At 38.2% G+C, this 72089-nt stretch overlaps 3 non-coding genes across 3 annotated transcripts; 1 reads left to right on the top strand and 2 right to left on the bottom strand.

Annotated features, from left to right (window-relative positions):
• Positions 1–14396: 14396 nt before the first annotated feature.
• On the bottom strand, positions 14397–14503 carry LOC136207584 (small nucleolar RNA R71). The gene has a single exon (XR_010676718.1). It is a non-coding gene; the product is annotated as a small nucleolar RNA R71 (small nucleolar RNA).
• A 22608-nt stretch (positions 14504–37111) lies between these two features.
• On the top strand, positions 37112–37218 carry LOC136207638 (small nucleolar RNA R71). The gene has a single exon (XR_010676769.1). It is a non-coding gene; the product is annotated as a small nucleolar RNA R71 (small nucleolar RNA).
• A 23218-nt stretch (positions 37219–60436) lies between these two features.
• On the bottom strand, positions 60437–60544 carry LOC136207716 (small nucleolar RNA R71). Its single transcript, XR_010676845.1, has one exon. It is a non-coding gene; the product is annotated as a small nucleolar RNA R71 (small nucleolar RNA).
• Positions 60545–72089: the final 11545 nt, after the last annotated feature.

Here is a 72089-nt window from a genome sequence, read left to right as displayed (position 1 = left end):
CTTAGAGTCTATTCCTGAACTCAGCTTCTTAGTGCACTCAACTCAGCGTGAGTTCGTTACTTAGTCAGTTTTATAGCAAGCAATATATAAAGGAGTTTAAGGGTTAGAAATATGTTACTCAGCAGACATATCCTGGTTCGGCCTCTCCGCCTACGTTCAGTCCCCGGAACGCGTTCCGAGCTTTTTGAATTCTTTACTGAGCTCTTTAAAGGTAGAGAATGAAACCTTTTTGATAACTAGTGGAGAATTTCCGATTGTCTTCCGTCCCTGTGGGGGCGTCGTTGGGTTCGACGGGGGGAAGCTCCGATGCTAAAGTCAGTAAGGAAGAACAAGAGAGCAAACTGAATTGACAAAGGGTAAGTAAAAGTGTACCTTGATAGCCTAGGGATGTAGGCTATATATAGCTAGGAAGTCGTAACCTTCAGCAACTAGAAGGTCTCCATTAATGCTCCATTAATGGCGGTTACTGGTTACCTTTAAGCTGGCGGTTACTGGTTACCTTTAACCTGGCGGTTAGCTAATTGATAGCTCATTAATGGTCTTTATGGCCGAGTCGGCGGTTAGCCGTTACTGTGATGAATCAGGTGAAAGAGGAGATTCGCCTCATAGGTTCGCCAGCGGATCTCACTGAGCTGAACCGTGGAGATCCGCCATCCGGTTCTTCTTGCGGCGTTCTCAAGGTGAATATCCCTTTTGGTCATTGGGATAATATTCTGTCAGTAAGATGAATATCCCTTTTCGTATTCTTTGATCCGTCAAGGCGTATGTACGCTCTCCTTGAGAGCTATGGCGGGTCTCCGCTACTCGCTCTCTTCGGGCGTATCTTGTTATGGCGTATCTCGCCATGGTCCACGTGGCGTGGCATAATGCTAGAGACTCCTTCCTTTTCCTCATTATTTGCATATTATCCCCTGCATTAATTATCATTAATTCCACATTAATCATGTATAAATATCTCTTTTAGAAGGAATAATGGTTTGCCATTATTTCTATTAATTTTCCCTTATTCCTTATTCAAGAATAATTTGGGTTGTTATCAGAAGCCCCCCCTAAAGGTATAAAAAGCTCTTTAGGGCTGTCTAAATGGTGTTTTATTTTTCTATCTTGGAGGAAAGTGGACCCGCCCTAGATGGGGGATCATATATAGAAATGATGCGTCTTTTGGGGCTTCCTTATGCGGGATCTTATGAACAAGATCCGCCCTATGTGGGATCATATATGGATATGATACGCTTTTAGGGGATTTTGCTTCTTCGTGGATAGGTGGCCAACCGTATCCATTGTTAGCCTCTAGGGGCTTCTTGAGAGTTATATTTCCTTTAGAAAGGAATAACCTGCCCTTTATGAGACCATTTGTTCCTACCCCATAGGATTATGATTCGCCTTTAGGGACTTATTTTCTTCAGTTCTGCCATATTGAGGAGAATGACCCGCCCTTAGGGATCAGTAAGAATGATCAGCCATTTAGGGACTTTTGTGCATTTTGTGGAGGCGAGACTTTGTTATTTCTATGATGAAGATGAGGATTCATTACTTTGATGAAAACGAGACTTCATTGTTTGGATAAAGACAAGGCTTCATTGATTGGATGAAGACGAGGCTTCATTGATTGGATGAAGACGAGGCTTCATTGATTGGATGAAGACGAGGCTTCATTGATTGGATGAAGACGAGGCTTCATTGATTGGATGAAGACGAGGCTTCATTGTTTGAAGATGAAGACGAGGCTTCATTACTTGGAGATGAAGACGAGGCTTCATTACTTGGAGATGAAGACGAGGCTTCATTACTTGGAGATGAAGACGAGGCTTCATTATTTGGAGATGAACCCTTTTCTTTCCAGAACTATTTTTACTAATGCATTATATCTTTTAGCAAGTAACTTTTTAGAATCTGGTTTAGGATTTCTCCGATTATTTAGGGTAGGTGGCCAGCCGTACCCCAATGTGTGAACCTTTGTGAAGGTTTAGAAGCTGTTCTATTCCTTCTAGAGGAAGTAAAGCTGCCTAGGGGATCAACTTGCTACCTATCTTTGAGGTGAAGCGATCCGCCCGTAGGACTTGTGAACCCTTCTTTGGGAAGGGAGTGAGAGAGTGTAAAGTCCTTGCGTCCAAGGAATGTTTTAACTCTTTCTCGAATGGTGATCATCTAAAGATGGATCCGCCCATGAGAGTGTTCTTCTATCTTTGAGGAGAAAGTTGAGGGTGTAATGATCTCATGTTTGAGACGATTTTAACCCGCTTTTGATGGTGGTCAATCCTTTTCTTGTCTTTGAGGAGAGAGTTGAGCTCATTTGAAAGCTCCTGAGGGTCTGTGCTTCTTATCTTTATGGAAAGGGGATCCGCCCGTGATGGGATCAATTGTCCTATCTTTGAGGTAATTGATCCGCCTGTGGAACTTTTCATTCGCCAGCCACTGGGCGTATATCAGCACTAAAAGCCAGGCAAATGAATATAAGAAGTATGACGAGAAAGAATAAATTATAAAATGTAGGATACTATAACAGTTTAATGCACATATAAGAATATGTAAAAATACTGATTAGCTAGGTTTAATCCGAATAAATGGTCTATACATACAATATTAGAGAAAACTTATTTTCTCCCTCACCTCAAGAGCTGTGTGCCTCCATTCCCATCTCTCGATGTCCGTTCTTAATCCGTGGATCAATCACAATACCTTATTGGCTTGATTAGCGTAGCTATTGTGAGATGATTAATATGAGATCCAGTACTCCTTCCAGTCATTATTATACACTACAAGAGGTAACCGTTAAATCTTTATATTTGGGTATTTGAAAGAAGTTACTAAATTCAACCACATTTATTTCAACCTTTAAAATATGAAGTTACTACAAACATTTATAAAAGTACTGCAGTGGTTGCAGACTCTCCAAGTCATTTTGCTTTGCAGTCTATACATGTTGTGCTTCTTCTACTGGCTTAGTAATCCTTCTTCTAACTGATGACGGGCCTTCTTCTACAGTACAAAAAAAACTTTTAATGAGGTAAAAATTACTATAATTTAAAAGTCAAGTGTCCTCATTAATGAGTTTTCAACGAAAATAATTACCCTCTAAAATTTTATCAGTTGGTCCTCGATTTATTCAAAATGTTGTCATTTGGCCCTTGATCCATCTCAATTGGTGAAATTTCATCCAATTTGAATGGAAACTTATAATAGATTTGTTATTCTATTGACACGTGACGACATTTTGACAATTAGACAAATTTTAGTTTATGGATTTGTTTTTCTTGTTTTAATCTAATTACTTATTTCTGCATAAGAAAATCTATGTATCAAATAAACTTTAAGACATGCAACGTGTCAAGTCCATATCACCACGTATCAAAGGGATAATGATTTTGTTAAGGCTCCAAGATAGAGTGAAATCTTTCCAATTGGAACAGTTCAGCGGTCAAATGTGACAATAATAGATCAATAGTGAAATAATAAAATTTTAAATATATCAAGGGGTAAATAACACTTTACATCAAATTACAAATTATAATTAGTTTTATTAAAAATTTATAAATTAATATAAAGTTTGATAACAAAATAATACTTAGGTTCTAAATTTATATTGTTTCTGAAAGTGTTTTTTTTACAAATAAAGAATGAATAAATTAATGGACCGTTAAACGGCAATATTGTATCACATCAGAAGTAATGAAACTCGGTATAGAATAAAAGAATGTGGGACAAGTGATAAACCGAGCAGCCCGTGCCAATTCATGAGCCAACCCGTTAGCTTGTCACCTTAACGAGTAAGAGTCATTTTTAGCTAGCAGCTCCCGACACTGTGCAATTAAATGCTCGAACTTCGATTCGTCCGTCGTGTCTGAATTGATAGCGTCAGCAACTTGTTTGGCGTCTGATTCAAAGATTACAACCCTATAACTACGATTGTCCAACCATTGCATAGCTGATAGTAGTGCAGCCGCTTCTCGTTCTTTGACCAGAGGGGCGCAGTTCATCCTTTCAATTCGACCACCCACGAAGTTACCATTGGCATCACGCACCGCATCCGCTAGACCTATTGAATCTTATCCTTCAAACATTGCTGCGTCTGTACAGCATGAGAATATTCCCTCGTCTGGTTTATGCCACAAGTCGCATGAACGTTGGACGTATTGTCTGGCGTCTGATCTCCTGAACTCGAAGCTAGTCCCACCTCAGATTCTCTGTGTCGGATGTGGCCTGCACCGGTGTCATCACTACATGATCCCATAATTTCCTGTTCTTAGCCCGCTACAAAGACCAAAGCCGTACTAGGAAGCTTTCGAAATTATTCGCCTGAAAATTCTTGACTAACCTGCAAAACCAATCAGAAATGTTAGATGCGGTGTTTGTCGTTGTCATGATCAGCTCCAACCAACCCGCTAGCTGCCACACTTTCTTTGCATCACGGCATTCGAGTAACGGGTGCCACTCATCCTCCCAAGGGTTGTGGCACACCACACAGTTCATGATGATCGGTAATCCTCTCTTCTGAAGGTTTACCTGAGTAGGGACGCAGCCTCTAACTAATTGCCACACAAAATATTTCACCTTATGAGGGACATTAGCGGACTACATTAACTTCCATTCACCCTCCACATTGTGACACTCCCCTCCTTCCATGCTCACAGCTAGGTGATATGCAGTTTTTAACTGTATATCTCCCCAAGGGGTGAGCCTACCAAATGATATTGTCCTTCTGATTAGCTAGCCTGGGAGGTAATTTAGTCATTTCATGAATATCTCTGGCTACAAACAGTTCCTTCAAAAGTTCGACGTCCCAATCCCGAAAGTTAGGAATAGAAAGGTCACATACCTTAAGATTTTCAAGCCCATGTATCAGCAGAGTCTGAATTTGACCATTTCCATCATCTCTCAACCATCTGCTATTCCACACACTTACTTGAGTTCTGTCCCTAATTTTCCACCTGACACCTCCCTTAATTACTAGCTTCGAACTCCAAATACTTTGCCAAATAAAACTGGGTGAATGCCCTACGTCAGCTCCCAAAAAATCCCCTCTAGGGTAGTATTTAGCTTTGTAGATTCTGCTGACCAGTGACGAAGGGTTAGAGACTAGGCACCATCCCTTTTTTCCAAGCATAACAAGGTTAAAGGGTGTGAAGTTCCTGAAACTGAGACCTCCAAATAATTTAGGGGCACATAAGCGATCCCAAGCCATCCAATTTAAACTTCTACCTCGCAACTTCTTATTATGCCACCAGAAGGAGTTCAACATCCTCTGTAACTCATCTGCAGTTGAAACCGACAAAAGGAAAACACTCATAAAGTAGATAGGGATAGCCTGACTAGCAGCCCTGATGGGAGTGGCCTTGCCTGCTTTCGATATGCCTCTCGCTCGCCATCTTTGTAACCTGTGCCACATCCTATCTCTAAAATGAGCAAATATAGATTTTTTCATTTTTCCCACCAAAGACGATAGTCCTAGATACCTGCTCATGTTCAGCGGTTTAACCACACCCAAAATACTCGAAATCCCATGGGACAGTTCAGCTGCCACATTTTGACTTAACATGATCCCCGATTTATCAAAATTAATAGCTTGTCCAGAAGCCTTCTCATAAGTGTGCAGTAACTCCTTTAAATTCCTCGCCTCAGAGATAGAGGCTTAACAAAATAAGAAGGCATCATCAGCGAATAAGAGGTGTGACACCGATGGAGCTCCTCTACTAACCTGACAGCCATGGATAAATCCCTTACTTTTTGCCTTTTTCAACTGCGTAGTCAGCCCCTCCACACAAAAAAGAAAGAGATACGGCTAGTACAGAAATGCTCACTTGTGTCGCACCTCTTGTGTCGCGCTTGAAGAGAAAGCAACACAACCGAGTAACTAGGGTCACGCGTTCTGTACACGCGACACAACTAAGTATTTTGTATCATCACTTGTGTCATGCTTGAAGAGTGTTAGGCATGAATATGACTGCAATTAAACAGCATGTTAATAACAATTTGTGTGTGATTTAGGCGAAATATTCCTAAATAAAAGAACTTATAAGTGTTTTATGCAGATTTGTATTAATTAAGTCAAAAGGGCTACCACGCAGCCTGTTTTGCAATGAACCTTGAGCAGTAGAGCAACTTTTGATCCAGCGGATCTCCGCTGCGTACCTGATGACAGATGGCGACTGGACAAGTGGCAGGAGCGGCGTGGCAGTGACAGCAGGCGTAGGAAAGGTAGAAAAGAAACATGATGACAAGATGGATCACCCCCTTGAGTGTTCAAGGGTCAAATTAGAATTAATCATTTCCTAGTAACTTGGCTATAGAAAAACAATCTTTTGTAATATTTTGTGGTACGGCTCGTATTTCTTCCTTTATATAGACATAGTGGAGGGAAGGAGAGCGGTACCCTTTTGACTTCGGATAATCGTTTAACTAGAATTTTGGCTTCTTTGAGAAAGGAAAAAAAGCTCTCTAAGGAAGATGACTCCATCAATGGAGGTTTGTGGAATTAACTCAGGCTGTTCACTCTATACTATGAGTGAGTAGTCATTTTGAATGGGTTTGGCCAGTTAGGGCCAGTTATGTAAGTCTTCTATTATCTTATTTATGAATGAATGGTGATATATTATGTTGTGCTTGATGAATCTTTAACTCCATTGCTTAGGGCATGTATGTTAGTGTTAGATGCATGATAGGAAACTGCTTTCATCTTCACGGAACTATTTGTCAAGCATTCAACCCCGCAACAGAGATGTTAGGAGGTTGTATCAAGGGTTTTCTTAATAGAAATGCTGTTTCGATCGTAATGCAAGAAAGAACCAACTTTAGGGACGCTTGAGGTTGTAGTACGTCTTAAAATCTTAAGAACACACAAGAGTTGACTTAAGTGAGCATTAAAGCAGAGACCTTGACTTCACTTTACGTCATTCATTAATAAATAGGGTGTTTAGAGACTGAAAGTAACCTGTTCCGTTGTGCTTAACCTGTTCTGCCTTTTACCGTCATTAAGTACTTCTTTTAATCAACTAAATCATTGACTTTGTTACTGTTTAAACAACATCTCTTAGTTTAAAGAATACACACACCACGAACACCCTGTTATATAAAGTATTTCTTATAAACTTTGGTCCTCAATCCATGTGGATACGATACTTGACTTATCACTTTATTACTTGTATATAGTACACTTGTTAGAGTCCATTCAGGAGATAACAAGTTTTTGGGAGTAGAGCAACTTTTGATCCAGCGGATCTCCGTTGCGTACCTGATGACGGATGGCGACTGGACAAGTGGCAGGAGCAGCGTGGCAGTGACAGCAGGCGTAGGAAAGGTAGAAAAGCAACATGATGACAAGATGGATCACCCCCTTGTGTGTTCAAGGGTCAAATTAGAATTAATCATTTCCTAGTAACTTAGCTGTAGAAAAACAATCTTTTGTAATATTTTGTGGTACGGCTCGTATTTCTTCCTTTATATAGACATAGTGGAGGGAAGGAGAGCGGTACCCTTTTGACTTTGGATAATCATTTAACTAGAATTTTGGCTTCTTTGAGAGCGGAAAAAAAGCTCTCTAAGGAAGATGACTCCATCAATGGAGGTTTGTGGAATTAACTCAGGTTGTTCACTTTATACTATGAGTGAGTAGTCATTTTGAATGGGTTTGGCCAGTTAGGGCCGGTTATGTAAGTCTTCTATTATCTTATTTATGAATGAATGGTGATATATTATGTTGTGCTTGATGAATCTTTAACTCCATTGCTTAGGGCATGTATGTTAGTGTTAGATGCATGATAGGAAACTGCTTTCATCTTCATGGAACTATTTGTCAAGCATTCAACCTCGCAACAGAGATGTCAGGAGGTTGTATCAAGGGTTTTCTTAATAGAAATGTTGTTTCGATCGTAATGCAAGAAAGAACCAACTTTAGGGACGCTTGAGGTTGTAGTAAATCTTAAAATCTTAAGAACACACGAGAGTTGACTTAAGTGAGCATTAAAGCAGAGACCTTGACTTCACTTTACGTCATTCATGAATAAATAGGGTGTTTAGAGACTGAAAGTAACCTGTTCCGCTGTGCTTAACCTATTCTGCCTTTTACCGTCATTAAGTACTTCTTTTAATCAACTAAATCATTGACTTTGTTACTATTTAAACAACATCTCTCAGTTTAAAGAATACACACACCACGAACACCCTGTTCTACAAAGTATTTCTTATAAACTTTGGTCCTCAATCCCTATGGATACGATACTTGACTTATCACTTTATTACTTGTATCTAGTACACTTGCTAGAGTCCATTCAGGAGACAACAAGTTTTTGGCGCCGTTGCCGAGGATTGAAAGCAACAAAGTTTATACGAACCTTTCTGTGAAACAAGGTGTTTTTAATCTGTTTGCTAAATAGTGCAGCCAGAAGGAATCTTTATCGGTTTATGTGCAGAGCTGGACCTCCTATTTTTCCTATCGATCTCGAATTGGAGAGAACGTGTAGACGAAATAGAGCGGGAGCTCGACATGCAAGACAAAGAGAACGGCAAAGAGAGAGAAGAATGGTTGGAAGGGTACCACCTGAACAACCAGTTCAACCAAACCAGGAAGAAGAGGGAGAAAATAATAACCCTCCTATCATGTGATGCTCGTAAAGTATATAACATTTAATAGGACAAGTGTATCCTATCGCAACAAGTAATATTGTGCTAAGCACGAGATCGAACCACAAAGACTATTTGTTATAAGTAGCAAATCTACCTAGAATGATCTAATTGTTTAGAGAGTTTGGATAAAGGTTTGGGTTTTTAGTAACTAACTAATTGAATTAAAGGAAATAAACATAAAAAAATAGAGTGAACAATTGACAGGGTAGAAGGTGAATTAATAGATGGCACAATCTAGGCTGTGGAATCCTTTGATTAAATCCTATATATGGGTTTAGGGAGTTCAGATTTGTGTTTTACCAATGATTGAAGGTAATTGCCCTAAGTGAAAGACTAATATGATCAGTATTGTCCTTCTTATTCACATGCATTCGGGTTACGGCTTGATTAGGCATATACCCTAGGTCATGCAAAGCATTAGGTTTATTGACAATTAAGGCTAAAGCCGTAGCCTAGCCACAAAGCCTCATTCCAAGTGGTCTCTAGCGAAGTCAGATTTACACAAGTTCGGTATAGACGATTCTGTGGTCAGGTTCTCATCTATCTATAATCCTATTTAATGTCAGGGTCACAGGCATTAAGCACATTATATACATAAATAGGCTAGTTGATCATTATCAATGTTCATTCTAGCATAAATCCTGTTCCTAACAATTTCTAGGCATTAAGCATGCAAAAACTGATCAATCAAAGGTCCTAGATCCCTAATCATACATATTCATACAATCAATTTCATCCCCATCCCAAATTGGATGGAGATCAGTTCATAGACAAACCAATCATAGCAATAGGAAAATAGGAATAATGGAAAAAGCTTCAATTGAATATAAAAGGAAAAGATAAGAGGGAGAGATAGAAATCCAAAACCCGCTTGTCGATTCTGATTACAATAATAGAAGATCTGGAGCTTCTCCCATCAATTGTTCTTGAAAGCAATAAAAACTAAAAATAAACCTAATCTAGAAAGCAGGAAAAGCTAAACTAAAAATAAAAATCTACATTGTGGAGGAGAGAAAACCCTAGCGGCCCCCTAATTTATTAAATGGCTAATCCCCCTTGGAAGATTAGGATTAGCTCCCTATTTATAGAGTTAAGGAGGAAACCCTAATGCCTATAGGGTAAAATAGGCATTTACAAAGTGTTTAAATGGGCTTCTGGGCCCTGATCCGTGAATTTCAGCAAGGGGGAAGGCGCTGGTGCGCCTTGCCCCGCCTCGTCTCGTCGAGACAAGGAGTGTCTCGACGAGACGAGGGCATGTCTCGACGAGACAGGTATTGTCTCGCCGAGATAGGTCCAAAAAGGGGCGATTTTGCTCCGGCTTTTATCTGTTTAGGTCCATGGGCTTCCGAAAAGTGCTCTAATGGTCCCTGATGAATCCCAAAAGTGCTCTGACGGTCCCTGAATAATCCGAAAATGCTCCAATAGGCTTGGGTCTGGTTCGGAAATGCACGAAAGGTCCCTGAAAATCCATGAAAACACCAAAAATACCATAAATAAAGGAAATTACTAATTTTAACTAAAAAGTAATAAAACGATACTGAAATTAAATAGAAACAAAGGGAAAACAAACTAAATTAATCCTAAAAACCCTATATAAATGGGAGCGATCAACATCCCCACACTTGAATCTTGCTTGTCCCCAAGCAAGACAGAATTCAAAACAGAGAAAAATCAACAAATAGCTCCCTTACAAAAACAAGAATCTACTACACTTTATTATTCACAACAGTTCAGACTACTCATTTTGCGATTAAAAATATAATGAACCTCAGGCGAGTCTCCAAAACTGATTAATTGGTTTTATCAATCAACACTTCATGAAAATGAAAGAAAATGACTAAAATTGATAGCTCACAAGTGGTCACTCTAACGCTCAAGTGTTTGGGTGAAATTTTTTATTTGTAAGCTCTATACATTTAATTGTACAAAGTGGTCACGTTGGGATTGCATCATCCATCCAGTCAAAATTAAAATTAAACAAAATCATAGGTCTTTAAAGGGTTGTAACATTGGCTAAAGGTTAGGGTAGGAAAAAGTGAATTTATAGGCAAAAAGTTAATGACTCAAATTTTTTTTTTGCAAAAAGGACACATTTTTCGCATTAGGGAGCTATAAACCACCTCACCACACTTAAAATCTTGCTTGTCCTCAAGCAAGTCAAAATCCAAAAGGGACACGTTTTCCGCTATGTATAAGAAGGTTTAAACTCAATGTTATTGTTGTGAATTCGGGAAGCAACTAAAATATAAACACATCTTCCAACCTTTTCTCTATTATTATTTTTCTTTCTTTCTTTCTTTTTTTTTCTTTTTTTTAATAGAGGGGAAAAAGAGTGAAATTCAATTGAGAAAGATTGCTTCTTCTATTAAAATTACAACATTTTAATGATTGCTAGCGGGAATTTGAAGGATAGGTGTGTCTAAGGATTTATCAAAACTAAATTGAGTCAATTAACTTGGGTGAAAAATGATATTTAAGAAGACTAAGGTTTGTAACAAGGTGATCAAAGAAAGGGGTAAATATAGGCTCAAAGGGGGCTTATCTAGTGGAATTATTAAGGGATTTTGGCTAAACAAAGAAATAGGCTAAATTCACAAAGCGCTATACCTAGGTTGCCTAATCATTTCAAGTTTAATAGAAACACAAAATTTAACCAGTATTGGATGCAATTCCTATGAGCACAAAGATAATAAATGTAATCTCACACCTAAGAGATCAATTGTTCCTAATCATGAGTCTAAAATATTGATCTTTATGGCTCTAACTCACAATTGAAGGGTTATTTGTATCAATCCTAGCCTCAACTAACGTTCCGTTCCATGTCAATTTTAGGCAAACAACACTCTTTGGAGACTCAAACGTTGTTCAAGATTTTTCGCATGCATCAATTTCATTTAGAATGTGCAAATATTTAAGCGCATTGTTAACTGTATTGCGGGATAGCTAAATGTATCAAATTCAACTGCCTAGGATTCTTTTTATTCCTAGAATTAAAAAGCAAACAAAAACATAAAGAACGAAATCCTAAAATTAAAACAAAAACATGCAACCTAATATCGAAAAACAAAAAAGAAATTAAAAAAATTCAAATGGCAGAATCAAAAATCATCATATCCTAGTATCTCCTCCCCACACTTACAACATGCATTTACTTCCATCATTACATAAAAGCAAAACATAAAGTGTAAAAAAGAAATAGGATAGAAAAACTCCCTCAGGGGTGGCTGTCAATCCAACCTCGAATTTCCGATGCAAAATTTTCAATCCAAGCTGTAGTCCTGAAAATCAATCCGACGTCGGTGAGTATTCCGATTAGAGGGTTCTGCCAACAGAAAAAAAAAAACAAATATAAGAATAGAGAAAGCAAAATAAAAGAAAAAGAAAAAACGTTAAATGCTTTTTTTTTCGGTCCGTCTCGTCGAGATGAACAGTGTCTCGATGAGACGACACGAGAAATTTTTTTTTTTAAAAAAATTAAATTAAAAAAATATATTTTTTTTTTTCGGGTGCATCTCGTCGAGATGAACAGTGTCTCGACGAGACGACACAGGAAATTTTTTTTAACAAAAAAAAAATAAAAATAAAATTTTTTTTCGTGTCCGTCTCGGTGAGATGAACAGTGTCTCGCCGAGACGAGACGAGAATTTTTTTTTACGAAAATTTTTTTTTATGTGTCTCGACGAGACGACACGAAAAACCCGAAAAATATATATATATTTTTTTTTATAAATATATAAAAATCTAAAACAATTATTTCAACCTATTCAATTTAATCTAATTATAAAAGAAATAGTCCCCGGCAACGGAGCCAAAAACTTGATGCTCGTAAAGTATATAGCATTTAATATGACAAGTGTATCCTATCGCAACAAGTAATATTGTGCTAAGCACGAGATCGAACCACAAAGACTATTTGTTATAACTAGCAAATCTACCTAGAATGATCTAATTGTTTAGAGAGTTTGGATAAAGGTTTGGGTTTTTAGTAACTAACTAATTGAATTAAAGGAAATAAAAACATAACAAAATAGAGTGAACAATTGACAGGGTAGAAGGTGAATTAATGGATGGGACAATCTAGGCTGTGGAATCCTTTGATTAAATCCTATGTATGGGTTTAGGGAGTTCAGATTTGTGTTTTACCAATGATTGAAGGTAATTGCCCTAAGTGAAAGACTAATGTGATCAGTATTGTCCTTCTTATTCACATGCATTCGGGTGACGGCTTGATTAGGCATATACCCTAGGTCATGCAAAGCATTAGGTTTATTGACAATTAAGGCTAAAGTCGTAGCTTAGCCACAAAGTCTCATTCCTAGTGGTCTCTAGCGAAGTCAGATTTACACAAGTTCGGTATATACGATTCTGTGGTCAGGTTCTCATCTATCTATAATCCTATTTAATGTCAGGGTCACAGGCATTAAGCACATTATATACATAAACAGGCTAGTTGATCATTATCAATGTTCATTCTAGCATAAATCATGTTCCTAACAATTTCTAGGCATTAAGCATGCATAAACTAATCAATCAAAGGTCCTAGATCCCTAATCATACATATTCATACAATCAATTTCATCCCCATCCCAAATTGGATGGAGATCAGTTCATGGACAAACCAATCATAGTAATAGGAAAATAGGAATAATGGAAAAAGCTTCAATTGAATATAAAAGGAAAAGATAAGAGGGAGAGATAGAAATCCAAAACCCGCTTGTCGATTCTGATTACAATAATAGAAGATCTGGAGCTTCTCCCATCAATTGTTCTTGAAAGCAATAAAAACTAAAAATAAACCTAATCTAGAAAGCAGGAAAAGCTAAACTAAAAATAAAAATCTACATTGTGGAGGAGAGAAAACCCTAGCGGCTCTCTAATTTATTACATGGCTAATCCCCCCTGGAAGATTAGGATTAGCTCCCTATTTATAGAGTTAAGGAGGAAACCCTAATGCCTACAGGGTAAAATAGGCATTTACAAAGTGTTTAAATGGGCTTCTGGGCCCTGATCCACGAATTTCAGCAAGGGGGAAGGTGCTGGTGCGCCTTGCCCCGCCTCGTCTCGTCGAGACAAGGAGTGTCTCGACGAGACGAGGGCCTATCTCGACGAGACAGGTATTGTCTCACCGAGATAGGTCCAAAAAGGGGCGATTTTGCTCCGGCTTTTATCTGTTTAGGTCCCTGGGCTTCCGAAAAGTGCTCTAATGGTCCCTGATGAATCCCAAAAGTGCTCTGACGGTCCCTGAATAATCCGAAAATGCTCCAATAGGCTTGGGTCTGGTTCGAAAATGCACGAAAGGTCCCTGAAAATCTATGAAAACACCAAAAATACCATAAATAAAGGAAATTACTAATTTTAACTAAAAAGTAATAAAACGATACTGAAATTAAATAGAAACAAAGGGAAAACAAACTAAATCAATCCTAAAAACCCTATATAAATGGGAGCTATCATCATGCATCGTGCTGCCCAACGAAGGGAACAACATGTTCGAGGTGAAAGCATCTATGATACAAATGTTGCAGGCAGCCGTACAGTTTAATGGATACCAGTCGGAAGATCCAAATGGGCATATTCTTGAATTTATCACGCTGTGCAACACTTTCAGATCAAACAGAGGCGTTGCTGACGACATAATCCGACTAAAGCCGTTTCCTTTTTCTCTAAGAGATAAAGCGAAGAATTGGTTGAAAAACTTGCAACCAGGAACGATTACTACTTGCGAAGAAATGGCCAGCGCTTTCTTAATGAAATATTTCCCACCAAGATAAGCCATTAAACTCAGAAACGAGGTTTCCTATTTCGTGCAAGAAGAGGATGAATCCTTAGCCAAGGCATGGGAAAGGTACAAGGAATTACTAAGGAGAGTCCCCAATCATGGCATCCCTATGTGGATGCAAATGCAGAACTTTTATAATGGGATAACCAACATTTATAAGATCCAGATCGAGTCCATAGCCAATGGAAACCTCGAAGATCTGAAACCACAAGCCTTGTACGACCTTATTGAGAGAGTAGTAAGCACAAGTTATAATTGGCACTCCGCTAGAAGTGAAGGAAAAAGAGCGGGAAATGAAGATGTTGTGTCAAAATTGACAAGCCAGGTAGAACAGCTTGCCAGACAGCTCGGCGAGATAAATGTGTCCTCGATCCACAACGAACCACCATTCAATGACATTTGTGATTTTTGTGTAGGCCTTCATTTCAGCATCAACTGTCCCGGAGTTAAGCAGGGAAAGGGTGCACAGGCAGAATGTGATTATGCAGAATCAAAGGAATCCACCGAACCCATATTCTAACACATATAACCCTGCCACAAGAAATCATCTGAATTTCGGATGGACAGGCCAGCCCAACCAGAAGGAACAACCGAGATATCAACAACAGCAAGGAGGACACTACCAGAGGCAACCCCAGCAGCATTATAAACAACCTGTTCCCAGGGCCGATCCTGAGATTTTAGTGGCCCGGGGGCAAATTACCAAATGGGGCCTAATAAATAAGTGGAAATAAAAAAAGGGAAAATTACACAAAAATTCATCTTTTAAAAACTATTTACAACTATGTCAAGTCATAATTTTGGATTATGTCAAACTAGTAAAATCAGTAGTTTTAATATATTTTATGGATTAAAATTTATAAATTAGAAGTCTAGAATATATTTTCTAGGGTTTATAATTTATGAATTGAAGTCTATAATTTTTAAATTATGATGTAGAATTATAATATATAGAGAATAATGACATCTTAAAAATTAAGTTTAGTGATATGATTTAGTTGTAATTTTGTACTTAATTATGATATTCATGTATTTGACCCATAAAAAAAATAAGTAGAAAAGTAAATTGTATAAAAGAAGATTACTTAAAAATGACGATTTTCTTGTTACATTTAACAAAATATCTAATAAAAACATTTTATATTTCTTTAAGTACCAAATTTCTTATACAAAATGATGTCTATGAGCATTTCTAGAAGTAATTTCTTAAATTTAATAAATTATGAAATAGTTCTAATATATTTGATGCTCTTTATGATACAAAGCATGATAACAGAAAAATGAAAAACCAAATTTGAAAATCACATCATTTAACGAGGTTTAGCGCCTAAGTTCTTGAAATTGGAAGATTTTGATACGTTTTTTCCAAACTTCTTTTGAAGACCGAGTAAATCAGAATCTGATAGAGTTTCTTAAAGACAACAAAAAAAGCTATTTTTTTTACGTAAAGGCTGGGACGAAGGTCAAAACAGGAGTCGGACATCCCGACTAGGTCGGCACCCCCTATCCTGCCTTGAACAAACCTGTTATATAAATAAATCAAAAAATGTTACAATGAAGAGCTAGAGGTGGCGGAGGTGAGTAATGTTACAAATGTCATCAAAAATAAAAGGTCGACAAAACGATGGGGCAGAAGTCCACCAAATAAGATTCTGTGTCGTTGCACCATACCGAGCCGGGCAGTCCGCAGCTCGGTTCCCTTCTCTAAAGATATGCGAGATATGAATCTCCATATTTGAACAAATCACCAGAAAGTGGAGCCATTGTTGACGGAGGGACCAAGGTACCGTTGTTGAACGCTGTCGGAGCAGCGACATCGTGACCACTGAGTCCGTTTCAATCCATAGTTGATGCCAGCCCTTCTCCCATGCCATTTCAATTGCGAAGATTACGGCCAACATTTCAGCTTTCATAGCATCGGTACTGGTGTTTGGGAAGGCGAAGCTCCCTTTTGCAAAACCTCTCCAATTGCGGAAAATCCCCCAAAACCGGCCCTGTCTGCATTTGCTGATCCATCAGTATTGCATTTTGTCCAACCCGCGGGGGGAGCAACCCAACGCACAAACACGTAGTCTGGGGCTGGCGGAGGGCACAACGGCGTACTGTTAGCAGGGAAGCCGGTCTCCTGCACACATCGACGGAGCTACGCGGTAACCATTTGGATTGAAGGGAGATCTGCCTCGAAAATTGCCTTGTTCCTGGTGCGCCATATGATCCAGGGGCAAGTGATTATGGCCACCTTCCAAGGGATGCGTAAATCTCTTCAGTGCTTTAGTTCCTGCAGAGACAAGAAGAAAGAGGAGAAGTAATTGAAAGTTTCACAGTGAGGTGATTAGAAAACAAAATTGATTATATAGCTGATGAATTGAGAAGATGAACTAAGGATGTAGGATAATATTACTGTTTAATATTCTTTGGTATTGGAGTGTGATTAAAAAATGGAATAAATTATAAATTTTTATTGGGATTGATAGGTGGAAAAGATAATTATAGAAATACTTTGAGATAAATTAGAGAATAGATGCCCAAAGTTTTTATTAGGAAATTTGGAAAGAATCCGAAATAAATTAGGGAATTTAGAAAGACTATTTAATAACTGACGCAGACGTTTTTTATTTGGAAAAACATAATTTGGAATCTAATGCTAACGTTTTTAATCAACTATATATATATATATATATATATTAATTTAATCAAGTATAATTTAATAGGTAGTAATACATTACTATAATTGGGGCCCTTCTCATCCTTGGCCCCTGGGCAGACGCCCCTTCTGCCCATGCTCAGGGACGGGCCTGCCTGTTCCACCAAAAGAAGATGTGGAGCCAGATATGAAGACGACGATGATGCAGTTCATGAAACAGACACAAGCATCAATTAAAAATATGGAAACACAAGTCCATCAATTAGCTGCATCTACGTCAAAAGGGAAGGGAATAATGCCAAGCAACACAGAGCCAAACCCAAAGGGCGATGTCATGGCAATCACCCTAAGATCTGGTAAGCAAACTCAACCCATTATATCTACTGATGAAAATGGTGAATGCGCAGAAACATCCGAAGGAACTGAAGGAGAGTAGGAACAAGTTGTTCCTAGTCGAGAAGAAACCAGGAAGACAAACTCTACAAGTGAGGAGGATCAGGGGGAAAGAGGAAAGATGTACAAGCCACCTCCGCCTTATGTTCCGCCTGTGCCATATCCAACGCGGTTGATCAACAAAAAGCTGGAAGAACAGAATTCTAAGGTGTTAGACACCTTAAGGAAATTACACATAAACATTCCGTTCGTAGAAGCACTGGCACAGATGCCGTCGTATGCAAAGTTCTTGAAAGATCTCCTATTAAACAAAAAGAAGCTGGAGAACATATCAATGATCCAACTCAACAGAGATTGTTCTTCAATACTCCAAAACAAGCAGCAGCTACCGAAAAAGCTAAAAGATCCAGGGAGTTTTTCTATTCCTTGTTCAATTGGAAAGCTAAATATTGAAAATGCACTATGTGACCTAGGAGCTAGCATAAACCTAATGCCTTATTCTGTATATGCTAAACTAGGATTAGGAGAGCCACAACCTACTAGAATGTCTATTCAATTGGCCGATCGATCAGTATGTTACCCTAGGGGAGTGGTGGAGGATGTGTTGGTCAAAGTAGGAAAATTCATATTGCCTGTTGATTTTATCATAATGGACATAAATGAAGACCTGCATGTTCCTATTATCCTAGGTCGACCATTTTTAGCCACGGGTGGAGCATTGATAGACGTGGGAGAGGGACAACTATTCTTGAGGATTAATGGGGAGGAAGTCATTTTCAAAATGAACGAGGCAATGAGACGAGCTAACAATAATGATGACACATGATGTTTCTTGGATGAGTTTCAAAGTCTTTCTACTTTCCAGGAACAGGACACTCTAGAGACTCTATTGGGAGAAGAGGTGAACTTATGTGAAGGAACAGACTGTTCCATCAAATCCAACTTACCTACACCTCCTTTCGACCCTACTGTTCCCACTCATCAAGAACCACCGGAAATACCAACTGTGCCATTATCTAAACCAGAATTGAAACCGTTGCCTTCACACCTCGAGTATGCTTTCCTAGAACCACCCATCGGGAGTCCAGTTATTATATCCTCAAAGTTAACTCCAGATCAGAAAGCTCAACTCATGGAAGTTCTGCGAAGGAACAAGGATGCAATCGCATGGAAAATTGATGATATCAAAGGTATCAGTCCGGCAGTCTGTGTCCACAAAATCTTGATGGAGAAGGAGCACAAGCCATCTATCCAGCCACAGCGCAGATTGAACCCTCACATGAAGGAGGTTGTGCGAAAGGAGGTGATCAAGCTGCTGGATGCCGGTTTTATTTACCCAATTTCTGATAGTGTGTGGACCAGCCCTATTCACGTTGTACCAAAGAAGGGAGGAACAACCGTGGTGCTCAACGAGAAAGACGAGTTGGTCCCTACAAGAACCATAACAGGATGGCGAGTTTGTGTGGATTACCGAAAGCTCAACGAAGCCATAAGGAAGGATCACTTTCCTTTGCCCTTCATTGACTAGATGTTATAACGGTTAGCGGGGTATGCATTCTATTGTTTCCTTGACGGTTACTCGGGGTACAATCAGATTGCAATTCACTGTGAGGATCAGGAAAAGACAACGTTCACATGTCCATACGAGACCTATGCCTACAGGCGCATGCCGTTCGGACTGTGCAACGCTCCAGCCACGTTTCAAAGATGCATGATGTCTATATTTCATGATATGGTGGAGCGAACTGTAGAGATATTCATGGACGACTTCTCTGTTTATGGAAACTCTTTTGAGAGCTGTCTCAACAACCTCGAGGCCGTGCTTGTGCGATGCAAGGAGACCCACTTGGTCTTGAATTGGGAGAAATGCCACTTCATGGTTACAGGTGGAGTTGTTCTCGGGCATAAAATTTCAGAAGAAGGGATGCAATTGGAAGAAATGCCACTTCAATCAGGTTTTTTCTGGCCAACACTTTTTAAAGATGCCAATCTGTTCGTTCGCACTTGCAATGAGTGCCAACGAACAGGCAATATCTCAGCTAAAAATGCCATGCCCCTCAATAACATAGTTGTTTGTGAAATTTTTGGTATATGGGGCATAGATTTTATGGGACCATTCCCTACATCTTTTGGGCATAAATATATCTTAGTAGCTGTTGATTATGTGAGCAAGTGGGTTGAAGCAATGGCTAGTCCCACCAATGACGCCCGTGTGGTTGTAAAATTCCTGAAAAGGCTGTTTGCCCGATTCGGTGTCCCACGAGCGATCATTAGTGATCAAGGAACCCACTTCTGCAATGCCAAATTTGAGAAGCTGATGGGCAAGCTTGGAGTCTCTCACAGAATTGCCACACCTTACCATCCACAAACAAGTGGACAGGTGGAGATTTCCAATCGTGAAATCAAAAGAATTTTGGAAAAGAACTATTGGCAGTTCTAGGCGAGACTGGGCAAACAAGCTTGACGATGCTCTTTGGGCATATAGGACGGCTTATAAAACACCAATCGGAATGTCTCTGTTTAGATTGCTGTACGGCAAGTCTTGTGACTTGCCGGTTGAAATGGAACACATGGCCTTTTGGGCATTAACCTTCTTAAATTTTGAGCAACAGGTTGTGGGAGACCTACGAAGACTTCAACTCTGTGACATGGAGGAGTTCAGGCTGTTTTCGTATGAGAATGCGGTGAATTGCAAAGACAAGACCAAGATGTGGCACGATAGAAAAATCCAGATAAAGACGTTTCACAAAGGATAAAGAGTTCTCTTGTACAATTCGAGACTCAGGTTGTTTCCTGGGAAGCTGAAATCAAGATGGACAGGACCTTATCTGGTGAACAAGGTGTTTGGTCATGGTGTTGTTGAAATTGGCAAGGAAGGTCAGGAACCTTTTAAGGTGAATGGGCAAAGACTGAAACCCTATCTAGAGAATGATCACACAAGGAAGATCGATACAGTTCACTTCCAAGACCCCACATGCCAATAGACGCACAAACAGGGTGTTCGCTACAAACACCAATTGTAGCACAAGTAACTTTGCATTTAAATTAGTTTTGCATTTCAAATTTTGTTAAATTTTGTTAAAGGTAGTTTAGATCCATTTTGTGTCATGCAATGGTCCGTATTGAGTATCTCCGACGCAAGCAAAGATGCAAAACTTACACCTTTTCACAAGGGTTAAGTTTTACGTTTTTACCTATTCAAATAGGGGGATGATTTACCTTTCTGCGAAAGGGTTATCCTTGGAAACCAGGAGGCGAACTAAAAGTCTGAAAAAGAAAAATGTCTCATCATATGTCACTAGGTACTTATCTCACATGCTCTCTTTTCCTCGATAAAATCCAACGGATAGGGTAGTCATAAATTCAAATTTTGAAGCGTGACCGTTCATCGCCCTAAGGTCTCTTCGGAGAAACGCGCCTTTTGCCAACCACTTGTCCAGGTGGCATCCTTTGGACCGCTCTTATAAAGGCGGGTTGGCAACATGACGTTTCTTTCCTCTCCCTACTTAAGGAGACCGACCAAAAATATGGCCCCTCGTTCGACTTGCATTATTTTTACACTTTTGTTTCACGGTTCACCACATGCTCTGTGCTCTTTATCATTGGGAAACCCTATTTAGACTTGAGCACAGGATGAGAACTCGTGGATCTGGCAAGCAGGTAAAAATCGAAGGATCAACGAAGAAAGAAAAAGCTAAGGGAAAAATGACGGGAACAAGCACAGTTGCTTTCATTCCGGATGAAAAATTGGTGAAAAAGTTGTCTCAGTTCAAAGATGCGGCCGTGCAGACATACTACGAGGAACTTGCGCAACTAGAATTCGGACCTGTAAGAACAGTTTGCTGGGAGACCTTGAAGAAGCTCAGACTTGCCGAGCGTGTGTGGAAGCTCATGGAGGCAGGCCATTTCGGCTGTTTCTTTGAAATAATGGAGCCGGCCTACAAAGAACTCACGTTGGAATTCATGGCTACGTTTAAGCACCATCCCGAGATCACAGACCCGGACGAGGAAGGAAAGTTTAGTTTTCGGCTAATGACTCACACCCAGCGGCCTTCATTGAACATGTTCAACAGTTTATTAGGTGCCACGGATGACGATGACCTAGAGTCGGAAAGTTACAATGAGGCGTTCACACAAACCCCTGATGTGTTTGACCCATAAGCTTTCTGGCAATCTATTTCGGACTAGCCGAAGTATGACGGTAGCACTTCTAAAGCTTCGAATATTGATGACTATGCCATCCGTTACCTACATAAACTGGTCTCTAGAACAATCTTTGCCCGTGAAAACCAGGCCACTATTCCCCATGCCGACCTTACGGCTCTATGGAGTATGACAACCGGGCCTAGAATGAATCTAGGCTATTGGTTTGGGGAGTACATTGCCACTTTGGAAAGAAGAATTCCTCGGTCATTTGCTATGGGAGCATCGTGACTCGGATTACAGCAGAAATTGGAGTCTTTAAGCTAGAGGACCGCACCCGGCTCACTGTTGTGAACCACCCTGACCAGATTGATTTAAGGAGTTTACAGAGCATGTGTTTTTGGAAACTGATGAATGGTAAGTGGGTCTGGATGGCAGACTTTGTTGAAGCAAGGAGAGTCGAAAGCCGAAAAAGGAAGAGTGAACCTACTGTCTCTCTCTCCTCTGAGTCCGAGCAAGTTGAGCACGAAAAAGACCTTGCCTTTTACATGAAATGTGCAAAGCTCACCAATGATGATATTGTCTCTAAGTTCAATGCCCTGCTTGCGCAAAATGTAGCTAACCGAGACCAGATCCATGCCCTTGAGCATAAAACTGCTATTCTGCAAGGAGAGGTGGATATGCTGAAGCACCTCTGTGTAGAAGATCATGGGTGGGAAAGTCCTTCGGGTACTTCGATCAAAAGTCCGGTAAGAGCGAAATCTGTTGTCCCTGAAACACATGCTGCTACCTCCTCGAAAGGGGATGGCACTGCTCCTGCTAAGGATCGAGAGGTTGAGTCCTCTCGCTCCCCTCTTGTCTAAACCTTCACACTTGTCGCTATCCAAGCATCCGGTAACACTTATAACCCGTCTTTGCATTTATTGTTACACTCCAATGCGATCATGTTATGATTCTTTTTCTCCCGTTTTTAGTGTAACATTGGGGACAATGTTGATTTTTCTTTGGGGGTCAGATGCATGCGTTTAAACTGCAAAATTTTTGTGCATAACATGATAAAAAGATGAAACATGCTGTTGTTATAGAATGATGTGTTTAACAAATTACCCTGTAATAAATATCGACGTCCGCTTTAAGCAAATTGTCTGTTATTTGTTTTATTGTAATTATCTCATTCTCTTGTCTAATTCCTAGCTGTTTGTGCTTTTGTGATTGCGATTTGAGGTAATAGCTTTGTGTAATTATTTGAACTCCCAAATCAAGAAGTTCTAAAAAAATTTAAGTTTTAAATCAATCTTCACTTAAAGAATCTCCTGCTCCAATGCAAAAGCCCTAAAATGTGAGAACTTGAGCCTACATTAGCATGAAAATGCATTGTTTCTTCATGAGAGGGCTAGTGCATATTGTCCTTAGGTAGGTATTGCTTTGGTTGCCTAGTCAAAATGGTAAAATTGTGGAAGAACATAGGAAGAAAAAGGCATTTAGATCCCAAATTCACTCCACAAAAAGCCTACCCGTTCCTTGCACCCACATTTTTAGGATATCCAACTTGAGCCTTAGCCTATTCTTTCTTAAACACTACGTAATGGAACCAATTCCCTTCACTGAAATCCCAAAATACCTTGAATTTGTCTCATGCCTCAGAACAAGCTGCGCGAGTTAAGGAAAATTACAATTTTAAGAAATTCTGAGTGGATAAAAATAAATTTGTGGAAATGGTGATGATTGAGTGAAGTTTTGTTGTATGCTCATAACATATGTTCATATCTTGAGCCTGAAATTAAATGTTTGAATTGGTTGCCTCTTGTGTGTTTGAAGATTAGTTTGGCCAATGTTGTAAAACAAACTGTGCAGAGTAATAAAGTGAAACAAGTTCACTAAATGTTTAAAATGTAATTAAGTTGAATCGCTTGGCATGTGGACATAATTCTTACACTCAAATAGCCATTCATTTCCATATCCTGGCCTTAGCTTAACATTACAACCTATGTGTAAGACCTTTAGACTATGTTCGGGAAACTTTTGATCCATCGAGATAGGGCCAATAAGCAATGTCATAACCTAACAATGACTGTACTAAGCTGAGGAGTGATGATCCCTTCCCTTATGGCAACAAAGGCCATTTGAGAGTGAGTGAATCCTCCTGAACTTAGTGAGGCTTGGAGCAATGCAGGTGGTTTAAATTATGATTGAGGTTCAATTTGAAGCTTTGAGGAACTTCATAAGAAAGGGATAAAAAAATTTAACTCTAGCGAAAAAAGCCTCATTAGCAATCATGATTTGCTCAAAAAGTTTTCTGTCGTAAATTCTTTCTGTTTGAATCATTTTTCAAAATCTATTTCGCCTGTTCACCTTTGTTCTATAAATATTCTTCCATTATTCATAACTAATCCCTTGTGATGTTGTTATTGTCTTTTTGTTTACTTGAGGACAAGTAAGGATTTTATTTGGGGGTATTTGTTAGGCATGAATATGACTGCAATTAAACAGCATGTTAATAACAATTTGTGTGTGATTTCGGCGAAATATTCCTAAATAAAAGAACTTATAAGTAAAAAGGGCTACCACACAGCCTGTTTTGCAACGAACCTTGAGGAGTAGAGAAACTTTTGATCCAGAGGATCTCCGCTGCGTACCTGATGATGGATGGCGACTGGACAAGTGGCAGGAGCGGCGTGGCAGTGACAGCAGGCGTAGGAAAGGTAGAAAAGCAACATGATGACAAGATGGATCACCCCCTTGAGTGTTCAAGGGTCAAATTAGAATTAATCATTTCATAGTAACTTAGCTGTAGAAAAACAATCTTTTGTAATATTTTGTGGTACGGCTCGTATTTCTTCCTTTATATAGACATAGTGGAGGGAAGGAGAGCGGTACCCTTTTGACTTCGGATAATCGTTTAACTAGAATTTTGGCTTCTTTGAGAGGGGAAAAAAGCTCTCTAAGGAAGATGACTCCATCAATGGAGGTTTGTGGAATTAACTCAGGCTGTTCACTCTATACTATGAGTGAGTAGTCATTTTGAATGGGTTTGGCCAGTTAGGGCCGGTTATGTAAGTCTTCTATTATATTATTTATGAATGAATGGTGATATATTATGTTGTATTTGATGAATCTTTAACTCCATTGCTTAGGGCATGTATGTTAGTGTTAGATGCATGATAGGAAACTGCTTTCATCTTCACGGAACTATTTGTCAAGCATTCAACCCCGCAACAGAGATGTCAGGAGGTTGTATCAAGGCATTTCTTAATAGAAATGCTGTTTCGTTCGTAATGCAAGAAAGAACCAACTTTAGGGACACTTGAGGTTGTAGTACGTCTTAAAATCTTAAGAACGCACGAGAGTTAACTTAAGTGAGCATTAAAGCAGAGACCTTGACTTCACTTGACGTCATTCATGAATAAATAGGGTGTTTAGAGACTGAAAGTAACCTGTTCCGCTGTGCTTAACCTGTTCTGCCTTTTACCGTCATTAAGTACTTCTTTTAATCAACTAAATCATTGACTTTGTTACTGTTTAAACAACATCTCTCAGTTTAAAGAATACACACACCACGAACACCCTTTTCTATAAAGTATTTCTTATAAACTTTGGTACTCAATCCCTGTGGATACGATACTTGACTTATCACTTTATTACTTGTTGTTGAAACACCTTTCCACATGATTTTGATTTGACAAAATTATTTATGTGAATGATAAAAATATTCTAACACATTAAATTTAAATACTTTGATTTATTCACACTAATGTGTTTGTTCAATGTTGAGTTAATTTGATTTATAAGACATTAAGATAAAAAGCCTAAAGGCCCATAAGAGGAAGTCAAGCCCAAGTCAACAGATCAAGACCTCACGGCCCAGGAAGACAAAACGCAGTCGTTCTAAGCAAAGCACTAGCTTAGCGTGAAGAAGGATCGAGAAGCCTTCTATCAATTGCTTCAAGATGAAGCTGCTGAGTTGAACGACAAGAAGTACAAGTCAGCAGGAGAACAGAACCAACTTGTAGACAAAGTATTTCTACTTTGGGTAAAGCTCAGAAGACGCAGTAAGCTATCTAGAGGAGTTTACTATAAATGGCGAAACATTCTGTTCATCTGACGAAAAGCTGTTGAGCACTGCCGTAGACAGAAGATGCAAGAATGTCATTGGCCAACGACACTGAGCACGTCCAGAATGACAGCAACAGGAAGCCGTTATCCTCCAATAGTTATTTCAAAATTCGAAATCACCGGTGCTTGAAGTGTCACTATAAATAGGCCTTTCAAATGATTCATTCGATGCAGATTATTGAGCGATTTCCGCAAGTGCACGGTATACGCTTGTAGTAATAAAAGATATCGATCCCACAGGGAACGTTTTTCGAACAAAACTTATTTATAATCGGTTAAATTTACTTTTAGGTTTATAATATGGAAAAATCATTTAATCGGTTTTGGTTTTGAAATTGCTAGAATGAGAATTAGATTAGATTATGAAAACGTTAGAAAATATTCTGATTTAAGAATGAATTTGCAAGATAAGAACGTTTAGTACTTTTCAGAAAAGTAAACAGATGTATTTGTTTGCATTAAGCAAAGAAAACAACTTTAAACTTTGTACGAATTATAAAGATGAAATAAATGACGGAACCTCTAATTAATTGGCTTTGAACATGACAAAACCCTTTCGGGATAGTTGCCCTTAATCAAATTAAAACTCTTTTGAGATAATAATTTGCCTAAGTGTTCAACAAAGTTTCCTTGTAAAGATTTTGGATTAAATACGTTTTAATGAAAACACCAGCAGTCACTTTAGTGGATTGGTTACCATAAGTGCTGCATAAAAATCTATCGAATAGAACGGACTTTATTAGATGAAATATAAATTGATACAAGTTTACAGAGGACATGGAGCATGGAAACATTCGACGACTTGCAAGTGAACGGGTTGTCAATCCTTTCCTTGGGTTTCGTTAGAGTTTGTCAGGCTCAGGGGCGGATCCTCTACTCAATCTTCTCGCTGAATCTTCGTAATAGAGACTGGGTCGGTCTACTACCAAAATGAAAACTAAACTGGAACAATGTCTAAACGCTACTAAACTTGTTATTATTGAATAAACAATGTGTGTACAACATATTGCTTTTTACAGAATCGAAATCTAACTTCTGAATCACTTGACTCGGAATTTCTGCATAAATTCTATACTAATCTCTTTTTTCTACCTATCTTCAACTCTCCATCAACTCTTTATTTATAGATGTTGAAGAGTCTTGATTGAAGTGTCGTGTCCGTTGTGAAGGATCGTGTCCGTTGTGAAACGACGTCTTTATCCACCCGAACGATCGCGTTTCGTCGAAAACGAAAGTGTGTAACTAGGCTTCTGAAAACTCCTGCTCGTACCGAGAATATTAAATTCTCTACTGAGAATGGGGGAGCATCAACTGGTCTTCAAACGAAGGAAGGAAAAGCTGGGGAACGCGTGTCGCGACCGTGAATTTGGGGGCCGCGGTCGCGGCACGGAACGTTTTTCAGTTCTTCTGCTTTCGTTCGCGTCCTCGATTCGGCGTTATTAATTTCTGTCATCTTCGACTCATTTTGTAGGGTTTTTCTTTTGTTTTCGAGCTCTTTTCGTTCCTATTTGGATTTTACCAAATATTTATGTACCTTACAAGAAAGAAACATAATCGAGAGTAAAAGCTTTCTAAACAATTATAAATAGTATAAATTAGTAGCAATATTGATGTAATTATTGATGATATTTTAGGTATATTTTGGGCTTAACAAATCTCCACACTTAATCTTTTGCTAGTCCCGAGCAAAATTTCACTAAATTTATTCTCTAACTAATCTCTTTATGAAAATAAAACATATATCTTTGTATTACCTTTTAAATTAGTTAAGCCGAAAAAGACTTACTTCTCATGGCAAATTTATACGCAAAATATCAAACTAACTTAGTATAAATACGATATATCATTCATCTTGTATTTCCAATTTTGAATTGAAGCATTCAGGACGATATAAGCACGCATGTTATTGAGTCTTTTGTCTCAAGGCATTTCAAAGCACAAAATTTCCTTTCCCAAACCTAAACTAATATATGAGATATATTATTCTAAATAAGTACTTGGGTTAATTTATTTGCTTAGTTACGCCCGAGATAAGGGTGGTCTTGATCGTAACTTTATACGTATTTTATTGCTTTGTGTTTGCTTAAGAGGTACCGACCATGCCATGGGTGGACGCAATCGTTACTTTAAACTTATACACGCTTATAATTTTTTTGCTTTAAACGTTCCTTCCATACCTCGATTGTGATAAGGGTGGTCGCAACCGTGGCCAAAAATAAACGGTACTTAATTATTCTTCCCTTTCATACCTCGATTGTGATAAGGTTGGTCTCAATCGTGGCCAAAAGTTTAAGAATTCAACTAATTGATTAATTAATATGAATTAAATTAAAATTGGGAAAAATAAAGATAGCACATTCATCCTATATTGACTTAAAATTCAACATGTATTATGGCTAAAGTTTCCTTAAAAACTTCAATTGGTGTTAATGTAAGACGAAATCAAACCGAGCTAAAATTGTTAGTTCAATTTAATGCCTATAAACCTAATTGAAAATTTAAAATAAGATTTATTGTATCATGAATTGCATGATATAAAATAGAGATTGAAATAAAGAATTTTTGAAACTAAAATACATTCACTCGAGACAATTTTACTTAAAATCGTATCGGAGATTTGTGAAAATTTTTTAAAAAATATTACCCGTATAGAAATATTATTTCTAACAATAATGATAACCTAAACAAATAATCATATTAACTTATGGTTAATTTATAAACATATGAAAATGTGTTGCAATATATTAGTGTTGATAAATAAAATGTGTTGCATTTATTCGTTTTGCAAAATAGTATTTTCGTAGCATTTATTCGTATATGTGTAAATGATATATGTATATCTCCTCCCACACTTAAATTGGACCATGTCCTCATTGGTGCAAAAAATGGAGAAAACATAAAAAAAACGAAATAAGGCATACGAAACAAAGATTGAAATTGTATGAAATTAAACATTCAACATAAAATTAAAAATAGAAAATTGTACCAAACATAGGAAAATTAAAATTGTACCAAATTATAACAAGATAAAAATAAAATAAAGAAAACAACCTATTCGTGAGGCGGGGAATCCGGAGGTGTAGGTGAAGTCTCCACATTTCGGCGTCGGAAAAAGGAAAGCATCCGATGCCGAGTCGATCTATGCTCACGCCTCAAAAGGTTGAGGTTGTCATTCATCACCATATTATTTTCTACCAAATTATCAATTCTTAAATTCATTTGACGATTGTTGGAATTGATTTGGTCCAAAATCCTCCACAAATCCACCGGATCATCCGCTTGAGGTGCTTGGGGTTGTGGTTGAGCTTGGGGTTCATCTTCCGCTCCTTCCGCCTCTCCGCCGCCTTCAGTACCTATAAATTGAGAACTTGAAGCGCCACCACCTATAGTGCCACGAAGGTGGGCAATACGGGAGGCATACGAAATAAAGACGGGGGGACCTTGCGGAAGCAATAAATGAGCTCGCTCAAGAGTCGCGATATCCAAGAGTGGAACATACCCACGGTAGGTGGACATGTCAAAATCATCCAATTCACCCCGAGCTCCCAACACAATAGCGGTAATAGAATTACAAAGAGGGATCTGAATGGTAGTAGCCCTCGAAGCTCGGAACAAATTATCAAACAAAATACCAATGCTATCAATCCGCAAGCCTTTAAACAAACTATCCAAAGCATACAAATCCCGAACCTGAACCTTTGAACTCTCAACCCGCCCAAACAAGGAGAAACTCAAAAATTTGTGAAAGAAGAACACACAATTGTCCTTAATCAACTTGCTCGAAGTGTTTTTGGAATTAAAATAGTCTTGGTCCGAAAGAGTTTGCCAAACAGCATCATTATCAAAATCTTTAGGCTTATCATAAAAATCAGAAGTAGGGAAACCGAACATATTTCCCATTGCATCATAATCAATGGTATATGTGATACCATTATTACGAAAAGAGATTGAGGTTTTCTTCTTGTTCATTTTCAAGGTGACCAAAAATTCCACCACATATTCATTAATACGCGGAAAACGCATATTAACGAATTCTTGCCAACCCAACGCCTCAATAAAAGCATCAATGTTCTTACCGAATGGAAGTCTAAGAAGTGCATATCCACAAATTGGCGGTCGGCTTGTGAAAAATGTTTGAAACGAACAACTTCCTCCTCCGAAGCGATGTCGAAATAAGCTCCACATTGAACCCGAAGGCGATTAGCTTCCGTAACAGCGGGCTTGTTACCAACACGCTTAGTCCTAACCATGGTGATGGTGTTTAGTGTGTTTAGGGTTTGAGAAGAAGATGAAGAAGAAAAAGGAATTGAGAGAAAGAGTAAAGCTTGAAGATGAGTTTGGGGGTTTGAATTGGAAGTGATTGAAATAGAAAAGAGGATAGAAATTGGAGTGAATAAATTGGGAAGAGTAAAAGTAGGTTTTTGGGGAAGAGTTTGGAGTAAGGGATTGGGTAAAAATAGAGGTGATGTGAGGTTTGTGTAAGAGGTAGGGTTATATAGGTTGATTAGGTGAATGTATAGGAAGAATAGGAATAGGAATAGGCAAAAATATTGGCAAAATCGGAATCAAAAGGGCATATATCACGTGTGTCGCGACCGCGAATAGCAAAGCCGTGGCCGCGGCATGTGATTTTTAGGGAATTTTGCCCCTGAAATTCGTCCATTGTTGATGCTCATTCTCGGTAGAGAATTGGTCAAAATGGCCTATTTGGGTGCCTATTGACATGGTTTGTGCAATTTTGTTGATGATTTGGTTCCTGAACTTAATATAAAGTGTCCCTGCACTTAAAAACTAAAATAAATGACATTAATTGCAAGGAAAACCAAAGGTTTAACCTTAATAAATTGAATTAAAGTGTAATAAATTGGTTTATGAATAATTAATAAAACATAAATGTTCATTTATGCATATAAGTTAAGAGAATCATATTAAGTGCATAATAAGTGCATATAAATATATATTAATTATAGGAACTTAGTCAAGTGAACGAATTAATGTTTTAAATTCAATGAATGAAGTTTGTGAAAATTGGATTAAGTGTGAATATATGTGTTAATTAAGAAAACCATGATTGTTCAATATTATAGATTTTATATAGTTTTAACCATGATTATATAAGAAATGGAATCAAACATATATCTAACCTTTGTAAAATTAATAAATGGACTAAAATGAAATAGAACTTTATTGAATAAAACAAAAATTATAAAAACAAAGAAGGAAACAAAAAAAAATACAAAAACACACAAATATTTACAAAAAGAAAAATAACTATAAACCTAAACTATTCTATATACTCATCCCTATCAAGCGGGATATTTCTGGCCTTAATACGATCAATTTGAAACTGCACGAAAGTTTCACGTTCCGGTGCAGACAGAATTCATCATCACTCCAGGGAACATCAATGGTACCCTTTGTACCAAGAATTATTCCACAGATTATATTGCCGAACCCAATCTTCTTATCCTTGGATCGAGAAGCGGCAACAAGACCCTCCATCAGAATTTTCGAAGAATCTACTGCATTTCCTTGGAATATATCTCCAAGGACATAAAGATCTGTGTCACGGACCACACTACTGAAAGTGCGCCCGAATAAACTGTGACACAGGAATTTGTGCAAATACAGCATGGAGTTGGAGCGAAAGGAGTGATTATAGGCGAGTTTTGAATTGAATCGCCAGAAACCAGTGAGTATTCTCCAAATGTCCGAGGATGTCATGTCTCGTCCAGGATGACGTTTGATTGTATCCCTCGGGGGAAAACCAAACCAAGCATGCAACTCAGGATAGCCGAAAGTAAAGATTTCGCCTTCTCGACGAAAAATGAGACGTACTCGTCGTTTATTAGTGAAACGTACGGTACAGAAGAACTCGAGTATCCAGTCGCCTATTATTGGAAACCGCATTTGGGCGAATTTTTTCCACCCTAGGCGTTCCATATAGCGGCTCATGTCATCAGTAATGCCTAATTGGCTGTTAAGAAATTCATCCATATACAATATTTCGGTGAAGAATTTGTAACGGAGATTCCAATAACGCCTACCTTCATCGTGATTGAAGATAGGAAAGGGCGCCCCATATCGTTTGGATAAGTCTGGGCGTTTATTGCTTGAGGCAGCATTGTGCCTTGAAGGTTTGTATTTGGTAGGCATGGTGTTGGTTTGAAGGAAACAAAGTTTCTGTTACTAAATGGTGCGTTGAAGAAATCAGAGGTCTGAAAAAGATGAAAAGAATTGTAACAGAAATTGAATCATCTAGGACTAATATATAAGAGTTTTAGATGAAAGGAGGTGTTGTTTTAATCATGAAAAGGTATAAAATGACACCTTTCGGGAACGAAGAAACTTAAGGTTTCATTTGTCAAGAGGTTTGTCGAAAGGGTTAGGATGTTTCAGACTTTAATGGTGCAGGAATTACGCGTGTCGCGACCGAGAATTCTGAATTTGCGGTCGCGACCCACTGATTTCCTTGCGGAAATCAGGCGTCGTAAGCTATGTCCTGATTCATGGTAGAGAATTTATGATTCTCGGTAAGTTCAGAGAAAATCTAACCTATTTGGACAAGTCTGAAAAATAGAATTCTCGGCAGAGAATTGCCTGAAACTTCAATTTCATTCTAATTTCCTTAAATTAAATCTAAAATCATGAAATAAACATATTTTATGCATAGAAATCACAACATAAAGTCATCTAATCACAAAAAATGGCATTTGAAAAAATAAAATAAAAATAAAATAAGATAAAATAAAATAAAAATAAAATAAACAAAAATATAAAAATAAATAAAACAAAATAAACTGTGATCGAAAAACTGAGCAATTTATACGTCAGAAAATCTTGTTACGAACGGAATTTCTATTTGTGAAATATTTTCATAATAGATTTTACATCGATTACCATTAACTTTGAAACGATTTCCGTTAGGACCTTCCAGTTCTAAAGAACCATAATCGAATGTTTTGACGACTAAATATGGTCCTATCCATCTGGACTTAAGTTTTCCTGGAAATAAACGAAGTCGTGAATTAAATAACAGCACTTTATCCCCAACATTAAAGTGTTTTACTTTAATTTTGGCATCGTTCCATTTTTTCACTTTTTCTTTATAAATCTTTGCATTTTCGTAAGATAGATGGCGCAACTCATCTAACTCATTTAAGTCGAGCAAACGTTTCTTACCTGCTTGTCGTAAATCAAAGTTAAGTTCCCTAATAGCCCAATAGGCTTTATGTTCTAATTCGACTGGCAAATGACATGCCTTCCCATACACTAAACGGTATGGAGTCATTCCTATTGGTGTTTTAAATGCAGTACGGTATGCCCATAACGCATTATTTAGTTTACAAGACCAATCTTTTCTTGAGGATGAAACTGTTTTCTCTAGAATCCATTTGAGTTCTCTATTTGATATCTCCGCCTGACCATTTGACTGAGGATGGTAGGGCGTTGATACGCGGTGGCGTACTCCATATTTTTTCATAAGCGTTTTAAAACTTCGGTTTATAAAATGAGTACCACCATCACTAACGATGACTCTTGGACAACCAAATCTACAAAATATATCGTCAAGAAAATTAATGACAACTTTAGAATCGCTCGTCGGGGTTGCAATTGCTTCAACCCACTTTGAAACATAATCAACGACAACTAATATGTAAGTTTTACCAAAAGAAGGGGGAAAAGGTCCCATGAAATCTATTCCCCACATATCGAAGACTTCAACTTCTAATATGGTTGTGAGGGGCATCTCATCTTTCCTTCCTAGATTTCCTGTTCTTTGGCACTTATCACAACGAGTAATAAATGAATGGACGTCCTAGATTTCTTGTTAGCTCCATTATGTCCTCCATAAGAGCTAGAATGGCATTCCGACATTATGGATTCATATTCATTTTCACCAACGCATCTCCTAATTATCCCGTCACCACAAGTTTTGAACAAGAAATGATCTTCCCAAAAATATTGTTTAATGTCGAAGAAAAATTTCTTTTTTTGTTGGAAATTTAATCCTTCCGGAACAATATTGGCTGCAAGATAATTAGCAATATTTGTATACCATGGTGACATGACGCTTTTCATTTGATAGAGATGTTCATCAGGGAAATCATCTCGTATACCGTTAGTTTCACCTATGGGACCGTTCTCATCTTCAAGTCTCGATAGATGATCGGCGACAAGGTTTTCTACTCCCTTTTTGTCTTTTATTTCTATATCAAATTCTTGTAACAATAAAACCCATCTAATTAGACGTGGTTTTGCATCCTTTTTAGCAAATAAATATCTTAATGCTGCATGATCAGTGTAAATAATAACTTTCGAACCTAACAAGTATGACCTAAACTTATCACACACAAAAACTACAGCTAACATTTCTTTCTCAGTTGTGGTGTAGTTTAATTGTGCACCGGAAAGTGTGTGACTGGCATAATAAATAACATGAAGTTTCTTATCCTTCCTTTGTCCTAAAACACATCCGACAGCTAAGTCACTTGCATCACACATAATTTCAAATGGTAAATCCCAATCGGGTTTAGCAATAATAGGTGCACTAACTAAAGCTGTTTTTAATGTTTCGAAAGCTTTAACGCAATCTTCATTAAAATCAAAGGTAAAATCTTTCATGAGTAGATTAGTAAGTGGTTTGGAAATTACAGAAAAATTCTTAATAAATCTTCTGTAAAAACCGGCATGTCCTAAAAATGATCTTACTCCCTTAACAGTAGTTGGAGGGGGTAATTTCTCTATTACTGAGGTTTTTGCTCTATCTACTTCTAATCCTTTTTCAGATATTTTATGACCTAAAACAATTCCTTCGTCAACCATGAAATGACATTTTTCCCAGTTTAATACCAAATTTGTTTCTTCACACCTAGACAAAACTTTATCCAAGTTTTTTAGGCATGAATCAAAAGAATCTCCATAAACTGAAAAATCGTCCATAAAAAACTTCCATGATATCTTCAATGAAATCATTAAAAATCGCAGTCATACAACGTTGAAATGTTGCAGGTGCGTTACATAGACCAAAGGGCATTCTCCTATATGCAAATGTTTCGTAAGGACATGTGAAGGTTGTTTTATCTTGGTCATCCGGGTAAATGTATATTTGAAAGAATCCGGAGTAACCATCTAAAAAATAGTAGAAAGCATTACCAGCTATCCTTTCGATCATTTGATCAATGAAAGGAAGAGGAAAATGATCTTTCCTAGTTGCTTTATTTAAATTTCTATAATCTATACAAACCCTCCAACCAGTGGTGGTTCGCGTAGGTATTAATTCCCCTTCTTCATTCCTTACAACTGTTATGCCTCCCTTTTTAGGTACACAATGGATTGGACTAACCCATTCACTATCCGGGATAGGGTAAATGATTCCATTGTCTAGAAGTTTAGTAATCTCATTTTTTACTACTTCTTTCATATTCGGATTTAGGCGTCTTTGCCTATCCGCTTTAGGTGGCTTATCTTCTTCTAAGTGAATTCTGTGCATTACAATGCTTAGATTAATACCTTTTAAGTCTGAAATTTGCCAACCCATACTTCCTATCCTATTTCTAACAACTTCTTTCAATTTCTCTTCTTGGACTTGTGTTAATTTGTTAGAGATAATTGTAGGTAAAGAATCGCCTTCGCCTAAGAAAGCGTACCTCAAATGACTTAGTAATTCTTTAAGTTCTAATTTAGGTGGAACTATAATTGAAGGCGGAACTGGTCCATCTTCTCGAATCAAAGGTTCTGGGTCCTTATCTTCTAGTTCCTCACTCATTATAGGTTCTACTATTTCTTCTTTTTGAACAATGTCATTTACACATTCTTCAATTAAATCAAGCTTCATACAAGCGAAATCCTCCATAGGATACTTCATCGCTTGATTCATATCAAACTCGATCTTATCATCGCCTATTCTTAAAACTACTTTCCCTTCCGACACATCAACTAGAGCACGTCCCGTGTTCATGAACGGTCTACCAAAGATTAGCGGACAATTTACGTCATAAGCAAAATCTAAAATAACGAAATCGGTAGGAAAAATAAATTTGTCAACTTTAACTAAAACATCCTCAATTATACCACATGGTCTTTTAGTGGTTTGATCCGCTAATTGCAAAACCATATTGGTACGTTTGATGTCTTCTTCTAAGCCTAACTTATTAAAAATGGATAATGGCATCAAGTTAATGCTTGCTCCTAAATCACAGAGACAACTGGGAAATTCAATATCTCCCAATTTACACGGAATGGTAAAACATAAGGGATCTTTGAGTTTAGTGGGCAAATTGCTTGACACAATTGAACTACAATCTTCAGTTAGTGAAATGGATGAAATTCCTTCCCAACTGATTTTCTTTGAAATTAAATCTTTGAGGAATTTACCATAATTGGGAATTTGCGTAATTGCATCCATAAACGTTAAATTAATATGCAAATTCTTAAGTTTGTCTAAAAATGTTAAAAGTTGTTTGTCATAGTCCTTATTGCGGACTTTGTGTAGAAAAGGTGGTTTGGGTACAAAAGTTTTTGTACTAGAGTCAATTGGTGCATCATTTTGTTTTAATGTATCTTCTTTGGGTGTCGGTAAATCAGTTCCAGGTAAGGTCGAATTTCCGGGCATTTCCGGGCCTAAGTAATTTTTCCCTGAACCAAGAGTGATAGCCTTAACATGCTCTTTCGGATTTTCTTCCGTATGGCTTGGAAGACTTCCCTCTTTGCGGGATGGAATTGATTTAGCGAGTTGTCCAATTTGAATCTCCAAATTATGGATGCTAGATGATTGGTTTTTAATAAGCTGATCGAATTTATTCTCGATCCGTTTAAAACCATCGTCGTGATTACTTATTTTTCCGCTCATAGCATCAATAAATTTGTCGATTTTAGAAGATAAAGTGCTAATCGTATCTCTTGATTGATTTTGATAATTAGTAGTACGATTTTGATTAGCATTAGCATTATTATTATCTCTCCAGTTAAAGTTAGGATGATTTCTCCACCGAGGATTATATGTATTGGAGTAAGGGTTATTATTTTGGTTTTGCCCTTGGACAAAATTTACCTGTTCAATTTCACTCATACCTTCGTAATCCATATCCGTTTGGATTGGCTTACCATTAGGATCACACGGTGCCATAAACCTATCAATTTTGTGCGATAATGCAGAAAATTGGGCTTGCAACATCGCTACTGGATCAAGATTCACTATACCTTTAACTGATGATGTTGTTGAGGATGATGGTTTCGCTAATGGTACGTGCCCACGTTCCGCGGGCCACATACTGCTGTTGATTGCCATTTCCTCCAAACGTTCTCTTGCTTGGGCAGATGTTTTCTTCATAAATAACCCTCCAGACATAGCGTCCAATGAACCTCTAGTTGTAGGATTTAGTCCATTATAAAATGTTTGCATTAAAAGTTCAGCGGGCAATTGGTGGTGTGGGCATAAACATTGAAGTTCTTTAAAACGTTCCCAAGCCTCATAAAGAGTTTCATTATCATTTTGAGAAAAAGATGTTAACTTTTTAATGACTCTTGCGGTTTTTGCTAAAGGAAAAAATTTTGATAAAAATGCTTGGGCTAATTGCTCCCAAGTCTCAATTGATGCGGCTGGCATAGAAGTTAACCATTCTTTGGCTCGATCCTTCAAAGTAAAAGGAAAAAGGCGAAGTTTGATTGCTTCTGCAGTTACATCAGTAATTTTAAAAGTGTCACAAATTTCTAAGAAATTTGTCAAATGGGTATTAGGATTTTCGTTAGGTAACTCGTAAAACGTTACATTATTTTGCAACATATTAAGCAACGCAGACTTAATTTCAAAATGATGTGCATTAATTTAGGGTCTAACTATACTGTTTGTTACACCGGCCACTCCTGGCCTAGCGTAATCCATAAGTGTGGCCATAACTTCTGGCTCGGCAATTTTAGTTTTTACTAGGGTTTTGTTTTTCTTTTCTTTCTTGTTCTTTTTAAGAGTTGTTTCAATTTCTGGGTCAATAGGATCTGGTGACGTGCCTGAACTTCGAGAACTGCGCATGAACTTGAAATTTTGCACGAACCGAAACTACCTACAAAACAGAATTTGAAAAAAATAAATATATTAGTAATTGAAAATAAATAAAATATAAAAGTTTGAATAAGTATGAATAAACCTAGATTCGTAATAAAAAACGAAAAAATTTAAAATTTTGTCAAAAATTTTGGCGTTCCCCGGCAACGGCGCCAAAAACTTGTTGAGCGATTTCCGCAAGTGCATGGTATACGCTTGTAGTAATAAAAGATATCGATCCCATAGGGAACGTTTTTCGAACAAAACTTATTTATAATCGGTTAAATTTACTTTTAGGTTTATAATATGGAAAAATTGTTTAATCGGTTTTGGTTTTGAAATTCCTAGAATGAGAATTAGATTAGATTATGAAAACGTTAGAAAATATTCTGATTTAAGAATGAATTTGCAAGATAGGAACGTTTAGTACTTTTCAGAAAAGTAAACAGATGTATTTGTTTGCATTAAGCAAAGAAAACAACTTTAAACTTTGTACGAATTATAAAGATGAAATAAATGACGGAACCTCTAATTAATTGGCTTTGAACATGACAAAACCCTTTCGGGATAGTTGCCCTTAATCAAATTAAAACTCTTTCGAGATAATAATTTGCCTAAGTGTTCAACAAAGTTTCCTTGTAAAGATTTTGGATTAAATACGTTTTAATGAAAACACCAGCAGTCACTTTAGTGGATTGGTTACCATAAGTGCTGCATAAAAATCTATCGAATAGAATGGACTTTATTAGATGAAATATAAATTGATACAAGTTTACAGAGAACATGGAGCATGGAAACATTCGACGACTTGCAAGTGAACGGGTTGTCAATCCTTTCCTTGGGTTTCGTTAGAGTTTGTCAGGCTCAGGGGCGGATCCTCTACTCAATCTTCTCGCTGAATCTTCGTAATAGAGACTGGGTCGGTCTACTACCAAAATGAAAACTAAACTGGAACAATGTCTAAACGCTACTAAACTTGTTATTATTGAATAAACAATGTGTGTACATCATATTGCTTTTTACAAAATCGAAATCTAACTTCTGAATCACTTGACTCGGAATTTCTGCATAAATTCTATACTAATCTCTTTTTTCTACCTATCTTCAACTCTCCATCAACTCTTTATTTATAGATGTTGAAGAGTCTTGATTGAAGTGTCGTGTCCGTTGTGAAGGATCGTGTCCGTTGTGAAACGACGTCTTTATCCACCCGAACGATCGCGTTTCGTCGAAAATGAAAGTGTGTAACTAGGCTTCTGAAAACTCCTGCTCGTACCGAGAATATTAAATTCTCTACCGAGAATGGGGGAGCATCAACTGGTCTTCAAACGAAGGAAGGAAAAGCTGGGGAACGCGTGTCGCGACCGTGAATTTGGGGGCCGCGGTCGCGGCACGGAACGTTTTTCGGTTCTTCTGCTTTCGTTCGCGTCCTCGATTCGGCATTAATAATTTCTATCGTCTTCGACTCCTTTTGTAGGGTTTTTCTTCTGTTTTCGAGCTCTTTTCGTTCCTATTTGGATTTTACCAAATATTTATGTACCTTATAAGAAAGAAACATAATCGAGTATAAATTAGTAGCAATATTGATGTAATTATTGATGATATTTTAGGTATATTTTGGGCTTAACACAGATCTTCAATCAAGTCGAAACGCTGACCAAATTCACACTTGAAGTTCTGTGAGAAAAGCAAAGCAAACCTTACACCAATTCCAATCTTTGTGTAAAAGTCTAGAGTGATTTCATTCATCTAAAGTGTCTTAGCAATTGTTGTTTAGGATAAACACTTATCATTTCTAGAAGAATAAAAAGGAGAAGCTGAGTACTCGGTTATAGTACTCAGCGGTAGGTATAGGAGTGAGTAGAGGAATAGAGGAAGGTACTCTTGTATACTCAGCTTCTATTGTAAAAGGTTTTGTGCTTTACCTTTAAAGAGCTCAGTAGAGGATTCAAAAAGCTCGGAATGAGTTCCGGGGACTGGACGTAGGCGGAGAGGCCGAACCAGGATATGTCTGCTGAGTAACATATTTCTAACCTTTAAACTCCTTTATATATTGCTTGCTATAAAACTGACTAAGTAAGGAACTCACGCTGAGTTGAGTGCACTAAGAAGCTGAGTTCAGGAATAGACTTAAGTGTTATCTCCTGACTCAAGGAAAGAAGCAGACTTAGTCACCAGTTGACTAAGCTTGTGTCTTAAATCTACTTAGCGTCGTTGTGTAAACCTTTTCTCAAAGAAAAGAAGTCAGCCTTAACGGAAAAAATTTTAAATAGTTCCTATCCCCCCCCCCCTTGGAACTAACATTGTCACGTTATACGGGACCAACAAGTGGTATCAGAGCTTAAAAGCTCACTGAGCAAGATATAACTATCTTGAGCTGATCCCCACAATGGCTGAGAACAACACTCGTTTCCTCCCAGGAAATCAGACAACTCAGATTCTTCCTGAGGGACTGTCCATTACTCGGCCTCCTATGTTCTTCGGGTCTAACTACACCTTTTGGAAGAACAGAATGAAAATTTCATCCAGGAAACAAATATGAGTGCATGGCTTTCTATAGTCCAAGGCCCATTTGTTCCTGTTGAAACTATTGACGGCCAAACGGTTGTCAAAGCTGAGGCTAAGTGGTCAGAAGATGACCTCAAGAAGCTACAAAATCATGCTTCGGCTATAAACATGCTTCACTGTGCGTTAGATGCTGCAGAGTACAACAAGATTTCAGGTTGTGAGTCAGCGCAGGAGATTTGGAAGAAACTGGAGGTCACCTATGAAGGAACCAACAAAGTTAAGAAGTCTAATGTGAACCAGCACATGAGGTTGTACGAGCTGTTTGAAATGAATGATGATGAAGGAATCTCTGAAATGAACTCAAGATTCACAAACATTATCAACGAGCTCAAAAGTCTTGACAAGATCTTTACTGAGGAAGAGCAAGTCAAGAAGATACTGAGGAGCCTACCCAAAAGCTGACAAGCCAAGAAAACATCTGTTGAGGAAGCTCAAGACTTGACCACCTACAAGTATGATGAACTCATTGGATCTCTACTGACCCATGAGATCTCAATGAAGAATTTTGAGGTGAAGGAGAAGTCTGAGGACAAGAAGCAAAAGTCTCTTGTCATGAAAGCTGACTCCACTGATGGGAGCTCAACAGACGATGAAGAGATGGCCATGTTCACTAGAAAAATGAAAAGGCTGTTCAGAAAGAATGATAAATATTCCAAGAAGCCTTACAAGAAGTTTGACAAGTACAAAGCCGAGTCTAGCGACAACAAGTACAAGAAGGACAGCTCAAAGCCCATCACATGCTTTGAATGTCATCAAACTGGCCATATCAAATCAAGCTATCCTACCTTGAGGAAGGAAAAGAAGAACAACAAGAAGGCAATGGTGGCAACCTAGAGTGATAGTGAAGATTCATCATCATCAGGAGCTGATGCCACTGAGTCAGCAAAGATCTGCTTCATGGCAGATGAGCTTGCTGAGCCTTGTGTTTCTGAGCATGCTGACCCCTCCATTGCATCTGACGATGAGGCACACTCAACTGAGGTAATATCACTACCCCTGCTCAGAAATGAAATGATAAATGCCCTGAGTCACCTCTACACACTTATCAAAAAGTGTAACGAGAAGGTTAGAGCACTCAGCAGGCGATGTGATGAGATTGAAGAGGTCAAACTGAGTGACCTTCGATATCTTCTCCAAGACAACTCAACTTTGCATAGCAACGTAGAAACTATGCACAAGTTTGTCTCAGAGGTCCAATCAGATTCTAAGAAATTGAGAAAGGACATCACATCTATTCAGAATCAATTCAAGGTTCCGAATAAAAGAAATATTCCTCTGAACACTCAGTACCGAAGTACTGGTCAGCAGAGATGGAATCCCCAACGGAATGTCCAGTGTGACTTCTGTGGGAAGAAGGGACACACCACAAAGGTGTGCTGGCATGCTCAGTACTGGGGTGCTGACCAGTCAGTGAGATATCCCAAACGGAAGGTCGGCTGTGACTTCTGTGGGAAAAATGGACACACTGTCCAAGTGTGTCGTCATAAGATCAAATATGATGCTTTACCTGCTGAGCCTAACAAACAAGGACCCAAAAAGACTTGGGTACCTAAAGATAACTAGCTATATTGCAGGTAAGCATGAGGTGTGCTGAGAAGTAAAAAAATGTGGTACATTGACAGCGCATGCTCGAGGCATATGACTGTTGGAAATAGGACTAAGGTATAGTAGCGGAAATATAAAAATTTTAGCCTACTTCCTTTTAACCATAGGATCCGTTAATCGTTATTTCATATAAAGAGGGATAAGAAGATATACCTTTCGATGATCAATCTACCGTTGCAAACGAAGTGCCCACAACTTCAAAGAAGATGTAAACTGTTTACCAATCTGCCCCTATTCAAAATAGACCTTCCAGACCTCCGAACGACAATCCCTTCGGTGGACACGTGGAAGAATGTGTCTAGAAGCTACTGTCCAAAAATCGCGACGATCCGACGGTTCAATCTCCGGGAATCCTCGAAATAGTGAACTGACCTGATGTAGGCGAAGAAAAACGAATTTCTCCCTTTTGATTGTTTTTCTTCTTTCGTGAACACGGTGAGGTTAAATTAGAATCAACCCTTATGAGATGTAACCAAAATAGATTACCTCTAATTAACCAACACAAGATCAATGAGAAAGAGGGATGAATTAGATTAATCAATCGATGGAATGCCGAATGAATTCTTGTCCACGAACTTGGGAATGGAATTCTTTCTTTCTCTCTCCAGAAGCAATTTCGAAAATCACTTGTAGGGGGAGGAATTAGTGTGTCGAAATTCATTAGGGTAGGGGTATATATATTAGGTTGTATCTAAACCTAGTTAGATAGGAATATGTCACTTAATAGGAATCCAATTCAGAATAGGATTTCTAATTATTATCTTACTATATGTCTAATATAATTAGGATAATAATAAGTAACCTAGTTAGATAATAATAGGAGCATATTAATCTAATTAAAACTCCTACTTTAATTATCTCTTAATTAATTTAATTCATAATCCTAATCAAATTAGGATTAGTGGAATAAATTAATTCCTTCCCTAATCATATATATAAATTTCGACCCCCCTATCCATGTGGGCCTTACTGGGCTCAATTGGGCTTCCATCTATTAATCAGATCCATCTCTCTTTTGTTTCCAAGTCTTATGTGTGATCCATTAGGTCCTTACTACTTCTGGCCGTATACAACAACAACAACAACAACAAAGCCTTAGTCCCGAAATGATTCGGGGTCGGCTAACATGAACCATCATATAAAACCGTGAAAATCAAGTCGTGTCAGCGACACAGATTCGCTCCCTCCACTCCGTCCTATCCACTACCATATTTTTCTCAATTCCCAATAAACTCATATCACTCTCGATCACCCTCCTCCAAGTTTGCTTAGGTCTTCCCCTACCCCTCACCACTACATCCCTTTGCCACTCTTCGGTTCTCCTAACCGGCGCATCAAGCGCTCTACGTCTCACATGGCCAAACCACCTTAGTCGGTTTTCTCTCATTTTATTCTCAATAGATGTGACCCCTACTTTTGTCCTAATTATTTCATTACGCACCCGGTCCTTTCTCGTGTGACCACACATCCATCTCAACATACGCATCTCCGCCACCGACATCTTATGGATGTGGCAGTGTTTCACTGCCCAACACTCCGTACCATATAACAATGCTGGTCTAATTGCCGTCCGGTAGAATTTTCCCTTCAATCTATTAGGCATGCCGGGATCACAAAGGAAACCCGTAGCACTCTTCCACTTCGACCAACCAGCTTTAATCCTATGAGCAACATCTCCATCTACTTCTCCATCCGTTTGGATAATAGATCCTAAATACCGGAAGCAATCCGAGGCCTGAACAACGCTCCCATCTAGGGTGATTGTCCCTGCCTCCCTACTCCTACGGCCGCTAAACTTACACTCCAAATATTATGTCTTACTTCGACTCAACTTAAAGCCTCTAGATTCTAGAGTTTGCCTCCATAGTTCCAACTTCATCTCCACTCCTTCTTTCGTCTCATCAACCAACACAATATCATCTGCAAACAGCATGCACCATGGTATACCATCTTGAAGTGAACTTGTTAGTTCATCCATAACGATGGCAAAAAGAAATGGGCTTAGTGCGGAACCTTGATGCACTCCAATCGTAATAGGAAACTCTTCAGTCTTCCCAACACTAGTACGTACACTCATGCATACTCCCTCATACATGTCCTTTATGATGTCAATATATTTCCGCGAAATGCCTTTCCTTGTCAAGGCCCACCAAAGTACTTCCCTTGGTACCTTATCATATGCTTTCTCCAAGTCAATGAAAACCATATGCAAGTCTTTCTTCTTATTTCGATAGTGCTCCATTAATTGTCTCATTAGATGGATGGCTTCCATAGTTGATCTTCCCGGCATAAAGCCAAACTGGTTTTCCGAGATCTTCACCGTCCTCCTTAGCCTTTGTTCAATCACTCGCTCCCAAAGTTTCATAGTGTGACTCATTAATTTGATTCCCCGATAGTTGGCACAATCTTGGACATCGCCTTTGTTCTTATACAAAGGGATTAAAGTACTTTTCCTCCATTCTGATGGCATCTTATTGTTTCTCCAAATTTTGTTGAAGAACGTCGTCAACCATTCGATTCCTCTTTCTCCCAAACATCTCCAAATCTCAATAGGGATGCCATCAGGTCCTACTGCTTTCTTCAACTTCATCTTACTTAATGTCATTTTGACTTCACCCTTTTGAATTCTCCGCAGGCATTCATGATTTATCATATCGTGATGGATACTTATATCTCCAACATCTTGTTGGCGATCTCCATTAAATAAGTCATCAAAATAGGACCTCCATCGTTCCTTGATATCCTTATCTCCAACTAGGACTTTCTGGTCCACATCCTTCACACATTTAACTTTTCCGAGATCTCGCGTCTTCCTATCTCTCATCCGAGCAATTCTATATATGTCTCTTTCCCCTTCTTTCGTATCCAATCTTGTATACAGATCCCGATTCACCTTTGCTCTAGCATCTCGTATGACCTTCTTTACTTCCCTTTTAGCCTCTTTGTATTTTTCGTAGTTCTCGTCACTCCTACATTTCCCTAATAGTTTATAGGATTCTCTCTTACTCTTTACTGCTTGTCGTACTTCTTCTGTCCACCAAGATGTGTCCTTACCCGTTGGGGCGTTCCCTACTCAGCGACGCGCTGCACTTCCTAGACCCGGGTGTAGTGATAAATGTGCAAGGGTTGCTAGGTCGTCGCCCCGAAGCGGCGCGCCACCCCAGGACCCGGGGGTGGTGTCAAATATGCAAGGGTTGCGGGTAAATAAGCTAGTCCACGGTAATGGTAGGGGTAGGGGTAAGGGTAGTAGGTTACGCTTTGGGACATGGAACATAGGTTCTTTGACAGGAAGATTAGCTGAAATTGTAGATGTTATGAAGAGGAGGAGAATAAATATATTATGCCTACAAGAAACCAAGTGGATTGGAGCCAAGGCTAGAGAGATAGCTCCTTGGGGTTATAAGCTTTGGTACTCAGGAAAGGATAAGGGTAGAAATGGAGTAGGTATTCTTATTGATAGGGAGTATATTGATGAGGTAGTAGCGGTGTCTAGGAAGAGCGATAGAATTATGAGTGTTAAGCTAGTGATAGGGGATGAGGTTGTGAATGTCATTAGTGCATATGCGCCACAAATAGGATTAGATGTGTCTATAAGACAAGCTTTTTGGGATGACTTAGAGGAAGTGGTGCAACAGGTTCCTAGGGATGAAAAAATGGTACTAGGGGGTGATCTCAATGGACACGTGGGTTCTAGGCGAGATGGGTTTGAGAGTGTTCATGGAGGGTATGGCTTTGGAGATAAGAATGAAGCAGGAAATGATATTTTGGAATTCGCATCAGCCTATGACTTGAGTATCATGAACACATGGTTTATGAAGAGAACATCCCACTTAGTGACTTATCGGAGTGGCGGTAATGCGAGCCAAATTGACTTCTTCTTAGTAAGGAGTGCTTGGAGAAAGAGTTATATTGATTGTAAGGTGATCCCTGGTGAGAGTACGACAACCCAACATAGAGTAGTGGTGCTAGATTTTTGAAGTAGGAAATGTATAAGAAAACAAACACCTCAAGTAGAGACTAAGATTAAGTGGTGGAAATTGCAAGGGGAGAATCAACAAAAATTTGTGGATGAGATGACCAAAAAAGATATTTGGACTTGCAATATGGATTCAGATATAGATTCGATATGGAATAAGATGGAGCATAGTATAAGGGAAGTAGCGAAGGAAGTTCTAGGGGAATCTAAAGGTAGCATACTTCTGGCCGTATGCAACTATTAAATTAATTTCTTCAAGAATTATATTTAATCCTTGCATAACGGAATGATGAACAGAGCATGTTATCGGCATGTCCGTAATCATTCCCCCAGAGTCCGTTAAGAAGACAGGTTGATTCTATTGTTAACCCTTCCGTATTAGTTACGGTATAATACGATCCTTTATCAACTACATCCTTGAACTGAATCTTATGACTATGGGTAATGTCAAGTCACATATGGCGAGACGTTCATTTTACTTGTTATTGGCCGAGTCAACTCAAAAGATAGGTTAAGTGAAATCCGAATTTCTACTCTTAAGCTATCACCTTGCAAGGGTTTAGAGTCGAGTCTTCCACAAGCGATCCTTGGATGTATCTCTCATTCATCGGGAGTGATAAATGCTCAATCCAATGTATAACTACCCTGACATTACCTCCTGTGACACCCAACCTTTGCAGTTCACACCCCAGAGTCATCTCTGTTAAGGATCGTGGGACCACGCGATCAAAGTCTCACATTCAGTAATTCAGGATGACCAATTAACATTCCTTTGAGTCTGAGGATTAGTTATACCTATTAATACCATTGAGATGAACATGTGACAAGGATGAATCTACCCATCCTGTTATCTCAAGTCGGATCCCCAATCCTAATGAACAACGTTTCACCGGATCTATGTAACTGTCCAGATATCTATATATGTGAAGCTTGTGAGATCAGCTTTCTGTCGGACAGAAGACATTATTACATACAAGTCTCAACTGTGATATATCAATCCTAAATATATCACTTGACTTGGGGTGGTTTTAAGTTTATTAGTTTATTATAAAGTTTTGTCTCACTTCATGCTTGTATGAACACTTTATAATCACTTTAAAGAAACTTACGGATTTCCTTTTATTAGACTTTATTTAGTGCTTAAAAGGGATTGCCTTTATATAGTTATAAAACATATATCTCATTAAAACAAATGATATAAAGAACAATTCATTTACAATAAGTTTGTATCCTGCAACAATTGACTATAGGACACAAAACCCCAACATACTCCCACTTGGACTAAAGCCAATTGTTTCTAAAACTTATCCCAGTAGAAGTTAAATGACGATCATGTACTTTCTGGGTTAAAGGCTTTGTCAACGGATCTGCAACGTTGTCCTCGGTAGGTACTCTTTCTATTCTCACATCTCCTCTAGCCACAATCTCTCTGATGATGTGGTATCGCTTTAGGTAGTGTTTGGATGCATTATGAGACCGTGGTTCCTTTGCTTGCGCAATGGCTCCATTGTTATCACAGTACAGAGTAATGGGATTGACAATGTCAGGCACCACTCCTAGTTCTGTAATGAACTTTCTAATCCAAACCGCTTCCTTTGCCGCTTCCGCAGCAGCGATGTACTCTGACTCGGTCGTAGAGAAAGCCACACTTCCCTGCTTGGAACTCTTCCAACTGACCGCGCCCCCATTCAAGATAAACAGGTATCCTGATTGGGATTTAAAATCATTCTCATCTGTGAGATGACTAGCGTCTGAAAATCCTTCAATTTTCAGATCTCCTTCTCCGTACACTAGGAACATATCTTTAGTCCTTCTCAAGTACTTAAGAATGTTCTTGACGGTAATCCAATGCTCGTCTCTCGGATTCCCTTGGTAACGACTCGTTACTGATAACGCGAACGCTACGTCAGGTCTAGTGCATAGCATAGCATACATAATCGAACCGATCGCGCTGGCATACGGGACTACAGCCATGCGTCGTTTGTCATCATCAGTTTTAGGGCATTGATGATTGTTTAACTTCACTCCATGTACCATGGGTAAGTTACCTCGTTTCGATTCAAGCATGCTAAACCGATTTAGCACCTTTTCAATGTATGTAGCCTGTGAAAGACCAAGCAGTCTACGCGATCTATCTCTATAGATCTTTATACCAAGTATATAGGCTGCTTCACCAAGGTCTTTCATTGAGAAGTTACCGGATAACCAAACTTTCACCGATTGTAATAGAGCAATGTCATTTCCCATTAACAGTATATCATCCACATATAGTATGAGAAATGCTATAGAGCTCCCACTTGCTTTCTTGTAAATGCAAGCTTCCTCGCAATTTTGTTCGAAACCAAATTGTTTTATGGTTTCGTCAAAACGCTTATTCCAGCTTCTAGATGCTTGCTTGAGTCCATAAATGGATCTCTGAAGTTTGCAAACTTTATTTGCATCCTTTGATATGAAACCTTCAGGTTGCATCATGTATACATCCTCAAGCAGGTTTCCGTTTAGGAAAGCTGTTTTCACATCCATTTGCCAAATCTCATAATCAAAATGAGCGGCAATTGCAAGCATGATTCTGATTGATTTGGAAATAGCAACGGGAGAGAAGGTTTCGTTATAATCAACGCCTTGTTTTTGACGATATCCTTTCGCTACCAACCTAGCTTTGTAGGTGCTAACCTTTCCATCCATGTCAGTCTTCCTTTTGAAGATCCACCTGCACCCGATGGGTTTTATTCCTTCGGGTGGATCAACCAAAGTCCACACTTGGTTAGTATACATGGAATCCATTTCAGAATCCATGGCCTCAAGCCATGCTTTAGAATCTGGACTAGTAAGAGCCTCTTCGTAGTTTTCGGGTTCGTCGTCTAACACGGGAACCTCGTCATCATCTCCTACTAGAAAACCATATCTAACTGGGAGTTCACGAACTCTTCGTGATCTACGAATAGGTGCCACTGGAGTCTCATCTAATGGGACTTCTTCGGGTACTTCAACCTCTTCTGTTGTTTCAGCTGGCGTCTCTTCCTCTTGAACTTCGTCGAGTTCAATCACGCTTCCCTTTTGTGTTTCTTCGAGAAACTCTTTCTCTAAGAAGGTTGCGTATCTGGATACTATTACTTTCTGATCATCTGGATGATAGGAGTAATACCCTACGGTCTCTTTGGGATATCCAATGAAGAAACATTTATCAGATTTAGAATCTAATTTGTCGGACGCAATGCGTTTGACATATGCCGAACAACCCCATACTCTCATAAATGAGAACACGGGTTTCCTACCAACGAACAATTCATATGGTGTGAAACTGGCGAATTTAGTTGGTACTCGATTTAGGGTGAAGAGGGTGGTTTCTAAGGCATAGCCCCAGAACGTCTTTGGAAGTAAGGCCATGCTCATCATGGATCGTACCATATCTAATAGGGTACGGTTTCTCCTCTCGGACACACCATTGTGTTGTGGTGTATAGGGAGGTGTCCATTGTGAGCATATCCCACATTCAGTTAGATAATTCAGAAAATCATCAGAAAGATATTCGCCACCTCTATCGGATCGAAGCGTCTTTATTTTCTTTCCTAATTGATTTTCCACTTCATTCTTGAAGCATTTGAACTTGTCAAAAGCTTCTGACTTGTTCTTCATCAAGTAGATGTAGCCATATCGAGTATGGTCATTTATGAAGCTAATGAAGTATCTGAATCCTCCTCTTGCTTGGACTGACATAGGACCACATACATCCGAATGAATGAGACCTAGAGTGTCTGATACACGCTCACCTTTATTGCTAAAGGGTGTCTTTGTCATTTTACCTTTTAAACATGATTCGCATGTTTCCAATGATTCAGAATCAATTGAATCTATAAGCCCATCTGAATGAAGCTTTAGCATGCGTCTCTTGTTTATATGGCCTAAACGACAATGCCACAAGTAAGTCGAATTATCTAGCTTATGTCTTTTGGTATCAATTGCAAAAACAGGAGTTTTATCATCTAACACATAAATCCCATTTTGTAATATTCCTGAAAAATAAAAGATCGAATCTTTATAAGAATTGCAACTATTGTTCTTTATCGAAATATAGAACATACCAGATGTTTGGAGTACCGGCTTTTCCCTTCTGGAGGGTAGCTCGGTACAAAGAACAATTTCTCTTCCAATGCCCCATGTCACCATAATAGTGGCACTCTCCTTTGGGCTTCTTAACTTTCTTTCCCTTGGGCACATCTTTCTTACCTTTCTTGGGATGTTTAGGATTGGGAAAATTCCCTTTCCTTTTCTATGATCCCTTTATGACAATAGCCGGTATTGCCTTGCCTTTCTGAATATTGGGCTCAACTGACTTGAGCATATTTGCAAGCTCTTCAAGAGAGGTTTGCAAGTCATTCATCTGATAGTTCATGATGAACTATGAATAACTCTTTGGGAGGGATTGAAGAATTAAGTCTACACTTAGTTCGTTATCCATCGCGAATCCAATACTAGAAAGTTTGGTAATATAGCCAATCATCTTGACACAATGTGTCATGATTGATGTGCCCTCTTGCATCCTGCAACGATATAACCATTTGGATATCTCGTAGCGTTTGCACCTGGTTCGTTTCCCAAACAATTCCTTTAGGCGCATGATGATGGAACAGGCATAGTTGCCTTTGTAATTCCGATGTCATCGATGCAAGTATGATGCATCCGGCATGATCGTCATCAGCCTTGTGCTTCTTGTAAGCATCGATTTCCTCGATGGGAGCATCATCCTCAGGGATAGGGGGTATCAATGTATCAAATACAGACCCTATTTTATCGAACTTCAAAACAATTTTGAGGTTGCGATACCAGTCGGTGAAGTTTGAACTATTCAACTTGTTATCGGTAAATGTATTTTGCAGATTGGTGTTAGTCATGATTTTAAGAGTGTTTCATTAAACTGAGAGTGAGAAAGAGTAAACGTATGTTATTTATTTGCTTTAAAGTATAACAATCTAAAATTATAGGCCTTTTAATTTATTTCAGATTGCTCCCACTATTTTGCCAAATTAATAACCCTCCATATTAATTCGAAGAATTTCACAAATCCTTTAGTGAGCTAGGATCCTAACTCCTGAGATTTCGCCTTAACTTTAGCCAAAAAACTAGTCTCATTCGTTAGGTAGATTCATTCAATCAATCACATCTCGAATGTGACTCCTAGGTTATTGGGTTACTAACCACATTAGTAACTAATATGCCATTCATATTAATCCCAACCATTTTGCCCATTAGTGTATGAACAACATGACTTTTGCCAACCAATTGTCATACTCTAATTTAAGTATTACCCCATATTCATGAAAGAACTATTTTCGATAATCCAGGTGTTACCATAAGACCCCGAGCTTGACTTTTGCCAACAACCCAAAGGCCCCCAGTACTGCCGGCTGAATTATAATATTAGGGAGGGGCAACCGATTTTAATAACTTATTTATTTACTTAACTTTTTAATGAGAGATTTTTATTTAAGTCTCATAATCTAACTTAGTCTTGATTTGCTTTAGCATACATCAGACATGCATTCACACATACATTGGCGTTATGGACATATCATCTAAATTATTCCGTCGAGCCAGAGACGGAATAAAAGGGCAAATCTAAGGAAATACTAACTATTACATATTTCTCTTTAGGTCCTCCGTCTTCTCCATGGCGCCTTGAAAATTACACATTAATTTTCTATACTACTAAAGAAAACTTCAATTGAAAATTGAAGGGAATAGATGAGAATAGAAATTACAATAGATAGTAGAAAGGCAGGATGCGCAGGCCCTATTTCAAAAATACCAAAAGAATAAAAGAGGGTCCAAATATGTCCATAACTCCAAACATGCAAAGACTCAATTAAATAAATTTAATTGGTTGATTACATAACTGATTTATGTAATATTTATGTTAATCACATTAACTTATCAAATTAATTTCCATCTTTTTTTTTTGGTAAGAATGGAAGAAAAAAAACAAACAAACAAAAACCTAACCCGGGATCAGTCTAGGAAGACTGACCCCAATCCTATCCTCAAGAAGAGAAGGTAACAGAAAAGAAGGAGGAACGGAAAGGGTAGAAACACCTAACATCCCCCCATGCCCAGCAGCTGCCAAGCGATCCGCCACGCGGTTTTGCTCCCTATAAATATGGGAGAAGGTAAGAGAATCGAAGGCAGGACGAAGCCTCAAGATGGCTTTAATGAGATTCTGACTCTTAAGACAAACAACCTATCTATCCGAAATCCTGTTGATAGCCTCCAAATTGTCAGACTCCACCGAAAGTCTTTTAACACCCATGCAAATGGCGAGTTTAATGCCAGACAAGATCCCCCAGAGCTCTGCAGTAAAGGAGGAGCCCGTACCTAAGTTATAGGTAAACCCAGCCAGCCAGGCGCCACCAGCATCCCGAAGAACTCCACCAGCAGCAATTCTGCCATTACTAAGGCAGGAGCCATCCGTATTCAACTTGACAACCCCTTCCCTGGGCTTCCTCCAACCAACTAACTGGACCTCTTTAACCGGGGAGGGGTGAACCAGGGGCTCTCCTTCAAAACTCTTTGTAATAACAGAGAGTTTTTTCGAGAAGTAAAACCGGAGGTCAGGAATAAAGACAGTCTTCTCAGCAAATAACTCTTCATTCCTCCATTTCCACATTTGGTGACAAATAATAGCGAAGAGAATAGCCCCGTGCTCCATACTGGCCAACAAATTCCCATTAACGCCTTCAGAGAACCAGTCAATATCAGAGAACCCCATAAAGGAAGGAAGGATGTGGTGAGGAAGGACCCCTTCCCAAACCTTTCTACTATTCGGGCAATCCCTCAAAGCATGGCACAAGGTTTCCACATGGCCGCTGCATCTGCTACAGGCACCAGATACAGCCAAGTGCCTTCTGTGTCTATCTGCATTCGTGAGGAGCCTGTCTTTGACTCCCAGCCATAGGAAACTCCTAATGCGGTAGGGGACTTTGAGGGCCCAAATGGACTTCCGAATTTCCAAAGGAGGATCAGCCCTATTAGGGGTAAAAGCTTCATAGGCCGATTTGCAAGAATAAGAACCATTATTAGTCAAGGCCCAGCAGTGTCTGTCCTTATCCTCCTCCTGATTACTAATCTTCACACCTCTAATATTAAGGAGGGTCTCCAGGCTAAGAAAGGAGTCGAACTTAGACCAGATCCAGTCTCCCTCCGAGTCCACCACATCAGCAATTCTCCAGGAGAGGAGATCATTCGGCGGAGGGGCGATGCACACCTCAATCAACGGTTTGTCACCAATCCAGGTGTCATACCAGAAACTAATGGATCTCCCATCTAATTTTACTTCTAACCGTTTTGTATCTTTATATTAATTCTTAGATTAATATAACCATACAAAACTTCAATTATGCATGTCCCAATTATTTTGATTTCAATTCATTTAACGCTTTGATTTACAACTTGGTAAAAACAAACTTTTAAACGAATTTTCATTCGATAATCAAAAGCAGAAAACTATTAATTTCCGAAACATGTACATATATATATATTTTATATTCAAAACTAATTTTAAATTACATATATATATATCAGATTTTCAAAACGGTTGAAAAGCGATTTTCAGAAATAGGAAAAACTACAATAGCTTTCCGTTTTATCTTTAGAATTAATAAAACTAATTTTATCAATCTAACCATAAAACTAATAGATTTTGTTATAATGATTATCAACCGAAATAATTAGGAACATACGAATAATCTATTTCACTTATTTATCTTTAGAATTAATTAACCAAACAATTTGTTAATTAATCCTAACCATAAATATTCATTCAATCCTATTGAAAGTTTCTAAATTTCATATATGAAATAACGAATTTAACGATGGCTCTGATACCACTGTTGGAAATAGGACTAAGGTATAGCAGCGGAAATATAAAAATTTTACCCTACTTCCTTTTAACCATAGGATCCGTTAATCGTTATTTCATATAAAGAGGGATAAGAAGATATACCTTTCGATGATCAATCTACCGTTGCAAACGAAGTGCCCACAACTTCAAAGGAGATGTAAACTGTTTACCAATCTGCCCCTATTCGAAATAGACCTTCCAGACCTCCGAACGACAATCCCTTCGGTGGAAACGTGGAAGAATGTGTCTAGAAGCTACTGTCCAAAAATCGCGACGATCCGACGGTTCAATCTCCGGGAATCCTCGAAATAGTGAACTGACCTGATGTAGGCGAAGAAAAACGAATTTCTCCATTTTGATTGTTTTTCTTCTTTCGTGAACACGGTGAGGTTAAATTAGAATCAACCCTTATGAGATGTAACCAAAATAGATTACCTCTAATTAACCAACACAAGATCAAGGAGAAAGAGGGATGAATTAGATTAATCAATCGATGGAATGCCGAATGAATTCTTGTCCACGAACTTGGGAATGGAATTCTTTCTTTCTCTCTCCAGAAGCAATTTCGAAAATCACTTGTAGGGGGGAGGAATTAGTGTGTCGAAATTCATTAGGGTAGGGGTATATATATTAGGTTGTATCTAAACCTAGTTAGATAGGAATAGGTCACTTAATAGGAATCCAATTCAGAATAGGATTTCTAATTATTATCTTACTATATGTCTAATATAATTAGGATAATAATAAGTAACCTAGTTAGATAATAATAGGAGCATATTAATCTAATTAAAACTCCTACTTTAATTATCTCTTAATTAATTTAATTCATAATCCTAATCAAATTAGGATTAGTGGAATAAATTAATTCCTTCCCTAATCATATATATAAATTTCGACCCCCCTATCCATGTGGGCCTTACTGGGCTCAATTGGGCTTCCATCTATTAATCAGATCCATCTCTCTTTTGTTTCCAAGTCTTATGTGTGATCCATTAGGTCCTTACTACTTCTGGCCGTATGCAACTATTAAATTAATTTCTTCAAGAATTATATTTAATCCTTGCATAACGGAATGATGAACAGAACATGTTATCGGCATGTCCGTAATCATTCCCCCAGAGTCCGTTAAGAAGACAGGTTGATTCTGTCGTTAACCCTTCCGTATTAGTTACGGTATAATACGATCATTTATCAACTACATCCTTGAACTGAATCTTATGACTATGGGTAATGTCAAGTCACATATGGCGAGACGTTCATTTTACTTGTTATTGGCCGAGTCAACTCAAAAGATAGGTTAAGTGAAATCCGAATTTCTACTCTTAAGCTATCACCTTGCAAGGGTTTAGAGTCGACTCTTCCACAAGCGATCCTTGGATGTATCTCTCATTCATCGGGAGTGATAAATGCTCAATCCAATGTATAACTACCCTGACATTACCTCCTGTGACACCCAACCTTTGCAGTTCACACCCCAGAGTCATCTCTGTTAAGGATCGTGGGACCACGCGATCAAAGTCTCACATTCAGTAATTCAGGATGACCAATTAACATTCCTTTGAGTCTGAGGATTAGTTATACCTATTAATACCATTGAGATGAACAGGTGACAAGGATGAATCTACCCATCCTGTTATCTCAAGTCGGATCCCCAATCCTAATGAACAACGTTTCACCGGATCTATGTAACTGTCCAGATATCTATATATGTGAAGCTTGTGAGATCAGCTTTCTGTCGGACAGAAGACATTGTTACATACAAGTCTCAACTGTGATATATCAATCCTAAATATATCACTTGACTTGGGGTGGTTTTAAGTTTATTAGTTTATTATAAAGTTTTGTCTCACTTCATGCTTGTATGAACACTTTATAATCACTTTAAACAAACTTACGGATTTCCTTTTATTAGACTTTATTTAGTGCTTAAAAGGGATTGCCTTTATATAGTTATAAAACATATATCTCATTAAAACAAATGATATAAAGAACAATTCATTTACAATAAGTTTGTATCCTGCAACAATTGACTATAGGACACAAAACCCCAACAATGACTGGTGATGAAACTCAATTCATCACACTTGTGCGTAAACGAGGTGGAAGTGTAAGTTTCGGAGACAACAAAAAGGGTAAGATAGTAGGGTCAGGAACCGTTGGTGGTAATCCTACTATTGAGTCAGTCTCCCTAGTCAGTGGACTTAAATATAACTTACTCAGCGTAGCTCAACTATGTGATAACGGGAGAAAAGTTATATTTGATAACACTGGATGTAAAATACTCGAGGGAAAAACAAATGAACTGATTTTAACTGCCCCTCGTATTGATAATGTCTTTATGCTGAATTTGGAAAAGAAATTTTCAAAAAATGTATGCTTAGTGTCAAAGGAAGAAAATTCCTGGCTATGGCACAAGAGACTTGGTCATGTAAGCATGGACCTCTTGGCCAAATTAGCAAGAAAGAAATTAGTTGAGGGACTGCCGGAACTTAAGTTCGAAAAAGATCAATTAGGCAACGCTTGTCAGGCTGGAAAACAAACTAAAACGTCTTTTCATAGTAAAAACATTGTCTCAACCAAGCGTCCACTAGAGTTGCTACACTTGGATCTCTTCGGACCAGTCCAGCCGCTGAGCTTGGGTGGTAGAAGATTTTCCTTGGTCATTGTAGATGACTTTTCTCGGTACACTTGGATCATCTTGTTGAGCAGCAAGGATGAAACCTTTGAGACGTTTTCAACTTTAGTAAGAAAACTTGAAAATGATAAAGACCTAAAGTTAGCTCACATCCGAAGTGATAATGGTGGAGAATTCAAAAACCAACAGTTTGTTGAATTCTGTGAAGCCAGCGGCATTGACCATAATTTTTTTGCTCCTAGAACGCCTCAACAGAATGGGGTAGTTGAAAGGAAAAATAGAACCTTGGTTGAAATAGCCAGGACAATGCTGAGTGAGCATAGGCTTCGAAAATACTTTTGGGGAGAAGCTGACAACACAGCGTGCTACATACTTAATAGGGCTCTAGTCAGACCCATATTAAAGAAGACTCCCTACGAACTTTGGAAAGGACGAAATCCCAACATTGGATACTTTTGTGCCTTCGGCTGTAAATGTTTTATTGTAAATACCAAAGACAGCCTTGCTAAGTTTGATTAAAAAGCTGATGAAGCTATCTTTTTAGGCTACTCAACAAACAGCAAAGCATATAGAGTTTTCAATAAACGAACTCAGGTCCTAGAAGAGTCAGTACACGTTGAGTTCGATGAAACTAACCCTGCAGGAAAAGATAAGCAACTGACTGAGGATGATCCATACTCAGCACCCGTTGACCAAGAAACAGCCGCTGAGTCACTACCTCAAGGGCTGACCAAAGGTAAAAGCGAAACTCAAATTGTTTTCACTGACCAATCTATACCTGCAGAGATTGTTGAAACACAACCAGCTCAAGACATCACTCTTCCAAAAGAGATCAGAATACCAAGAGGACACTCAGAAAGTGCCATTCTTGATGCTGCTGAAAACACCCTGATGACAAGAAATCAACTCAGGAGATACCTCAGCAACGTAGCATTTGTCTCAGTTTAGGAACCAAATAACTTCTCTGAAGCTGAGCACGATGAGTTCTGGATGAGTGCAATGTAAGAAGAACTTGATCAGTTCAGAAGAAATGAAGTATGGGACTTAGTGCCAAATCCAAGAAGCCAGAAGACCATAGGAACAAGATGGGTCTTCCACAACAAGCTAGATGGACAAGGGAACGTGGTCAGGAACAAAGCAAGACTTGTAGCTCAAGGCTACAGTCAGCAAGAAGGTATTGACTACGGTGAGACCTTCGCCCCAGTGGCAAGGCTAGAGGCTATAAGAATTTTATGTGCATATGCAAGTTATATGAACTTTAAATTATTTCAAATGGATGTTAAGAGTGCATTCCTTAATGGAGTTATAAACGAGGAAGTCTATGTTAATCAGCCTCCAGGGTTTGAGGATCCTAAGTTCCCAAACCACGTTTATAAGCTCAAAAAGGCTCTGTATGGTCTCAAACAAGCACCACGTGCTTGGTATGAGAGGCTGACCAGTTTCCTGCTGACTAGAAATTATGTCAGAGGTAAAGCTGATACAACCTTATTCATTAAGAGGAAGGGTAAAGATACCCTACTGGCTCAGATATATGTTGATGACATTATTTTTGGTGCCACTAACGAGTCCATGTGTAAGGAATTTAGTAAGCAGATGCAGACTGAGTTTGAAATGTCAATGATGGGAGAACTCAACTTCTTCCTTGGACTTCAAATCAAACAAGGGAAAAATGGCATCTTCATCAGTCAAACTAAGTATGCTAAGGAGATATTGAAGAAGTATGAACTTGAGAATTGCAAGTCAATATCTACCCCTATGGGCACTGACACTGTCCTCTGCGCCGACGAAAATGGTAAGTCAATAGACAACTGTTAAGCCTAAAATACACCTATAATATCATCAATAATTACATCAATATTGCTACGAATTTATGCTATTTATACCTATTTAGAAAGCTTTTACTTTCGAATATGTTTCTTTCATGCAAGGTACATAAATATTTGGTAAAATCCAAATAGGAGTAAAAAGAGCTCGAAAATAGAAGAAAAGCCCTACAAAAAGAGTTGAAGACGACGAAAATTAATAACGCCAAGTCGAGGACACGAACGAGGGCTGAAAAACAAAAAATGCTCCGTGCCGCGACCGCGGCTTTCCCTTTTCACGGCCGCGACACGCGTCGTCAGTCACTTTTCCCCTTCGTCTGAAGTGCATTTGATGCTCCCCCATTCTCGGTAGTGAATTTGATAAATCTCGGTACGAGCAGGAGATTTTAGAAGCATGTTACACACTTTCGTTTTCAACGAAACGCGTTCGTTCGCGTGGATAAAGACGTCCTTTCACAATGGATACGTCCTTTCACAATGGATACGTCTCTTCACAATGGACACGACACTTCGATCAAGACTCTTCAGCATCTATAAATAAAGAGTTGATGGAGAGTTGAAGGAAGAATATAATGTTATATGTGTAGAAGAAAGAGATTAGTGTAGAATTTATGCAGAAGTTCCGAATCAAATGATTCAGAAGTTAGATTTAGATTATGTTCAAAAGCAATATGATGTACACACATTGTTTACAAATTAATAACAAATTCAGTAGCGTTTAGACATTGTTCCAGTTTAGTTTTCATTTTGGTAGTAGACCGACCCAATCTCTATTACGAAGATTCAGCGAGAAGATTGAGTAGAGGATTCGCCCCTGAGCCTGACAAACTCGAACGAAACCCAAGGAAAGGATTGACAACTCGTTCACTTGCACGCCGTCGAAGAATTCAATGCTCCATGTTCTCTGTAAAATTGTATCAATTTATATTTCATCTAATAAAGTCTGTTCTATTCGATAGATTCTTATGCAGCACTTTGGTAAATGAGCCGAAGTGGATTGATGCTGGTGTTTTCATTAAAATGTATTTAATTCAAATCTTTACAAGGAAACTTTGTTGAACACTTAGGCAAATTATTATCTCGGTAGAGTTTTAATTTGGTTAAGGGCAATTATCCCGGATAAGGGTTTTGTCGCGTTCAAAGCCTATTAATTAGAGGTTCCGTCATTTATTTCATCTTTATAATTCGTACAAAGTTTAAAGTTGTTTCTTTGCTTAATGCAAACAAAAATACTTGTTTACTTTTCTAAAGTACTAAAACGTTCCTGTTTTGCAAATTCATTCTTAAATCAGATATTTTCTAATATCTTCATATTCTAATCTAATTCTCATTCTAGCAATTTCAAAACCAAAACCGATTAAACGATTTTTTTTCATATTATAAACCTTAAAGTAAATTTAACCGATTATAAATAAGTTTTGTTTAAAAAAGTGTTCCCTGTGGGATCGATATCTTTTATTACTACAAGCGTATACCGTGCACTTGCGGAAATCGCTCAACAAGTTTTTGGCGCCGTTGTCGGGGATACGCCAAAATTTTTTTTGACTAAATTTTAAATTTTTCGTGTTTTATTACGAATCTTGGTTTATTCATACTTATTCAAACTTTTATATTTTTAATTATTTTCAATTACTAACATATTTATTTTTCAAATTCTGTTTTGTAGGTAGTTTCGGTTCGTGCGAAATTTCAAGTTCATGAGCAATTCTCGAAGTTCGGGCACGTCACCAGATCCTATTGACCCAGATATTGAAAGAACCCTTAAAAAGAACAAGAAAGAAAAGAAAAAGAAAAACCAAACCCCAATAAAAACTAAAATTACCGAGCCAGAAGTAATGGCCACACTTATGGATTACGCTAGGCCAGGAGTGGCCGGTGTAACAAACAGTATAGTTAGACCCCAAATCAATGCAAATCAATTTGAAATTAAGCCTGCGTTGCTTAATATGTTGCAAAAAAATGTAACGTTTTACGGGTTACCTAACGAAAATCCTAACACCCATTTGATAAATTTCTTAGAAATTTGTGACACTTTTAAAATTACTGATGTAACTGCAGAAGCAATCAAATTTCGCCTTTTTCCTTTTACTTTGAAGGATCGAGCCAAAGAATGGTTAACTTCTATGCCAGCCGCATCAATTGAGACTTGGGAGTAATTAGCCCAAGCATTTTTATCAAAAAATTTTCCTTTAGCAAAAACCGCAAGAGTCATTAAAGAGTTAACATCTTTTTTCTCAAAATGATAATGAAACTCTTTATGAGGCTTGGGAACGTTTTAAAGAACTTCAACGTTTATGCCCACACCACCAATTGCCCGCTGAACTTTTAATGCAAACATTTTATAATGGACTAAATCCTACAACTAGAGGTTCATTGGATGCTATGTCTGGAGAGTTATTCATTAAGAAAACATCTGCCCAAGCGAGAGAACTTTTGGAGGAAATGGCAATCAACAGCAGTATGTGGCCCGCGGAACATGGACACCTACCATCAGCGAAACCATCATCCTCAACAACATCATCAGTTAAAGGTATAGTGAATCTTGATCCAGTAGCGATGTTGCAAGCCCAATTTTCTGCCTTGTCGCACAAAATTGATAGGTTTATGGCACCGTGTGATCCTAATGGTCAACCAATCCAAACGGATGTGGATTACGAAGGTATGAGTGAAATTGAACAGGTAAACTTTGTCCAAGGGCAAAACCAAACTAATAACCCTTATTCCAATACATATAATCCTGGATGGAGAAATCATCATAACTTTAACTGGAGAGATAATAAAAATAATGTTAATGCTAATCAAAATCGTACTATTAATTATCAAAATGAATCAAGAGATACGTTTAGCACCTTATCTTCTAAAATCGACAAATTCATTGATGCGATGAGCGAAAAAATAAGTAATCACGATGATGGTTTTAAACAGATCGAAAATAAATTCGATCAGCTTATTAAAAACCAATCATCTAGCATCCATAATTTGGAGATTCAAATTGGACAACTCGCTAAATCAATTCCATCCCGCAAAGAGGGAAGTCTTCCAAGCCATACGGAAGAAAATCCGAAAGAGCATGTTAAGGCTATCACTCTTCGTTCAGGGAAAAATTACTTAGGCCCGGAAATGCCCGGAAATTCGACTTTACCTGGAACTGATTTACCAAAACCCAAAGAAGATACATTAAAACAAAAAGATGCACCGATTGACTCTAGTACAAAAACTTTTGTACCCAAACCACCTTTTCCACACAAAGTCCGCAACAAGGACTATGATAAACAACTTTTAACATTTTTAGACAAACTTAAGAATTTGCATATTAATTTGACGTTTATGGATGTAATTACGCAAATTCCCAACTATGGAAAATTCCTCAAAGATTTAATTTCAAAGAAAATCAGTTGGGAAGGGATTTCATCCATTTCACTAACTGAAGATTGCAGTTCGATTGTGTCAAGCAATTTGCCCACAAAACTCAAAGATCCCGGATGTTTTACCATTCCGTGTAAATTGGGAGATATAGAATTCCCAAGTTGTCTTTGTAATTTAGGAGCAAGCATTAACTTGATGCCATTATCTATATTCAATAAGTTAGGCTTAGAAGAAGACATCAAACGTACCAATATGGTTTTACAATTAGCGGATCAAACCACTAAAAGACCATACGGTATAATTGAGGATGTTTTAGTTAAAGTTGACAAATTTATTTTTCCTACCGATTTCGTTATTTTAGATTTTGCTTATGATGTAAATTGTCCGCTAATCTTTGGTAGACCGTTCATGAACACGGGACGTGCTCTAGTTGATGTGTCGGAAGGGAAAGTAGTTTTACGAATAGGAGATGATAAGATCGAGTTTGATATGAATCAAGCGATGAAATATCCTATGGAGGATTTCGCTTGTATGAAACTTGATTTAATTGAAGAATGTGTAAATGACATTGTTCAAAAAGAAGAAATAATAGAACCTATAATGAGTGAGGAACTAGAAGATAAGGACCCAGAACCTTTGATTCGAGAAGATGGACCAGTTTCGCCTTCAATTGTAGTTCCACCTAAATTAGAACTTAAGGAATTACCAGGTCATTTGAGGTACGCTTTCTTAGGCGAAGGCGATTCTCTACCTATAATTATCTCTAACAAGTTGACACAAGTCCAAGAAGAGAAATTGAAAGAAGTTGTTAGAAATAGGATAGGAAGTATGGGTTGGCAAATTTCAGACTTAAAAGGTATTAATCCAAGTATTGTAATTCATAGAATTCACTTAGAAGAAGATAAGCCACCTAAAGCGGATAGGCAAAGACGCCTAAATCCGAATATGAAAGAAGTAGTAAAAAATGAGATTACTAAACTTTTGGACAATGGAATCATCTACCCTATCTCGGATAGTGAATGGGTTAGTCCAATCCATTGTGTACCTAAAAAGGGAGGCATAACAGTTGTAAGGAATGAAGAAGGAGAATTAATACCTACACGAACCACCACTGGTTGGAGGGTTTGTATAGATTATAGAAATTTAAATAAAGCAACTAGGAAAGATCATTTTCCTCTTCCTTTCATTGATCAAATGATCGAAAGGATAGCTGGTCATGCTTTCTATTGTTTTCTTGACGGTTACTCCGGATTCTTTCAAATATACATTTACCCGGATGACCAAGATAAAACAACCTTCATATGCCCTTACGGAACATTTGCATATAGAAGAATGCCCTTTGGTCTATGTAACGCACCTGCAACATTTCAACGTTGTATGACTGCGATTTTTAATGATTTCATTGAAGATATCATGGAAGTTTTTATGGACGATTTTTCAGTTTATGGAGATTCTTTTGATTCATGCCTAGAAAATTTGGATAAAGTTTTGTCCAGGTGTGAAGAAACAAATTTGGTATTAAACTAGGAAAAATGTCACTTCATGGTTGACGAATGAATTGTTTTAGGTCACAAAATCTCTGAAAAAGGATTAGAAGTAGATAGAGCAAAAACCTCGGTAATAGAAAAATTACCCCCTCCAACTACTGTTAAGGGAGTAAGATCATTCTTAGGACATGCTGGTTTTTACAGAAGATTTATTAAAAAAAATTCTGTAATTTCCAAACCACTTACTAATTTACTCATGAAAGATTCAACCTTTGATTTTAAAGCTTTCGAAACATTGAAAACTGCTTTAGTCAGTGCTCCTATTATTCCTAAACCTGATTGGGATCTACCATTTGAAATTATGTGTGATGCAAGTGACTTAGCTGTCGGATGTGTTTTAGGTCAAAGGAAGGATAAGAAACTTCATGTCATTTATTATGCAAGTCACACACTGTCTGGTGCACAATTAAACTACACCACAACAGAAAAAGAAATGTTAGCCGTAGTTTTTGCATGTGACAAGTTTAGGTCATATTTATTAGGTTCGAAAGTTATTATTTATACTGATCATGCAGCATTAAGATATTTATTTGCTAAAAAGGATGCAAAACCACGTCTAATTAGATGGGTTTTAGTGTTACAAGAATTTGATATAGAAATTAAAGACAAAAAGGGAGTTGAAAATCTTGTCGCCGATCATCTATCGAGACTTGAAGATGAAAACGGTCCTATAGGTGAAACTATCGGTATACGAGATGATTTCCCTGATGAACATCTCTATCAAATGAAAAGTTTTATATCACATTGGTATGCAGATAAACAATATGGTGATGAATGACAACCCCAACCTTTTGAGGCGTGAACATCGATCGACTCGGCATCGGATGCTTTCCTTTTTCCGACGCCGCAATGTGGAGACGTCACCTACACCTCCCGATTCACCACCTCATGCTTAGGTTGTTTTCCTTTCATTTTATTTTTATCTTGTTATATGTTTGATACATTTTCCTTTTATTATGTTTGGTACAATTTTTACTTTTATGTTGAATGTTTCATTTGCTTAATTTAACTCTTTGTTTCGTATGCCTTATTTCGTATTCTATATTTTCTCCATTCTTTTTGCACCAATGAGGACATGGTCCAATTTAAGTGTGGGAGGAGACATACATATATCAATTTCTACATAAATACGAAATACGAATAAATTCAACAAAGATATTATTTTGCACAACAAATAATAAATGCAACGAATGATATTCATGCAAATGCAACACATATATATATTGCAAAACATTTTTCACAATAACTTAACATTTTCATATATTTTTAGAAAATTAATCATAAGTTTTTATGATTATTTTTAGGTTATCATTATCGTTAGAAATAATATTTCTATACGGGTAATATTTTTTTAAATTTTTCACAAATCTCCGATACGATTTTAAGTAAAATTGTCTCGAGTGAATGTATTTAAGTAAAAATTCTTTATTCAATCTCTATTTTATATCATGCAATTCATGATACAATAAATCTTATTTTAAATTTTCAATTAGGTTTATAGGCATTAAATTGAACTAACAATTTTAGCTCGGTTTGATTTCGTCTTACATTAACACCAATTGAAGTTTTTAAGGAAATTTTAGCCATAATACATGTTGAATTTTAAGTCAATATAGGATGAATGTGCTATTTTTCTTTTTTCCAAGTTACAATTTAATAATTCATGTTAATTAATCGATTAGTTGAATTCTTAACTTTTGGCCACGATTGAGACCAACCTTATCACAATCGAGGTATGAAAGGGAAGAAAATTAAGTACCGTTTACTTTTGGCCACGGTTGCGACCACCCTTATCACAATCGAGGTATGGAAGGAACGTTTAAAAAAAAAACAAGCGTGTATAAGTTTAAAGTAACGATTGCGTCCACCCATGCCATGGTCGGTACCTCTTAAGCAAACACAAAGCAATAAAATAAGTACAAGGTTACGGTTGAAACCACCCTTATTTCGGGCGTAACCAAGCAAATAAATTAAAATCAAGTACTTATTCATTTTAATATATCTTATATATTAGTTTAGGTTTGGGAAAGAAAATTTTAGTGCTTTGAAATGCCTTGAGATGAAAAACTCAATAACATGCGTGCTTATTTCGTCCCGAATGCTTCAATTCGAAATTGGAAATACAAGACGAATGATATATCGTATTTATACTAAGTTAGTTTGATATTTTTCGTATAAATTTGCCATGCGAAGCTAGTCTTTTCGGCTTAACTAATTTAAAAGGTAATACATAGATATATGTTTTATTTTCATAAAGAGATTAGTTAGAGAATAAATTCAGTGAAATTTTGCTCGGGACTAGCAAAAGATTAAGTGTGGAGATTTGTTAAGCCCAAAATACACCTATAATATCATCAATAATTACATCAATATTGCTACGAATTTATGCTATTTATACCTATTTAGAAAGCTTTTACTTTCGAATATGTTTCTTTCATGCAAGGTACATAAATATTTGGTAAAATCCAAATAGGAGTAAAAAGAGCTCGGAAATAGAAGAAAAGCCCTACAAAAGGAGTCGAAGACGACGAAAATTAATAACGCCAAGTCGAGGACACGAACGAGGGCTGAAAAACGAAAAATGCTCCGTGCCGCGACCGCGGCTTTCTCTTTTCACGGTCGCGACATGCATCGTCAGTCACTTTTCCCCTTTGTCTGAAGTGCATTTGATGCTCCCCCATTCTCGGTAGTGAATTTGATAAATCTCAGTATGAGCAGGAGATTTTAGAAGCATGTTACACACTTTCGTTTTCGACGAAACGCGTTCGTTCGCGTGGATAAAGATGTCCTTTCACAACGGATACACCCTTTCACAATGGATACGTCTCTTCACAACGGACACGACACTTCGATCAAGACTCTTCAACATCTATAAATAAAGAGTTGATGGAGAGTTGAAGGAAGAATATAATGTTATATGTGTAGAAGAAAGAGATTAGTGTAGAATTTATGCAGAAGTTCCGAATCAAGTGATTCAGAAGTTAGATTTAGATTCTGTTCAAAAGCAATATGATGTACACACATTGTTTACAAATTAATAACAAATTCAGTAGCGTTTAGACATTGTTCCAGTTTAGTTTTCATTTTGGTAGTAGACCGACCCAGTCTCTATTACGAAGATTCAGCGAGAAGATTGAGTAGAGGATTCGCCCCTGAGCCTGACAAACTCGAACGAAACCTAAGGAAAGGATTGACAACCCGTTCACTTGCACGCCGTCGAAGAATTCAATGCTCCATGTTCTCTGTAAACTTGTATCAATTTATATGTCATCTAATAAAGTCCATTCTGTTCGATAGATTCTTATGCAGCACTTTGGTAAATGAGCCGAAGTGGATTGATGCTGGTGTTTTCATTAAAACGTATTTAATTCAAATCTTTACAATGAAACTTTGTTGAACACTTAGGCAAATTATTATCTCGGTAGAGTTTTAATTTGGTTAAGGGCAATTATCCCGGATAAGGGTTTTGTCGCGTTCAAAGCCTATTAATTAGAGGTTCCGTCATTTATTTCATCTTTATAATTCGTACAAAGTTTAAAGTTGTTTCTTTGCTTAATGCAAACAAAAATACTTGTTTACTTTTCTAAAGTACTAAAACGTTCCTGTTTTGCAAATTCATTCTTAAATCAGATATTTTCTAACATCTTCATATTCTATTCTAATTCTCATTCTAGCAATTTCAAAACCAAAACCGATTAAACGATTTTTTTTCATATTATAAACCTTAAAGTAAATTTAACCGATTATAAATAAGTTTTGTTTAAAAAAGCGTTCCTTGTGGGATCGATATCTTTTATTACTACAAGCGTATACCGTGCACTTGCGGAAATCGCTCAACAACAACAAATTGTACCGAGGTATGATTGGTTCTCTACTCTACTTAACTGCTAGTAGGCCGGACATTCAGTTCTCAGTATGTTATTGTGGTAGATATCAATCTAACCCTAAGGAATCTCATTACATAGCTATAAAAAGAATCCTTAGATATTTGCAAGGCTCAGTGAATGCATGTTTGTGGTATCCCAATACTCATGATTTCACACTCATTGGATACACTGACGCTGACTACGGACGAGACAAGCTTGAACGAAAAAGCACCTCAGGAGGATGCCACTTCCTTGGAAGCGGTCTTGTGTCCTAGTTCAGTAAGAAGCAGGCGTCAGTAGCCCTGTCAACCACTGAAGCTGAGTACATTGCTGCTGGAAGCTGTGTTGCTCAAGTCCTATGGATTAAGCAATAGCTAGAAGATTATGGCGTTCAGACTAAAACAATTGAAGTCAAATGTGACAACAAGAGTGCCATTGACCTATCAAAGAACCCAATCCAGCACAACAGGATGAAGCACGCCAGCATAAGACATCACTTCATCAAAGATCATGTACTCAAGGGAGAGATCAAGCTGACCTATGTCCCAACGGATGAGCAGCTTGCTGATATCTTCACAAAGCCACTGGCTCGTGAGCAATTCAACATACTTAGAGAAACCATTGGTATGTTTAATCCTCTTCAATAAATTCTAAGTATAATATGTGATATATGCATGCTGAGTGAATTACCATGCTGAATGATTTATGCTAAATCAATAACTATTACATGCTGAGTAAATATACACGCTGAGTGGTTATCTTAAGCTGAGCTACCAAACACGTGAATTAAATAGCCACCTAGGATGACGTAAGTGCAATAATTATACATGCGCCGAATGTGTCATAAATGCCAGAATCTTAGTCGGTTGAGTATCTCGAGGTCAAACGGCCACCTCAACGCTTCAGATCAACTCGACACCTCTATAAATAGTGGACGAATTCCCACTTTTACCTCTTTACGCTTAGAAATTTCTGGTATTCAAATACTCTCTTCCCTAAAAATTCCCAAACTTCTCAAACTTCTCTAAGAATCATGTCTATCGATTCTCAGAACGTCTCCGGTGCCAGTTACGACGACAACCGCTCCGATGAAAACCCTCCATCTCCTGCTCAGTAGGAATATAGTGAGACTCCCACCAAGTCTCAAGAAACTAGTCAGCGTGACCACTCTAAGGTCACTACACCGAGCAAGAAAACCAAGGCTGACCAAGCTACCCCCTCTAAAGGGAAACAAAAGCAGGACAACGCAAAGAAACCGGTCGAACGCACCTACTCCCCAGTCTACGAGAGCGTAAGGGGGTATAAGGTTGACCACTCTCGCTGGTTTTTGAAGGGATTTGTGGAAGCTGAGCAACCCTTATGTGAGTGGATCTCAAAGAACGGCTGGACCGAGCTGTTCTCGACTCGAGAAGCCACCTATCCTGAGTTAGTGAAGGAGTTCTACACTAACCTCAGAGCCGCTGATGATGACCGGGACTACATGGTCACCAAGGTTAAAGGGAAAGATATCTTCATAAACCCTTCTTACCTTGCCTCACTGTTAAAACTGAAAAACGAAGGAGCAAAACTTCGCAAATCAGGTGACCAAGATAAAATTGAGTATCCCGCTGAGTTTTGTAAACCTGTCGGTCATGTCGGGGAAATCTCGAGTGCCTCCATGGGTCAACACCAAAAGATGGCCCACTACATACTGACCAATTTCCTCTTTCCAAAAGTCAATTCCACCAACTCAGCGTCGAATTTCGAGCAGTGCTTCATCTGGCACATGCTGACCTACAAGTCGATCAACATGCCAGTCTTTATAATCGGTGGTTTTCAAAGAAGTACTGGAACCCTTAGGTTAGGCTACATTATTACCAGAATCCTCAAAGATCACCGGGTGAGCCTCGTTGAGGAAATCCACACCTGGGGTACAGAAATTAATGCAGCTGCATTGTTTGGCTTATTCTATGATCAACCAATTGTGCCCAAGAAAGGAAAAGGTGCCGCTGTTCAGGAAACCGAGGGGATGCAGACCAGAGAAGGAAAGAAAAAGAGGAAAGTTCAAGCTGACAAACAGGATAGAAAGAGAAAAGCTGTTCAGACCTCTTCAAAAGATGTTGTTTCTCCACCGAAGAAGGTTCGGTTTGTATCCAGAGGAACAAAGCCTCAAGTGGCACAAGGACATGCTGAGCCTAAGTCAGCAGAAAACCTCAAAAGGCAAGCTGAGCCTGAGGAAGAAGAAGAAAAAGAGGACACTCCTGATGAGCAACCACTTAGGAAGAAGAAGAAAATCTCTTCTGGGTTAAGTCCCATCGATGTACCCCCACTTGGAGTAGTTATCTCTGAAGACTCTCATTTTGTGAGAAGTTAGGGCATTGTTCTTGAGAAAAATCTCACTGACCAAGATCAAGAAGAATTGGGTGGTCAGTTTGATGCTGAGGAGACAGCAAATGTTGAGCAATATTAGCCATCAGATGTTGAACAACATGAAACAACCTACACTGAGCAGGTTGAAGAAGAAGCTGAGCCAACAGCAAAGGATCACACTGATCAAGGGGCAACTTCACCTACTGACTCAATTGAGTCCATTCCTGCTGATCCCTCTCCTCAAAAGACTAAGAAATTAAGGAGACTTAAGAAGAAGGCACATAAATCCCTTGTCATTGATCTTATGCATGACTCACCACTGCGGGATCCAATCACTGACCTCTTAGATATGCAGTTCAAATTCTTCTCAAATCCTACTGAGTCTCCACCAGAGCAACAAGAAAAGCAAGACTCTGTTTCTCAGCCTAAGGAACATGCCGACTCAACTGCTCCTCTAAGCCGAGGTGATACCGAGCAAGTGCTCAAAGTTCTTGCTCCTCAACATGTTGAGCTAGCTAAGGAAATACCTGCTCAGGTCAGTGCTGAAACACCTCAACCTCCTCAAACCAGTCAGCTTCAGCCTGACTCTGAGCAAGTACATAATTCTGCCGATCATCCTCTTCCACAAACACAAGTGCAGAATATCAACTAGTCAGCTTTTGACGGGTCTGTCGAAGCCCGACAAAATAGATTTCTAATTTTGTTACTGATTCCTCTATTGGAATACAATTTGATTTGTAGTAATAGTAAGACCAGGTCGAATCCCAAGAGAACAATTAACCTCTTAATTCAAATGAGCAAATAAAATAAAAAGGGGGGTTTTGATTTTGATGGATGATTACATCAAATTAAACAAGTAAAGTAAATGAGAATTCAATAATAAGGAAGCTCGATTCAAGAGATTGGGTTCATTGGGTGTTTGTTGATCCTTGGTTTAAATGATAAACAAATTAGAATTCAAATCTTTGATTAAAGAGTATAAGGACTGCCTAATTCACTCTTTCACTTTCTCTTAATTTATTAATTTAAATGAAGCATCTAAATCAACCTAGTTATTAAGAAAAGGGAATGAAGCATATCCAATTTCTCAATAACCGCATTAGGATTAAGAAAGTTTATCAAATCAATTCCTATTGAGAGGAACGTCGACAAACAATGGCAATTGGCTGAATTTTCTTCCCAATCAATCTCAAGCAAAAACTCAATTACTCAATATCGATTTTTGCTACTTGTTGTAATTCATTCAAGAGAATTACAGATCAAGAATAAATACTTAGCAATAGAAGATCGAATACGATTCAATAATCATAAAAAGAATTGAAGAAGAAAATCAGAACTTGAATTAATACTTGAAGAAATTAATACATGAAACCTCACAACTTTCAACCTAATGAAATCCCTCTTGAATCAGAAGATGAAACTTAGCTACTCATAATGAAAACAATTCAACAATACAATTGAAAATCTGTAAAACCTAATTCTCTCTCTAAGGAATGTTAAGCCTCTATTTATAGGGGGAAAATCCTAAGAAGAAAGACTAAAATATCCTTAAGAGATAAGGAAAGAAACTAAATCTCTAATTAATTAATGATTAAATAGAGATAATAGGAAATATTCAAATCCTAACTAAAATAAAATACAATTAAATAAGATAATATCCCAAAATCAAATCTGAAAATATCTTCTTATCTCTTCCAAATTCGTCCAGCCACGTGCCCACGCCTTAACTGAAGTTGGCTGCTGTTTCTCAATTACAGCTGAGACAGGACGTGCCCACGCCTTAACTGAAATTGGCCTCTGATTTGCAAATACTCCAAAATGCTCCAAAAGGCCATTAATTTCCAGATTTTTCACCAAACATCTAAACTTTCTCCCAAAACAAAATATGAAACAAAAACATCAATTAAACACCAAATGTTTCCAAATTACATAGAATAAGATAGAAAGTAGCAAGACTAAAATGGTCTTGTCACTCCTGCTGGCAATCTAAACTCAAGTCCAGTCGTTGATCATGCTGGAACTTCAAATAATGAACTGAACCAAACACCTCCTCCATCCGGTTCCACTCATATTCCGACAGCTGGGTCAAACAATGATGGATCATATGCTTATCTGCATGCCACTGAGTCTAGTCGAAGAATCATTGACTCAGCTCAAGCTCTACTCCAGGACCTCCATCAAATCAATACCGATGCCGCTGGGTCAGTTCCTATTGAGCCAACTCAAATTTCGTCTGTTACTCAGCTTCTCACAGAAATCAAAGGTCTTAAGGATCTTCTCAGTGTCATGACCTCACTCCATTCTCAACAGCCCAAGCAGGAATCAATAACAAAGCTGGCCGAACTCCAGCTGACAATGGTCAATCACATGAACTCTCTTCAGGGTCAACTTCAAAACCTGCCAGCTGCGAACTCAATGTATGCAACTTCTGTTGAAGTTCATCAACTCTTCACCCAGCTTCAATCTGAGCAAGCCAAAACCAATGAGCAACTCTCTTCCTCCTCTCAATGCCCCATTGAGCAAATTAGTGAGGCTGTCTGTCTACTCAACTTGAGTAAGGAAGAGATGGAAACTGACCAACTCAAGACGAATGAAATTCTGATGTACTCTCAAGTCACTTTCAACCATGTGCGCCACTCGAATGTTCAACGTCAGTATTATGATTCGGCTTTGCTAAAGATGTTTCATCAAGCCTATGCCATGCTGACTGATTCTATAACCTGGGTTGG

This window comes from Euphorbia lathyris, chromosome 9 (genome assembly GCF_963576675.1).
Source record: "Euphorbia lathyris chromosome 9, ddEupLath1.1, whole genome shotgun sequence".
Taxonomy (NCBI): domain Eukaryota; kingdom Viridiplantae; phylum Streptophyta; class Magnoliopsida; order Malpighiales; family Euphorbiaceae; genus Euphorbia; species Euphorbia lathyris.
Note: the sequence above shows the minus strand (reverse complement) of the source record. Positions and strands in the feature narration are given on the sequence as shown.